We start from the raw sequence: 72,089 nt of genomic DNA on the forward strand, positions 1-72,089 counted from the left end.
GCGAGCCATGCTTCCTATCTGTTCTATGTTATGTTTCTGAATATGTATCCACGTCAACTGGTCTAAAGTTACGTATCTAGATGAGTTGCATTTTGTTTATTTACTAAAATATAGCTATTATGGGATTATTTGGTTATCAGCTTTATGGACAAGCATCCAGTATATGCTGCGAGGAGTGACAATGCAAGACCAGCGTTGTTTTCATGCACATTTGCATATAGTTTCAGTCAATATGATAGTAAACTTGCTCTCAATGACTCAGACCTTACAAAATATTAGGTATCCTTAGTTCCAAATATGGTTTTAAAGGTTCTAAAATTATTTCTTTGATGCCAGGTGCCATGCTGTGGAGAACATCTAGCCGCCATTTACACTTAATTTCCTCCATGTTTTGATCAAGTGCCTCCACTCCTCACCACCTCTTTATCTATCGTGGTAGCAGCAATGGAGGTCTCCAAGGCCCCTTCCTCTTCTGGTTTGGCAACTCGCCAGCCCTCCAAAGGTTAGTAGTCCTAATCACCGAGAATTCCTTTATTGGTTAACCGTGCACATCTCCAAGAAGCATAGATGTTAGGTTATGCAATGGTTTCCCTGCTTATGCCCAGAGATTCTTGAGACATGGCAGTGCCAATGCGGTGTGCTTCGATGTGGATAGCACTGTGTGCTTGGATGAGGGTATTGATGAGCTTGCTGATTTTTGTGGGGCTGGGCAGGCGGTTGCCGAGTGGACGACAAAGCAATTGTCACAGTTTCTGGAATGTGTTAGTTGTTTAGCATATAATATCTTCCGAAAAACTACTTGGCCTTATTATTCTCAGGGCGATGACAGGGACCGTTCCATTTGATGAGGCTCTTGCTGCCTGGATCTCTTTAAGTAAGCCATCTCTGTCCCAAGTTGAGGACCATTTGGAGAAGAGACCACCCAGGTGACGTTTTACAAGTCCCAGCCCCAAGCTAATTTCATAAGTTAATCACTATTTAGCTACCACTTTTGCATTCCTATATTGAATCTTCTAAGATTCCCCGGCTCTGTTGTTCTTGTATTGGAATGGTTAGATATGTGTTGCTAAACATATAATAATGCTCTTAGGAATGCTTGATTGGTTTTACTCGGCTTCTCTTTTTAAGCTAATACGAAAAATAGTAGATGAGTATATGCAAAATTGGTTTGGTGCCACAGTTAAAACACGATTTCAGAATAGTACCACCACAAGTTCATTTTAATAACACTAAATGAGACATTAAAATACTATCTGCCTATACTACTTTAGTCTTGACCTTTAGGCCATTACGTGCCCTGCAACCACAAAATAACCCTTTTGACTTATTTGCCTCGTGTGTTAATTAGAGATTTCCTAAAATCTCTAGCTACAGAATAATTCCAAGGTGTTATGTGTTAATCATTTATTCAGCACTGCAATAGATGTAATTTTTGTGTTGGATATGCACTGTTCATTTTCCTGGTTCATTGACATGTTTATCTGTTTGTATCTGCAGGATTTCTCAACGCTGATTTTATTAAGACATTAAAAGCCAATAATACTGAAGTATTCCTTGTGTCGGGAGGTTTCCGGTAAATGATCAAGGTATATCTTCACTAAACGGCTGCACGAACGGTACCTTTGGAATCTGGATTGTCAGAACATAGTCAAATTTGCCTGTCCTTGAAACATCTTCAAATTTTGTGACATACACACACACACACCAAGATTCTTTTAAGATATCCATAGTTTGAATACATAAATTGGTTCTACATTTTCCGTCTATATTATTTGTTCAACAGTAAACAAGGATATGTTTCTTCCCATGATCTAAAAGCAACAATTCCTCTTTTCTTCACTTTAGAACATTTTAAATTTAATTTTGTGACTGAAGTTTCACATAGTGGTCAACAGAGGTGTATTTAGGCCCAAACTTACAGAGCTGTAACAACAGAGGTGTATTTAACCGAACTAATGTTACCTTATTTAAAATTTTGCTCGAGATTAAACATTCACAGAGACCTAATTAAGATTGATTAAACTGTTCTTATATTATATGTTTGTTAGTTCCTTTGTACTCCAATAGAAAAAAATATGACTAACAAAACTTTGTCAATGATTTGAAGTATCAGTTTGCCTACCTTTCATTGCAGTAATTGGATAATTTTCTGCTTTCAAATTGCTATGACCTTTGATCCATATAACTAAGTGAATGTTCTATCTTTTCAGTCTCTCTCTCTCTGTGTGTGTGTGTGTGTGTGTTGTGTGTTCTGATACATTTTATGCACCTCGACATACAGATCAGCATCTGTGTGCGCCGCTGCTTGAGAGGGACAAAAAAGAGGTCGATTTGAAATTATGGAAGAGCAAGGGAGGCCGGAAGAATTGTGCACTTCTATCCTTTCTACTAGCGCATCATAGCATCTGATCTTTACCCACGTCGTTGGGACCGGCACCCTCGCGCCAAGGCGTGATCACGATGTAGTGGGAGAAGATCTGTGGGATTTTTGTAATTTACCCGTAGGTTTAGCATTTGCCTTTATTATATCAACACCATCATATGCTTCTTAGTTAAATTTTTTAAATGTTTAAATTCAAATTTATTGAAATTTGTTAGGAGTAACAACATTTTGCATGCATAAAAGTAGCCCTAACAAACTATGTTATGCCTAAGACTTTAGTTATCTATTCTGAGTTGCGGATCATTTGCAAGTTATTATGTGCTGTCGTATCTTCTATGCCTAAGATATTTGGTGCTAAACCTATCACAAAACATGCTTTCTATGTTCATACATTGTTAAGCAGCATATTGTGTGCATACAAACGTTTTGACCGGCACCCTCGCACCAAGGCGTGATTCCGATCTAGTAGTTGTTATAGAAAAGAACAAGTAGTATAGTTGCAAATGTTGGAAATATGCCCTAGAGGCAATAATAAATTAGTTATTATTATATTTCCTTGTTCATGATAATCGTTTATTATCCATGCTAGAATTGTATTGATAGGAAACTCAGATACATGTGTGGATACATAGAAAACACCATGTCCCTAGTGGGCCTCTAGTTGACTAGATCGTTGATCAATAGATGGTTACGGTTTCCTGACCATGGACATTGGATGTCGTTGATAACGGGATCACATCATTAGGAGAATGATGTGATGGACAAGACCCAATCCTAAGCCTAGCACAAGATCATGTAGTTCGTATGCTAAAGCTTTTCTAATGTCAAGTATCATTTCCTTAGACCATGAGATTGTGCAACTCCCGGATACCGTAGGAGTGCTTTGGGTGTGCCAAACGTCACAACGTAACTGGGTGGCTATAAAGGTACACTACGGGTATCTCCGAAAGTGTCTGTTGGGTTGGCACGAATCGAGACTGGGATTTGTCACTCCGTGTAAACGGAGAGGTATCTCTGGGCCCACTCGGTAGGACATCATCATAATGTGCACAATGTGATCAAGGAGTTGATCACGGGATGATGTGTTACGGAACGAGTAAAGAGACTTGCCGGTAACGAGATTGAACAAGGTATCGGGATACCGACGATCGAATCTCGGGCAAGTATCGTACCGATAGACAAAGGGAATTGTATACGGGATTGATTAAGTCCTTGACATCGTGGTTCATCCGATGAGATCATCGTGGAACATGTGGGAGCCAACATGGGTATCCAGATCCCGCTGTTGGTTATTGACCGGAGAACGTCTCGGTCATGTCTGCATGTCTCCCGAACCCGTAGGGTCTACACACTTAAGGTTCGATGACGCTAGGGTTATAAGGAAGTTTGTATGTGGTTACCGAATGTTGTTCGGAGTCCCGGATGAGATCCCGGACGTCACGAGGAGTTCCGGAATGGTCCGGAGATAAAGATTTATATATGGGAAGTCCTGTTTTGGTTACCGGAAGAGTTTCGGGGTTTATCGGTAATGTACCGGGACCACCGGGAGGGTCCCGGGGGTCCACCAAGTGGGGCCACCAACCCCGGAGGCTTGCATGGGCCAAGAGTGGTGAGGGACCAGCCCCTTAGTGGGCTGGTGCGCCTCCCACAAGGGCCCATGGCGCCTAAGAGGTGGGAAGGGGGCAAACCCTAAAGGGGATGGGCCTTAGGGCCCATCTAGTGGCGCCTCCCTCCCCTCTCCCCTCTTGGCCGCCACCCTTGTCCCCATCTAGGGCTGCCGCCCCCCCTAGGGGTGGGAACCCTAGAGGGGGCGCAGCCCCTCCCCTTCCCCATATAAATAGAGGCCTAGGGCTGCCCCAAAACACACGTGATTTGATCTCTCGTTGGTGCAGCCCTGCATCTCTCTCTCCCTCCTCTTCTGTGGTGCTTGGCGAAGCCCTGCAGGATTTCCACGCTCCTCCATCACCACCACGCCGTTGTGCTGCTGCTGGATGGAGTCTTCCCCAACCTCTCCCTCTCTCCTTGCTGGATCAAGGCATGGGAGACGTCACCGGGTTGTACGTGTGTTGAACGCGGAGGTGCCGTGCGTTCGGCACTTGGTCATCGGTGATTTGAATCACGACGAGTACGACTCCATCAACCCCGTTCACTTGAACGCTTCCGCTTAGCGATCTACAAGGGTATGTAGATGCACTCTCCTTCCCCTCGTTGCTAGTCTCTCCATAGATAGATCTTGGTGACACGTAGGAAAATTTTGAATTTATGCTACGTTCCCCAACAGCAAATACAAAAGGAAACCCCACACACAATCATATTACATCTAACATAAACTAATTCTGGATGATCTAGTTTACTTAACTAAAGTTACACAAAAGAGAATCAAATTTTCAGAGCATTTGTATACTTTCATTACTGCCTTATTCTTGTTTCGCTTGTTCATTGAAAACAGAAACATCCCTTCCAAATCCATTCTTTCAGTTGCAGCATTTACCTGTTGGGGAACATAGTAATTTCAAAAATTTCCTACGCACACGCAAGATCATGGTGATGCATAGCAACGAGAGGGGAGAGTGTTGTCTACGTACCCTCGTAGACCGATAGCGGAAGCGTTATGACAACGCGGTTGATGTAGTCGTACGTCTTCACGGCCCGACCGATCAAGCACCGAAACTACGACACCTCCGAGTTTTAGCACACGTTCAGCTCGATGACGATCCCCGGACTCCGATCCAGCAAAGTGTCGGGGATGAGTTCCGTCAGCACGACGGCGTGGTGACGATCTTGATGTACTACCGTCGTAGGGCTTCGCCTAAGCACCACTACAATATTATCGAGGATTATGGTGGAAGGGGGCACCGCACACGGCTAAGAATATGATCACGTGGATCAACTTGTTTCTCTGGGGTGCCCCTTGCCTCAGTATATAAAGGATGGAGGAGGAGGAGGCCGGCCAAGGCAATTGGTGCGGCCAGGATGTGGAGTCCTACTAGGACTCCAAGTCCTAGTAGGAGTCCACCAAGAGGGGAGGAAGGGAGAAGGAAGTAGAGGAGAAGGAAAGGTGGCCGGCCCCCTTTTCCCTAGTCCAATTCGGACTAGAGGGGAGGGGGGCGCAGCAGCCCCTTGGCCCTTTCTCCTCTTCCAACTAAAGCCCATCAAGGCCCATTGCTTCTCCCGTAACTACCCGGTACTCCGAAAAATACCCGAATCACTCGGAACCTTTCCGATGTCCGAATATAGTCATCCAATATATCGATCTTTATGTCTCGACCATTTCGAGACTCCTCGTCATGTCCCCGATCTCATCCGGGACTCCGAACTCCTTCGGTACATCAAAACTCATAAACTCATAATATAACTGTCATCGAAACCTTAAGCGTGCGGACCCTACGGGTTCGAGAATAATGTATACATGACCGAGACACGTCTCCGGTCAATAACCAATAGCGGGACCTGGATGCCCATATTGGTTCCTACATATTCTACGAAGATCTTTTATCGGTCAGACCGCATAACAACATACGTTGTTCCCTTTGTCATCGGTATGTTACTTGCCCGAGATTCGATCGTCGGTATCCAATACCTAGTTCAATCTCGTTACCGGCAAGTCTCTTTACTCGTTCCGTAATATATCATCCCGCAACTAACTCATTAGTTGCAATGCTTGCAAGGCTTAAGTGATGTGCATTACCGAGAGGGCCCAGAGATACCTCTCCGACAATCGGAGTGACAAATCCTAATCTCGAAATACGCCAACCCAACATGTACCTTTGGAGACACCTGTAGAGCTCCTTTATAATCACCCAGTTACGTTGTGATGTTTGGTAGCACACAAAGTGTTCCTTCGGCAAACGGGAGTTGCATAATCTCATAGTCATAGGAACATGTATAAGTCATGAAGAAAGCAATAGCAACATATTAAACGATCGGGTGCTAAGCTAATGGAATGGGTCATGTCAATCAGATCATTCAACTAATAATGTGATCCCCTTAATCAAATAACAACTCTTTGTCCATGGTTAGGAAACATAACCATCTTTGATTAACGAGCTAGTCAAGTAGAGGCATACTAGTGACACTCTGTTTGTCTATGTATTCACACATGTATTATGTTTCCGGTTAATATAATTCTAGCATGAATAATAAACATTTATCATGATATAAGGAAATAAATAATAACTTTATTATTGTCTCTAGGGCATATTTCCTTCATTACCGACTCCCAAACTTCTGTTGATGGAAGTAAAGAAACACCAAGTCAGTGTGTGCTATATTAGGCCCTGTTTGATAGCAAAGTATTATAAAAACCAAAGTATTGAAAACTACAGTAATTTAGTCAGTAGGTACACAATACCACAGTTTTGAAATAACAGAGTATTTTGAAGTATTCGTGATACAGAGGACCTGTTTGGTAAAAAACTAAAAATTAGCTGACTAGCAGTTAGCACTACAAATAAGCCTATTTTCTAGCTGTTTGTTGGTTGGCTAGCGATTGCATCCACCAGCAGACCGGCCTAAGAACAACGCTGCTCTACCTGGCTGACCGTATCATGCATAAGAACGCAGAGATCCATGCATCCAGGTAGCTGCGATCCATTGCACCCCATGTGGAAACATGTCATGCATGGCCTCCACAGGTAGCAGTGCCGAGCCATGAGACACCTCGTACAATTTTACCGCCGAGGGAGAACTCCAGAAACGACAAGGCGGTGGCAACGCGCGCATGGAAGCGAGGGGAATTATTGCGAATAGTGGGGGAAGATAACGATGTGTCCCCTCGTTTCTTTACGGCTGCTCTGTTACAAAAAAAGAGGTCCAGAGGTCATTTTTTATGCAGAGAAAAAACCACGGTTTCCTAAATACCGCAATATTAAAACCGCAGTTTTTAGTGGCAACCAAACAGCTCGTTGTAATTAAAACTATGGTAATCTCAAAAACTGTAGTATTCTCATAATACTTAGAAAATACTTTGCTATCAAACAGGGCCTTATACTCAGAAAATAACCTACAGTGGATCACTCTATATACTACGTATATTCGGCGGAAGAAAATAGTGCATGCAGAATCCTTCAAGGAAAATACAACACATGTATCTAACGATTGATAATTCAATTCTCGTGGTAAATTATTAGCACAAATCATGTTTTAGTATTTTTTTATTTTTATAAGTAGAACTTCAAATTTAGAACTAGTTAATAGCTAAGATTAATAACTAATATCTGAGATTTTACGGATTTCCTATACTATACCTATTTCTATTTGTTACACTATTTCCGTTATGTAAGCCCACTTAGCTCAGAGCTTAGAGCATCGCATTTGTAATGCGCTACCATACCTTTCCTTGATAATGTCACCAGATGATGCACCATTGGTAGGTCCAAATACAACGCGAGGGAAAGAAATCACCTCTTCTAGCCCCGCGCCATCTACAATCTGCACCAGAAAGATTTAGTTCAAATTTGGGTATATGTATATACTTGGAAAAGCAGCAAATTAACATGATCCTGTAGTAAACTAAGATGACAACAATGTTATCCATCGTTTCTACTCATTTCCATTAGAGAAAAGTCCACATTTCAATCCCGAACTAACCGCACGGTTTAATTTACAACCCTGAACTACGAAACCGGTCGAAATACACCCCCAACTGACCATTATGTTCGCAACTCAACCCTGGTCTTGGTTTTGAGTTAGTCAACCGATTTTGACCCTAGTCAAGTGGTTTTAACCATGTTGTACATTGACTGGACAATGCCAAGTCAGCAAATACTCTCTCTGTAAACTAATATAAGAGCGTTTAGATCACTATTTTAGTAATCTAAACACTCTTATATTAGTTTACGGAGGAAGTAATATTTAAAAAAAGTCATCCCCGGCCGCGGTGCCGACCACAGTCAGCAGCCGATCCAGCACACACACATGATACATCAACCTCCAATTGATCCAACGCACACACAACAACTTCGGGATAACTCTGGGAGGCTAATGGATCGATCCAGCAACACACGCAACACACTCCAATCGATCCAACACCCACACATGACGGTCCAATCGATCCAGCACGGCACAAGGCGTCGCGGCGTTGCACGGGGCAGGGATGTGAAGCCCACCGAAGCTATTGTCCAGCCTACGGTTCGCAGTGTGGCGATGTCGATGGCATTGCCATCGCATGGTGAGAACTGAGAAGAGGAACTCGTCCAGGAGGAGCTGCAGTGCCGCATGAGTCGGAGCGAGCCATCGACCTTGCACGAGTGTCTAGTAGGCAAGGTCGCGGGGCTGCTCGGAGAAGGAGCCGCAAGGCTGGTGGGGTCGTCTTATCCCGGCGGTCAGTGGCACGCGCCCGCGAGGTAGCTGCAGCGCGGCTACCGGAGGTGTGCTGGCTGACGGCAACATCGGGCAGTGGTGCAAGGGGTCGGCTCGGGGTGCAGCCTCCGGCGGCAGCGGCGCCGGTTCGTGCGAGCGAGATAGCAGGCAGGTGGGCGGGTGGAGGAGAGGAGAAGAAGAAGGTGGCGGACGGGCGGCGCTCGCCGGCGCCCGGCGGTCCGCGCGGTCCGAGCAGCATGTGGGATCAGGACATGCGTCTTCAGGGATGGGGCGGCGGCGGCAGCTGTCTGTGCTCGGGGTTATGTCGGGAACGAGAGAGAAGCTTTGTTTTTTTATTTGTGCATGCTGAGTTGGCAGTGCCCAGTCAGCATTGACTACGGGTCAAAACCGATTGACTGGCTTAAAACCAAGACCAGGGTTGAGTTGTGAACTTTGAGGTTAGTTGAGGGTCTATTTTGACCGGTTTCGTAGTTTAGGGTTGTAAATTAAACCGCATGGTTAGCTCAGGGTTGAAATGTGGACTTTTTTCTTTCCATTATGATGTTGAGATGTTCTGATCCATAAACGTATAAAATTATGATCAAGCATGCAATATTAGTAAACACAGTGCAGAAAAGCGCATGTGCTTGGCATGGAAAATTAGCAAAACCTAAGAAAAGCAGCATCGCCAAATTATAACCACATAATCCATGAATACATTATTACAGTATAAAAAGAACACGTTTCTCACAGTTTGCACTCCCCGGCACAAGCAAGACCGAACCGGGAATACTGCAGTTATGAAAACCCAAAAGTCCTGAACCCCCACATCCACCAACCAGCTGTTAGGATATGTGAACCGTCGAAGATAGATGGGAGCTGGCAAGCGCAGGGTTGCAAAGGGGAGGACGAGGGGCCATTGCAGCCGATCTTACCTGAACCACTTTAATTATCTTATGGCATCAAAGTCAGGGCATCACGAGGCTACTGTTTTCTTCAGAATCCCATACCAAACCTCTAATGCACAGACTGCATTGCACCCTCGGCACCATCTGGGGTGGATCTGTTAGAGAATAAAAAATATGACAAGAAGAAAGGTTATCAGTCCAAGATTAACATATGTGCCTTAATTTTCTCATAGTATATACGTAAGAGCATCAACATATAACGCATCATCAGATCTTCTTTTATTGATTAGCGGACATCTCTAAGATGATATCAGCATACATATCTCACTCCCAAACAAACTACAGGGTAAGAGTAACCATCTACTTGAAATTTCCAAGTCATTCTTCTTAAATATTATACCACATGGTATATGTCCATGTCAAAAAGGAAATTAGATGGAAATGAACGAGCATATGGTACCATAACTGTATCCTCAAACAGAAGCCAAGCTCAGCGCTAAAATTTAAAAAGAAGCCAAGCTGGCAACTGACATCCTAAGAAGTGAATATCAAAGAGATATATAATTAACAAAGTGTGCACACACAAGAAATACATGCATATCAACTACAAATATTTGAAAGAACCTAAGTAAAATATTAGACAACCTTCTATTTGAAATTTAGCATACGCTACTGAGGTTATATCAATCAGTCTGTCTAGGACACATCTAGATGTGACATAACCTGATCTTCACTATGTTTGTGGTCTATTTTTTTTTGTCTCAGTTTCCTTTTTTTTTGTTGATGTGTATTTGTGAGAGCTTAGATGTAATATCCTTAGAAAACATCTAGATGTGAATTAGTAATTACCTGTTTCGTTTCTGGCACGAAGACGATCTGAACCCAGTCTGCAGCTGAACACCAAGGAATAAGATTTCAGAATATAGGGCCAACAATTTGTATGTGTTGAAGTAAACTGCAAGCATACCTACGAAAATAAAATAAAATAAAAGAGAATCGTCAAGCACAACCTCTGAACATAGGCAAGAAGAATCGTGATAGCGCCTTTGATGTTTCTACATACCCGCCAAGCTTTTATGTTCGCATTAGCCCACTGGTTAAGGCATTACACTATTTGATTTAACCTCTCTTGATGCTTGATACTTTGCGAGATTAGTCATAGCAAAACTGAACGTCATTGTACATATCAACACATCACAAAGATCAATACCCAATTCTGAATCATATGCCCCCAAAAGAAACACATCTCATCTTGATTTCAAGCTCGATCACCCACGATCAAAACCCTAGGCGGAGACAGGGGAGACAGGGAGCGAATCATCACATAAAGGGCGGCAGAACTTGATTTCATACCGTAATCTGGAGGAAACTCGCCGATGCCCCGAGGACGTGGCTCCATCCGGCGTAGATCACCCCGGCGGCGCTCCCTCCTTTGTCGCTCCCTCCTGTGTCGATAACAAGAAGACGAACAGACAAAGGCGAAGATACAGGGGTTTATGAGGCCTTGTACAATACTAGGTGCTTAGAAAAATAAACCGAATTTTTTTGAAGTATCACTGCCTATTTTTCTGAATTTTATACATCGAAACTGGCTCTTGTGTCCGGCCTGGAGTGTTGTGGCTGGTAGGGAAAGTACAGAGGAGTCTGCTTCTAGAGGTGTCGTAATATGAGAGGTCATTTGTTTGCATGTCCGTGCATCTTTGGATCTATCTGTCTGAAGATGCTTCTTTACAGGAAACTATTCGTTCTAGCCCAGGGGTGTTCCTTTGCACTTTAACCAGTGTGATGTTGTTTTCTTCCACTGCCTACATGTACTCCTATAGCCTATTATTTATCCCTGCTCAGTTTGGCCGTCCTGTGGAATATTTGGAAAAGGCGGAACGCCAAGGTTTTCCGGAATTTACACCTCGAGCTCCACACTATTGCTAGCTCCGCTGCTGATGATCTTCGGCTCTGGTCTCACCGATGTAAAAATATTCAGAAACAAATTAGTCTCCGTGACTAGGGCTCCATGTTGTTCCACCTAGCCGGGAGATTATAATCCCACCGCTTGTTGTAATTTTTCCTTGTTTCTGTACCCTCTCACCCCATGTATCTCTGGTATGTAACACCCGTGACGGTTGATAATAAAGGTTCAGGCAGGCGTAAGCCCGCCGTTGACGCGTCAAAAAAAGTTTGCTAGATTAGTTTCATGCCATCGAAAACAACAAGCAGATGGAGCAGGACGGGGTGGAGGTTCCCGTCCCATGGCCTTCACGTGTTGTGGCTGGCGGTGCTCCACTTCCTTCCCCCCTGGTGAGTCGTCCTTGATCTGAAAAATATTTGCTCCCCGTTCTGATTTGTTTCTTGGCATACAGTACGGTGGTCTCAGATGATCCTTCAAAGGAGGCCACAGAGAGCAGCGATTACTTCTTGGTACAGGGAGTTATCGACAACAGCGAGGCACTTGGAGGTATGGTGCCATCACTGCTCAGCTTCCCCCATGTTTCCTTTCAGTTTAGAGCTTTCACTTCCTTTAGCCAGGTTTGCAATTTCAGATTGCCAGCTACCTTTCATTGGTGTATATGCAAGCAATAGAGGTTTCTTGATCAATTTGGTTATAACTTTATTCTCTTGTTTGATCGGCACATTGTTTTAGTTATCAGAAAGGTAAACTGGCCATGTGAAAATAAACTAGCTTCTTTTGGGGAGATTTTCTGTGATGCTATATGTTTTTTGTACAGCAGAGCATTTTGCTGCTATGTAAATAAAATTTTGTGTCCAATATCTTACTTTAGCTGATGGTTTGCTACCTATATCACCGGCTTGCATGCTTTAAGAAGGAGATTTAATATGTTGGTCATTCATATCTCTGGCCATGTGTGATGAAAAAAAAAGTTAATTGCTAATGCTTTATTTCAGAAAACCAAATCTGCACCATGCCGATACGCTTCATGATGAGCGTGCATTTGTCATCCCACACACTCTCAGGTTATTGTTTCACCCCTTTTGATACTTTTTTATTTGATGACTTGCTCAAGCCAAATTGTTTTTCTGCATATTCCTACATATGTGCTCCAATCCATGATAGTGTTTCACCCCTTTTGGTAGTTTAAAAGTTCCAATCCATGTTTAAGTGAGGTCACACATTCGTCAAACTGAGAGTTGCTTCAGCTTGTGCCTACCTGTGGCCTGTGGGCTTGCTTTTTTAGATTCATTTGATACTGCTTGCATGCTACTGTAACTCTTATCATGTACTGACTGTTAACTCTTATCCTATCCTAACTGAAACTCATTATCCAACTTGCCCCAACGATGTTCTATTTCGCAAAAGCTCGCTCCTTTAACATATATGGTGGTTCTTTTCATGTATTACTTAAATGGTTGATGGCCTTGCTTGATGCTTGCCATGTGTTTGATCGTTCACCTCTGATGCCATGTTTTCTCCATGCAGATGTCTGGTAGAATTACTAGAAGTAGCAGATCTATTCTTTATTTGCTATCCTAGCTTGCCGTCAGCTTACACCAATGACCTAAGGTATGATGTTGGATAAATAGCTATTCTTAGAGGATGGATCCAGATATTGCTTAATTTGCTGGTTCTATACTTGGCTGCATTTTTTTTACTGAATGGGACTCATTGTTACGTCGTTTGACATATATGTGCATTTTCTTCAAGCCTTAAAGTGTACTTAGCACAACATACAGACACACTTTGATCGTGGCATTAGCTTATTAAATTATCTAAACTTGTATCTCAGTACCTACCACTGTAGGTCTATTAAGTCTTATGTAGAGCCATATATTTGATATTAACTGAAAAATAAGGAGGTTACCTTTTCCTTTACACACCTGGAACCAAATTGTACCAATTGTATCTAGGTGCAGTTTCAGACAAGATACAACTCAGTAGCAACAGAATTTGGCCTTTGCCCTTAAATGCACGGTTGCTACTTCATTGTTGTTTCGCTGTTGTTACAAAGATAATCTCCATGCTTTGTTGTGTAGTTGGCGGTCCTGTGAACATGGATTTTTATCTATAAAACGTGTATTGAAATCTTGAGAACTTCGGGCCTGACATGTGTTCATGCACTTGGTGAGGAACATGAGACCTTTAATGTCTATTAAGTCATGTTTTTGCACAATTCTTGGGTGAAGCTTTACCGAACAATATAACGCTTCTAAGAGCTGCCACTTTTACACTAATAATGCAGTGTAGAGGCCTGTGTGCAGAGCTAACGAGGAAAATCCACAGCCATGGATTTAGTGACTTCACAAGGATAGCACATAGATGAAGACTTGCCTTTTTTGTATGTGATGTGATTTCTTCGGCAAAAGATACCTAATACTATTTATTACAGTCCATTTGACAAATAAAGTATATGAGAAGGACACACAACAGACATTGTTAGATGTTTCCACTTTTGTAGTTCCATAGATGAAGATTTCTGGCCTTCACAGGCCGTGATATATCACATATTTGAGAATGGGCTTTTCATGTCTCCTTGTTATGCTAATTGAGACTTCAAGCTGGGGTGGAGGGGCATGAGTCAGGAAGCCTTCCCAATCTGACGGTACCTCCTCCTCTTCGCCGCGTCGTGGCCTCCTCCTCTTCGCCGTGTCGTCGCCTAGGCCACCTCTTCGCAGACCATGGGAAGGTGACGTGAGTGTGGTCGATGGCAGCGGGCCGTTCCAAGCACTCACTTTCCATTGATACCGATGACCACAGCGGGATGGATCCAGCCGCCAAGATGCAGAGCGGCGGTCGATGGCGGCAGGCCTGCGAAGCTGCAGGTAAGAAGGTGACGTGGCGGTGATTGTTTTACTGCCTGCATTTTTTGTTTGAGCAGCTTCTGTATTAGCTTGAGCTAATGGAATTGGAATCTTCTGATTGTTAGGCACATTGCAGGTTAGTAAATCTGATGATGTGTGACACCAGTTAAATCTTCATCATTAGAGAATGATCCTGATACACGCACACTATTCTTTCTCACATACAAAAAAGTTTTTTAAGGGTCACACTTACACATGTTGTGTTCACATGTTAATTGAACTTCGCCGCGTCGTGGCCTCCTCCTCTTCGCCGTGTCGTCGCCTAGGCCACCTCTTCGCAGACCATGGGAAGGTGACGTGAGTGTGGTCGATGGCAGCGGGCCGTTCCAAGCACTCACTTTCCATTGATACCGATGACCACAGCGGGATGGATCCAGCCGCCAAGATGCAGAGCGGCGGTCGATGGCGGCAGCCTGCTCCCAAGCTGCAGGTAAGAAGGTGACGTGGCGGTGATTGGTTTACTGCCTGCATTTTTTGTTTGAGCAGCTTCTGTATTAGCTTGAGCTAATGGAATTGGAATCTTCTGATTGTTAGGCACATTGCAGGTTAGTAAATCTGATGATGTGTGACACCAGTTAAATCTTCATCATTAGAGAATGATCCTGATACACGCACACTATTCTTTCTCACATACAAAAAAGTTTTTTAAGGGTCACACTTACACATGTTGTGTTCACATGTTAATTGAACACTGGGTGAATTAAATATATATCTCAACTACTATTGATATTCATGGCTAAAACTAAATTTCTTATTAAATTTGCTGCCCATGTACATGCGGCGCTGCTTGTGGATCTCCACAGTTCATGACAACTTTGCTGCAACTCACAGTAGAGCTGGGATGCCACAAAAGATTGTTGCTGAGCTGAATAAATGCTGAAGAATCTTTTACGGGAGAGAAAATTGATACCATTCAAATTTATAACACTACAAACCTGAAATCACATCCACTATTTGTTATCCTAGAAATTCCTTTCCTATAAAGAAAGGACTACCATTCATGGGTATGCATGCCCTCATATGTTGCTACTCCTACATGGAAACATGTGTTAATACTCGGTGCTTTTCTTCTAACTGAAATATAGCTCGAGTTCAGTTACATTATGTCTGCTTCTTAAATTTAGTGCATTTGTTTTTTTGGTGCCCTCCTTCTGGGGTTGATAATATATAAGTTGATGCATCTTCTGCTAGCTTGTCACACTGTTTCTACTTGGCAAGGTCTGTTATAGATTATATATTCATTCAAACATGTATGTGATCTGCTTCCTTTGCCAGCGTCAACATATGTATCCACCACCCTCTCAATTCATTCATATTCTTTCCTTTTTAGTTGCAGTGACGCAAGATATACCCTTCTTGGAGAAGGACGTTCTGTGATCGCGTGATCGTATAGTTAGCTAAGGAGGCAAGCCATCAGTGTGAGTTCAGGAAGAGGTGACAGAGTAGGTGTGCTTGGTTAATAAGCTAAGGAGGCGCGCCATTAGTATGTAGAGTTACAACTAAACTGTACCGAATTTGTGTGACGTAGATCACTAATGACGATGCACAGATGACTTGATTAAATTTAGCAAAATAAGTTATCCTTGCAAATCTCCTGATCGACAAGCTCTTTGCCAATGGTCGTCGCGCTTCAGTGGTAGGCAGTGCAGTAGCAAGGTAGAAGTTGCTTATATGTGCTAAAATACTCCATTCATATTATCTCATATCAACATACAACGATGCATCAATTCTTTTCATTATGATTTTCTTATCTGCCATCTGCAGAGTGCCCATGTATAGTTATGTAGGTCGTGAGTGTGGTTGTAAATTATGCACTACTCCTGGTGGTTACAAGCCTTCATCTCTACAAAAACATTGCAATGAGGTTGCCTGGTTCCGACAGGGATTGAGGTAGTTTGCTTCCTGTCAGAGATTGAGGTTTCCATCGAGAAAGTCAGGTTATCCATCACATGTTTGTTCAAGTATCTCGGGGGAATGATATGTCAGATTATATGTTACTTATAAATTGTTTGTTTCCTTGAAAGTTACTCATTTTTGTTGGCGTTGTTGTACAAGATCAACTGTATTTCCATTGTCGTCATCTTTTTGTGTGAGCTAATTTGTAGCAGAATGAGATGTGGGATCAAACTACTCAAAAATGTTTTGTACCCTTTAGAGCGTTTATTTGTCAACTCCTTTTGGCTGTTGCACGTGATACAGTTGTAATCTCTTGTTACCATCTTCACACAGAAGAACATATAATAGCATGCTTGAGCATTGCCTTCTTATTCTACCTTCTGAATAAAACCACAAAATTTCTTTCAGTTCTTTTTGAACCATGCAGGAGGACTGCATGTATTATATTAAAGATAGAAGGAGAAATACACGACCAACGCCCATCAGAGTTACAAGAAGGACAACCTAAATTTCAGCAAACAAAAAGACCCAAAACCCTGACCACCACAACTGTCTACAAAATCCTCAAATAGAATGAAACTAAAATAATACAAAACGATCTAGACTTGCTTCTGCCCAATGCATCGCGTCAATCTTGATCTGATTGATGATTCCTTGAAGCGGTGTGTGCGAGTTTTCAAAAATTCTGCCATTTCTTTCCCTCCATATACTCCATATAATTAGTGGTACCATAGTGTTCAAGGAATTCCTTCTAGGTCCATGGACTATATTTCTGGCCTCTTGCCACCACTGCTGGAAATCAGAAGCATTTTGAGGGATGGCGTCTCTCAGTTTATTTATTAATAACCAACCTCAACAGCAGCCTGCTTAGTTTATTTCTCGCTGCACGAGAAGTCGTTCATTCAGTTCTACATCTTTTGGAGTATTTGTTAAAGATATACTTTGGAAAATGCCTTTGAGACTGAGCTTCTGTCAGGATAAGTACATAACGCGCATTTTATTTGCCATTCCAAGTATGTGCTGCAAAAGGGAACAAAGGGCATTTGGTCTTAGGTGCGGTATTTTCTGCTAACAGTCTTCCAGGTTAATTCTTGCACTAGAAAGCCATCGGTCTTTTAGTTGTTCTCCATTGGTTCCTAACAACAACATGGTCACTTTACTGTACAAACACCTTTATGCAGTATACCTTTGCTTTAATTGATAGATAATGGCTCTCTGTTATTAGCTCCATCCTCTTGAGTATCAGCCTCTGTCAGGTTATTTGTTTTCCTGCTTGTGCTTTATCTTCTCCGGCTGGTTGAGCTAGGACATTGGGTTTCTTCTTTTAGGGGGAAAGTGTGTGATTTTCGAGTATGCTGGCTGATAGCTTTTCTTCCTTCGGTGTTTCTCAATGGCCTTGTGAAAAAAATCTGAACGACTACCTCATGGGTTTTGTTTGCTTTGGTGTTCCTCATAGGCTTGCACATAAAAGAACCTTTTTCTTTTTTGTTTTCTTACTGCTTCTATATACCTTCATGAAAGGAAAATTTGATCTTTCTAAGGTTATTTGTAGAAAAAAAGGACTGATTTGCTCGGTTTTCAAATCAAGCTTCTCAGAAGGGTCCAAAGCCATTCTTCTTTGGGGCCAAGCTGTATGTGTGTAGCGGTGCTCTCCATGGGCGGCATGGTGCTGTCGAACACCAACAAAGGTGAGGCTTCTCTAAAACTCTTAAGAAAATTAAGAAATGGCATGGTTTGGTAGCATGATAGATTAGATTGTCCAGTGTCCCGTGCGGTTGTTCGGTTGCATAGTACAAACAAGTATTAAAATGGTTAGTTCTTGATCATCTGTAAATATTCGGGAAGTAAACTTTTGGTGCTTTAAAGACAACTCTGTGTATACTAAGTGAGGTATTAATATGGTTGCCAAATTTCTTTGAGCTTGCAGAAACAGGGGCGTTTTGTTGTCCAATTTTAGTTTCACTCAACTTCCAATGCCGAATATTTCAATGTTGAATCATTTCCTATAGCCTTCAGGTCCATTCTTCTTTTCTGATTGGGTCGTGTTAGCCCAGCAGAGTAAAACTAAAATTGAAGGATGATTGATTAGGCAATGATGTTTGTTGCTTAATTTTACTACTTGGCATTTGTTTCAGTTATGAACAATTCTGGTTATGATTTCTGCACTGCATAGTGTTGCTTGCTTATTATGATATTTTCTTTTCACTACAAATAGATATGCACTTGCTTTTGGATCTTTAGTGCTTCCCTTTTGATGCTATTAAGAATATGTCCCTAAGCGGCTGCATTTAGTTTTTTATATAATCAACTGAAATAGGGAGAAAAGATGCCGATCTTCTCTCAAAGACCACACCATTGACGTCTTCTTTTGATCTTCGGTCTCTAAATATTCTTACTTGCATGGTTTGAATACTTGGCTCGCTCTCGCCCTTTGCGCAATTGGCGCAACGGGTCATCTAGTTCCTAGCTAAAACCAGAACGCCACAGGAGAAAATGATGAGACATGCTTAGACACTGGATAGGATTTGGTGGTGCGGCGGATGGTGATTTGCAGCTCTCCCTCACGATTGTACTTGACACCAAAAATGGTGATGCAGAGCATGAAGCCATTACAGTCACCAAAGGCATCATCTAACTCCAGTTCTTCACGTACCAAACTCTCAACAAGGCAAAACATGGTGCTCCCCATGTATGTGAGGGTGGCACCCGAGTGCTTGAGGAAAAGTTTCTCCTTGCCCATCTTCCAGTCAGGTTGCATGGTACCTTTGTCGGTGCAGGAAGCCACTTGGCAGGAACAAATGTACCCATCCTTGTGAAGGCCAACCCCATGCATCCAGCTCACTGTCAAAGTAGCCTTGTCCTTGGAAAGGCAATGCCCATTCCCCAAGACACCTCCACTCTTGGCACCTGGTGTCAAAGGAGAAGGTGCGATGCAGATAGCGCCTGCTGCTGGCAGACATGAAGATGGTGTGTCCATCCGGGTGCATGGCGTAGGAGTTGATGATGCCATCCTTGCTGAATGGCAGTGGTGAGGGCACGCTTGTCCAGCACCAGTCCGTGCTTGGATTTGAAGAATGTGGATCCTTGATGCCCACAGCGGACATCACCTCAAATGACTGTCGCATTTCCTTGAAGCTATACTTCAACACATACAGCTGCATGTTGGCAGTAGCCACAAAGATTTTAATGCCTCCGAGCAGTCCATCAGGGAGAGGAGGGCCGATCGCCAATCCGGCTGTCTCTGTGTTGTAGACCATGGTGCCAGGGTGTTTGCTGCTCGCCATGAAGATATTGCTGCCCAGGGCAGCGAAGTACATGGGATAACTAGGTGAAGCTGACACTAGCCGGAGAACCGGGGGCTCCAAGTCCAGGTCGGAGCTGCTGTCCAAGGTGTCGATGTCAATCTTGTAGATAGCAAAGCCCTTGGTCCAGTCATCTAGCGCCAGATAGAGGTGCTTCTGCCTCTGCACAGACCGCAACTTTTTGTCGGCGCGGTCCCTGTAGTTTACCTGCTCCTGCCGACGCTTGGACATCCCTCGTCCCAAGATCTGCTCCTCCGAGTTGGTCTAAAGACTCAATTTTGGTCGCAATCGAGGTGTATAGGGCAACACAAACAAGACAGATCTGGAACAGGTGCAGACCTAATCTGCAATCGATCTGACGGGGGCTTCTTTGACCTGATCTGCAGGTTCATGTTTTAGTTATATAGACCCTGTCTGCCTAACTAATCCAAATCGAATTAAGAAACCGACTCTGCTTGCAACCGAACACAAGAGGGAAACACATATATACCTCGGCAGAATCCGAGCCGGCCGTGTGGTTGAATCAGAGATAGAGACGGGGACCGAAAGCAACACGGTTGCAAGACCTCAGCGCGCCGCCGCCGCCTTCGACTGGTTGAGGATCGTGGGAATGAGACTCGCCGAGCGAGAACGCGTTGATCAGGACGTCGACCCGATCGAGGGTCGTCGGGATCGACGCACGGAACTAGTAGGAACGCAACCCTCAGTGGGGCGCTGTGGTTGGTCGTCGGTGGGGCGGCGCAGGCCTGCTTCTGCTGCCGTCTCCAAATCGGGTTGTGTCGTACTTCGATTTCTACTTCTGCAAGTCATGCTCGTCAAGTTCTATTTTCGTAGCGCTCTAATTGATAGCGTGAACCTGTAAACCTCTATGTGTTTGATTAATTTTCAGCAATAGAATTGGGGGGCCATGGTTCTTAATTCGAGAATAAACCGATGTCTATATTTTGCCACTGATCCTCGACCCTTTCCTGTCCCAACTATCGTGATTTATTCTGCCCCTCTGAATAAACTGAATAGTTCCAGTTCAGTTTCAGTTAGTATAACCTCTTATTCTTTCGCCTTGGAGAGCGGAGGAGCGAAATCATCTAAGTTTGTTGGGTTGGATTCAGGGTGTAGTCATCTGATTGTATGAACATACGACGTTAACCTCTTATTCCTGTTTCAGTTTTTTACCTGTAGCACATTATATGCTAAAGCAAGTTTCTGAATGATATTTAGGATAATGAGTGGTGCACCAAGGAAGAAAAGGGTGGAGCTGCAGTTGTCAATGACCTTTGGTTGGACCATTGCCTCAAGCAAGGACGCTTAATTCCTGCTGGGAAGGTACAGATTGCTTTTATATTGCATCTGCTGCAAATCTTACATCTTACATTCTTAAGAAGTTGATCCCCACTTCTAGCAATTCTCTTTACATGCACAATTTCCACATCAAATGCCACGTCAGCGTTCAGTTTCCAAAACAACAACTCTCGGAAAAAAATCTGGTACGACCGGGTCGCACGCAGCCAAACGTGAGACCATAGCGACCGCGTGACATGTGTCACTACGAATCTCAAAGCAGACAGCGTAACCTTATCCCAAACCGGAGAGTAGATCGAGCGTGTTATCAAATTCCTAGCCCAGATCGATGCCCAACCTCTCCAACGCCCCCAACTCATGCCGCCGGTGTGCTCACTCCGGCTGGTCGCCACATCCCCGCCGTTAATCGATGCTCACAAAAAAAAAAGGCTCCAGCCACCGGTGTGATCCACTCGGGTTGCTCGTCACATCGCCGTCGGTGTGCTACTCTGCTCGGCGTGCTCCATGCCCGTGGGCAACGGCCGTGTTCGATGGCGGCCCAGGTCACGGCATCGTCGAAGCTGCTCGCCGGCGTGCTCCACGACGCCGACCACAAACTCTCATGCCCGTGGCCCTCTATCCCCGCCGGCACCTGCAATGTTTTTCGGTGGCATAGCTCTCGCGACACCGCGCCACTGCCCTTGTTCCACCGCAGTTCATGGCGATGGTCCTCCACACTCACGGTGCCGCCAGCGTACTATGCAGAACAAGTTCATGTACATTTTTTTTTTGTGATTTGAACTTTAAAAACTGAACAAAGGCAGCTCCTGTATATTTTTCTTCTGAATTTTATCTCATACAAGATGTGGCCTACGTTGTAAACGAATTTGTGTGTGAATGAAAGCCGTGACAGTACAATGACATTTTTAGTGTTGTGAACTTGCGACATACATTTCCAGTGAACGAAAGATGTGGCCTATGTTGTAAATGAATTTGTCCACTCTTGGTATAAATGTGTTGTGAGTTGTGACATTTCCAGCGTATATGTGCTGCTGTCAACTCTAGGATAAATGTACAGGGACATTTGCATTTGCCTTGAATATGCTGTCAACAGTTTGGCATGAACAATCTGTCAAGGTTTGCCAAAGTGACAAATCCAAAATGTTTGACAATATGTGTTGGTCAAGTCAGTTAGGAACAAAAGCATATAGCTACAGAAGAAAATGATAGCCTCAGTTTTATCTTGCAGCAAGTAAATAGCACCATTTGGCATGAACAAAACATTCCCAGCTAACAGAACATATGCTTGACAAAATTTGTTCAACATTGTCAGGTGAAATAGTAGCACATGGCAGCAGAAGAAGATGATAGCTTTAGATGAAACACTAGCACATGGAAGCAGAAGAAAATGATGGCTTCAGTTTATGTCGCAGCAAGTAAATAGCACCATTTGGCATGAACAAAACGTTCCCAGCTAACAGAATATATGTTTGACAACATATGTTCACCATTGTCAGGTGAAACACTGGCACATAGTAGCAAAATAAAAGGATAGCTCCAATTTTGTGCTACACCAAGTACATAAACCATATAGCTGACATGCCCAGATAACTAGCATTGAGGAACCAACAAGACATTATGAACCAACGCACGATCGGCTCGTCACGGCTCCTTAATGTACTAGCACCATCGTTGAAATCCAATTGGCGAGCGGCCGGCGGTGTTGTGCCATCTCCATGAGCTTGAAGCAATTTCTTGTAAATTCTCCTTGGATAGGTGGGCCTAAAAATGATGGATACTCTCCAGATGCCATGGGTATTGATGGATTTGAAGTACCAGCAAAATCAAATTCCGAAGTGCCAACTGCGGACGGAACAAACAAAGACTCCTTTCCTGGATAATTTGTACCTTTTCCTGCACATTGTATGTACATATAAGAAATAGAAATGAAACCTTCCTACTTATTCACATAGAACAATTAAAGGTACCTTTTTTTCCCCTTTCTTTGCTCCCTCTAGCACATATTTTGTTCTTTTTTACATTGGACCTTTTATTACTGCTGCAAGTGTAAGTAGCAGAATCAATCAAGATAGGCTTCAGGAAGGAAGGAACATGGAGTAGCCGTGGGCGGAGAGGATTCTCTAGGGAGGCTGACAGTGTGCTGCTCATCCACGGCTGGCTATTAGTCTCAATCGTTGGCAACTGCTGAGAGGTAACTGAATCAAGAAAGAGAGGTTGTGCTTGTTGTGGCATGTGTACTGACGACTAAACTTTTTTTTGAAAAACAAACTTGAAACTTTATTAATTAGAAATAACTGTTACATCGTCTATTAAGAGAGTTACAAGATCTTCCATGGGCTCCTCTATCCAATCCCTAGTTATGGAACCTTTTGCTAATCTAGCAAGCTCATGAGCTACTTTATTCGCTTCCCTGTTACAATGTTCAAAACTGGTTTGAGGAAAATCACAGGCCATAAAAAAACAATCCTTAAAAATTGCAGCAGCTGGTCCCGCAGACTGTCCTCCGTTCTTCATTGTGTCAATGACCTCCATATTATCAGAATTGATGATTAGACGATTGCAGCCCGTCTTTTGTGCCAACAGTAAACTAAATCTGAGTGCTACCGCCTCTGCTGTCAGGGCATCCGCGCAGTACTGAATCCTTCAGTTACCACTTACTATGAAGTTTCCTTTGTCATCTCGGATAACAGCACCTGCTGTGCCTCCTAGTTGATCACGATCAAAAGAAGCATCCATGCTCAATTTAACGAAACCCTTAGGAGGTCTGCACCATCCTTCATTCTTTCTCTGTGCTTTAGGAGAGTGAGCATTTACATAGTTCGATGTTATAGCCCGAACCCTCATTGAGGTTTGGGATGCCTCTTGAGACTTACCATGATTGGAGTAGCCGTGGACAGAGAGGTGGTCTGATTAGGATCTGAAAGAACGGGGCGTGGGGCGTGGGAAACGGGGTGGGCTGGAATTCGAGCGAACACTGCGTTGAGGTTCGTAGTTACACATGTCACGCGGTCGCTGTGGTCTCACGTCTGGCTGCGTGCGACCCGGTCGTACCAGATTTGTTTCCACAACTCTCCCTCTCTATCTCCCAGCGCTAAAAGGTCGTTTCTTCTTCCGTATCCTTATTTTTAGGATCTTCTTTTTCCTGTAACGGACGAGGCCTCCTATTCTTATCTGCCGCCGCCTTGGATCGAGCTCCGGCATGGGAGACGACTCGATGCCTGCCACCACGCCGCTCCTAGAGGGCGCCGCCGCACGCCAGCAGTGCCTCGATAGAACCCGCCGCCGGCTGTGCCCAGCCAGTCTCCTCTGATCATCCACATCAGCTTCGCCAAGCCATGGCTACGTACCCTCCACACCCCACCCCGCGCCGTTGTAGGGCCACCAAGAAGCTCGCTGCTACCCGTCGTGCAACCCCTCCCCCAGCAGGCATGGCCCCTCCTCTTCTCCATTGACCCCCTCCATATTCCACTTACTAGCGCGGCGATCCATACCACAGTGCGCAGGTCTCACACACCACAAGAAACAAGATGGAGTGACCATCACAGTGATTAACGACGATGCAGGCACAACCCCGCGCGAATGGGAGAAGGCGTCATACCCGCGGCATACTGCAGGATCACTCTGTGCATTTAAAAACCGAACCGAAAAACCATACCGAAAATAAACCGAACCGAACCAATTTTATGATTTTTATGGTTTCTGATTTCAGTATGGTATGAACTTTTCATACCGATTTGAACTTGGTTTTTATGGTATATACCGAAAAACCGAACGGTTAACCGAATAAACCGAAGTAAAAAATAAATTTATATTTCTTGAGATGTTTTTTTTTAGCATCAGTACAGACACAAGCGCTCATATACACGCGCATACACTCACCCCTATGAATGCACACACGCACACCCTACCCCTATGAGCACCTCCGAGAGACTGAACCGGCATATCATCTTGAGATTTACGAAGTCACCGTAGGCGCCTCGTCGTCAACGGGAACGTCTCCTCCCACTGAAAGCGCATCGCCGGAAATCCTGCCCTGGTGGGTTGGGGATACCACTGTCCACCTAACCAATTCAACCACAAGTTGATTCACTTATATTTCTTGAGATGAACAACCATATAATTTGTCATTTTTCTTGTACATGAGTCAAATGCACTACTAAGCACGTAATTTTTTCTTGTATCATAGTCATTTTTTTATTTTTAAAATGCTAAGCACGTCCATAACCATCAATAGATGAATCAATGCATGCATATATATTTATATATATAGTCATATATTATTTGTGTAGAATAGTATGGGTTTTGAGTCATAAATTTGCTAATTATTATTACGTCATTTCCAAATTCGCGTCAACTTTGGTTTTTATGGTATATACCGAAACCATACCAAAATAATTTGATATATACCGAAATTGAATCGTATTTTAATTTCATACCATATTTACCGAAGTATTAATACCGTACAAACTGAAAAACCGTATAAATCGAACCATGTAAACCGAATAAACTGCAGGAACCCAATCTTTCCTGTCGCACTTCCATGAAGACCCCTGCCGTTGTCCTCACCGGTGCATCCATTCCATCTAATAATCGGGAGGTATATTTCTCTGTTGGGAGCACCGAATGATTCCCAAAGTTATAGTAACCTGTCGAAGGTACGCTTCAGTTCCAGTTAAGTTTCAGCTGGTATATTCAGTCAGGCGCATATGCTTTCTGACTTGGTATATACTTTGTGGAATAGAGTGAATTGCAAAAAATCACCACATTTGAAATTCATTTTCGGAATCGCAAAAATCTACCAGTCTTCTTACAAATTTTCTCAATAAACACTAATGACCGATTTTGGGTGCTTTAATCCAATTTCTGACAGAAAGGGCCCGCCTGTAAGCGCTGACATGGCATAAAACGTTCAAAAGGGTCCCTGAAAAATTGCACAAAGCACCCTAGAAACAAAATCAGATTACAATTGGACCTTGGGAGGGTTCCCGTGAACCGCTGGAGGGGAGATGGGCGACGGTGGAGGGGCTCGGAAAGCCAACTCAGGCGACCACGTCCGCCGCCACGGGCGAGGAGAGCGGCGGCACGACATGCAACTCTCTGGTCGGCGCACCAGGGCAAGCTCCTGTTCGCGGCGACCCGGGGCGCGGTGGCCGCAACACGCGCGGTAGCTCCTCGGCGGGCACGCCGGCCTCGATCAGGAACTGCAGCACCGCCGCACACAAGCTCAAGCACGCCCAACCCCCATAGTCGGCCGCTCCAATAGCACTGGACCTGCGCGCTCCAAGCTGGATAGCGGCGGCGACGAGCTCGTGGGCGTGAATTGGAGACCAGCGGCGAGTTCGTGGGCAGGGGGACGGGGCGCAACGTGAGATCCAATGTGGGGCTGCGTGGGGCGGTGGATCTCGCCAGCGCTGGGAGGGAGAAGTGGTGGTTGATGGTGGAGGGGGCGGAGCACGGAAAGAGAGGGGCTGGGCGGCGCCGGCCATCAAGTGCAGTACGCGGTGACGGCTTCAGAGAGGTGGCATCTTGGGGTGGGAGAGGATCCTGACGAACAGTCAACACTGTTTTCTTTAACTTTTATTTTAGTGCCATGTCAGCACTTACAAGTGGGTCTAACTGGTCAGAAATTGAATTAAATCGTTCTAATCGGTCATTAGTGTTTGTTGAGAATATTTGTAAGAAAACTGATAGATTTTTGGGACGCGCAAGAAATGTGGTGGCGATTCCGAAAGTGAACTTCAAATATGATGGTTTTTTGCAATTCACTCTTGTGGAATACTAATGTCGAAGACCAAGAGGCAGAATATGACCTCTGAAGAACTGAAATATTTTACAGGGAAAATGCGGCATGCAGCTGCAATCTGGAAATTTCAGTGTTTCGGTTTTCCCCTAACATATGGAAGAACATCTAAAATTTCAGAACTTTGTCACATGTTTCAGAACGCAAGTTGGTACTGCAATGCAGATTATCTTTAGTAAAACATGTATCATTGTGTTCAAAGCAAAAATGGTAAGATGCCAAACTTTGTTTATTCAGTTTGCATATTTTAGAACCAAGTCTAAGTGCTGCAGCGTCATGTTTATATATATGATAATGGGATTACATCCAACGGTCATTCGGTTAATATGGAATCTGACTGGTTAGTTGGGCTTCCAGACTGCTGGCCGGCGGACAAGTTTCCATCCCTTCCAGTTTTGCTCCAAACCAGCACAACACTTCAGATGTGCCTCCAACACGTTAGGATCTGCATGCCCAGAGCGTTGGTTACGAGCCCAGGTTAGAGCAGTGCTACTTTAACATAATGTTTATCTAGCAGTTAACATTCTATACTTTTACTTTTGGCAGTGCACTCTACTGGGTATCCACTCTCATCTACAGTTTGTGCTCTTATGTGCAACCAGGCCAATTTGTCAACCAGGCCAATTTGTATATTGTACGAAAACTACATGTAAGTGTCGTTTCTTAGTTCTTACCCACGCTTCCTTTTCATGTCTATTTTTCTCTATCGAGACTTCGTCACTTCTCCTTCTCATTTTATCCTTGAAATCTCGCAGCAACGCGCGGGGATTCATCTAGTTTAGATTAGAATTCGTTTCAGTTACGTAGCTCGCCTAGTTAATGCATTTTCATTGGTGAAATTATTTTTATGCTAGGTTATGTACAAACCTTTTGTGAGAGGTGGAATTCTGGTTTCTTCAAAGTTACAAATATGTTGCTCGGGCTATCAACACAAAAAGCTTCAAGATATCAAGGTGCACACGTGCGTGCACAGAGACACACAAATATATTGCTTTAGGCATAGCAGATATGAGATATGTGGTTAATGAGCTGTCGCTAACTGTACTCCCTCATTTTCCACTTTTACTGCTGCATACAGAGAATGGTTCATTTGATTGGAGGCAATTTCCATGAGAAATGGAACCGAAAAGCTACACATGCCATATGCAATATGTTTGATGGTATATACTATATTATTCTTATGTTAGTCTTTTAACAAGTTTGAGCTACATTCAGAATTTATAGCTGAAGCTTTCGATTGATTTGGTGAAATCTACAAGAAAGCTGATGAATGTGATATCCCGATTGTGAATCATAGTTGGCTCTGTGACAGGTACTCGTATCTAACTAGCCACTTACAAAATTACTAAGTACACTTCATGGATATTTTCTCTGAAACATCCCTTTTTTCTTTGCAGCCTAAATGCAGGGGTCATTCTTTCATGTGACAACTATCATGTACCGTAAGTAAGCCATGCATCTTGTTTTTATGTCGAATGTCCTAGTTTATATCTCTTATTCCCTGAAAGATGAATCAATGCTTGTCGCTTCAACCAGAATTTGTTGCTTCTACGAATACGACCCTCTGTAATTTTTCAAGCGAGAAGTATGTGAATATCGATAATCTTTCTAGCTGGAGTTGCAGTTGCTTACAAAGAAACGCCAGGCAACCTTGCTGTTTTAGAAGTTGCTGCAGTTTATTTCTCTAACTGCTGGACCTCCACTTTTCAAATATGCTATGTTATTTTGTATGCAGTGGTCAAGAAGAAGAGCAATGTGAGGATAATTTCAAAAGAGCATATGCTCATCTATCAGAGACTGGTCCAACTGAGATAAGAAGCAAATCATCTGGAGCCAAAACACCTGATGGCAGATCAATGAGCTTCAGAACAGACAGGTAACCATTTTTTCTGTTGCATTCATCTGATATTGTAGAAATAGTATGATTACACCAAGGCAGATATTATAAGCCCAGATGCTCCAGATGGGTCTACTTATTGGGAATTGTATCCAGAATGTCCTTCCTTTGTCTTATCCTTTTGTTGCTTCCTGTGCAACCGGTGAACATGACACCACAATTAGCATGGACATTTCTGAAACATATTTACAGCATTGACAACACATGTCTTCCAAGGAGCAAAATTACATATCAACATTCAATTCACACATCAGAAATAAAAAGGAGAAATTCAGCTGTGAATAGTAGCTACTATTCACAGCACAATTTGAAATCAGCTACTATTCACAGTGCACGTTGTCTTTTTTTTTTCTCAAGTGTGCATTGAATTTAGATTTTGACTTGTTACTTGGTAGGCGCATCTTTTGTTAATGTTTTTTGTTGGATTGAGGGGCATGCCCCCGATTTCATTTCATTGCATGAAAGGAAACCAATAAACAGAGTGAGTAATCTTAGATTCCATCCAGCCCAGATGTCCTACCGTGACATCCAGACATCAGCAACTAGACAGCCAAGAGAATAAAGCTTGGAACTAAAAAAAAAGGAACTCCACACTCAGAATGCACACCCAGGTGAGAGGTAACCACACAGGGCGCTCATCGCCACAGACTCCAGGGAGAACAGTAGTTCAGCTAACAGTACAGGCAGAATTACTTCCCAACGCCAAGACGTTTCATCATGGGCACCCATCCTTTGCTCTTGTTGAAGAACCCGTTCTCAACATCAACCAGCAGTGCTGCGACGGCCCGCAACATCTGTTGCCCTTCTTTTCTCTGTAGACCAGTCCAGCAGGACATCCAATAAGAGATTTGAAAGAACAACATACTAGGGTCATGTGGGTAAACATGATGAAACGTAGCAGCATTCCTGGCTTTCCACAAAGTCCAAAACACCGCAGAAACACCCACTACTATTGTTTGTCTAATATTCTTAGGAATTTTTTCTACCCAGACAGTAAACTCTTCTATATTGCATGGAATGTCATGAATTCCAGTTACATTCCTAACCACACGCCACACAAACTTAGCCACCACACATGCACAGAAAAGATGTTCAGCCGTTTCTGGGTAATCACAGAAGCTACAGTTTTTATCCTTTCCTTTCCAGTTTTTTTCCGCCAAATTATCTCTAGTTAGGACACTATTCTTAAACATCAACCACAGGAAAACTTTTACTTTCAGCCGTATCCTCGCCTGCCACGGTTTCCTATGAGGCTAGGCAACCTGATCTATTTTTAAAGCAAGGTACAGAGATCTAACAGTGAATCTACCTGATTTAGTTAGTAGTCAGCTACATCTATCCTCTTAATCATTTAAAACTACTTTACTGCATAGATTTTTGAGTTCATACCACATATCACCCATGTCTCCCCACAAAACTCTTCTAAATCTAATCAAACTCATATTATCAGATAAAGCTTTGGCGACAGTAAAATCTAAACTAAAGGTCAGCGGATAAGGTCTAGGGAACTGCACACTAAGAGGTTTGTCTCCGAGCCATACATCACTCCAAAACATAGTCCTCTCCCCATTACCCACCATCTTCCTACAATATTGCAGGAAAATTGGTTTAACCTTCATTAGGCACTGCCAGAAATGAGAATGACCAGGGTTTTTCTTACTATCTCTAAGGGTACGTCTACTTAAGTATTTCTTTCTCAGTAAATCTTGCCACACACCACTACCATTTTCAAGTTTCCAGATCCATTTGCACAGTAAGCAGATGTTCATAATATCAAGATCTAAGACGCCTAAACCCCCCATCTCTTTAGGTCTGCAAACATCCTCCCATTTCACTAGATGGTACTTTTTAACCCCCTCCTCCTCTTGCCATAGCATTCTTTTCATAAAAAAGTTCATCTTCTTACTAGGGCCTTTGGGTAGCTCAAATAGAGAAATCATATACAAATTAATATTGCTTAAACTAGACGTAATTAAAATCAATCTCCCCCCATAAGATTTGTTCCTCCCTTTCCATACACTTAGCTTCTTCTCCATTTTCTCCTCAGCCCAATTCCAGTCACTATTACATAATCTAACTGCATTAATAAAGATACCTAAATATCTAAAAGGAAGTTTTCCTACAGCACAAGTAAATATTGTAGAGTAATTTTCCTGTTTGTCCTTTGCTTCACCAAAACAAAAAAACTCTCTCTTCTGAAAATTAACTTTAAGGCCAGACAATTGTTCAAATAAACAAAGAATAATTTCAAGTTTCTAGCACTTTCCAGATTGTGTCTAAACATGAAAATGGTGTCATCAGCGTATTGTAACATATTAATGCCATCTGGAATTAAATCCTGTGCTAACCCTTGGATAAGGTCCATATTTTGTGCCTTAGCTAAAAGCAAATTAAGTATATCAATGGCAATATTAAAAAGAATGGGGGAGAAAGGGTCTCCCTGTCTCAGTCCTTTTTCGTCTCCAAAAAGGGCCAATTTGATCATTGACCATGACTGCTACTTTACCCCTCTCTACTGTCTGCTTGACCCAACCAATAAATCTAGATGAAAAGCCTTTTTTCTCCATGACAAAATACAAAAACTCCCTGTTAATCTTGTCATAAGCCTTCTCAAAATCTACTTTAAACAAATCCGCACTCTCTTTTCCTATGAACTTCATGCAGAACTTCATGCAACACAATAACCCCATCTAGTATATACCTCCCTCTAATAAAAGTTGTTTGCACAGGAGCTACTATCGTATCAGCTACAGTAATAGCTATATTATTTAGAACTTTTGTAAAAATCTTGGAAATCACGTTCAGCAAACAGATTGGTCTATATTGTTGTAAAGTTTGAGCGTCAGCACATTTTGGAATTAACGCAAGGACACCATAATTAAATCTAGCTAAATCTAACTTTCCTTCATAAAAATCACTGAAAAGCTCCAAAATGTCCACTCCAATTATGTGCCAGTACTTGTGATAAAATTCTATAGGAAATCCGTCAGGTCCAGGTGCTTTGTAAGATTTCATATCAAAAACAGCAATCTTAATCTCTTCTAAAGTAAACTTCCTATCCAAATTTTTATTATCAGCATCACTCAAAACCACAGGTAAATTAATATCAAAGGAAATATTATTCATACCTACAGGTGGAGGTTTTTGTAAAAGGAAGTAGCAAAAAGCAATAAATCTTTGTCCCCCTGGATCACATCATTAGCAGCAGTTTTAATAGGGGTAATTCTGTTTTTCCTTTTTCTACTACTAACCTTAGATATAAAATAAGAAGTTAAAGCGTCACCCTCTAATACTACCTCCGTTTCAGTTTACAAGTCCTACGCGTATACCTAGGTTGTCAATTTTATCACCTTAATATAAACTATACAATACAAAAATTATACGATTTAAAAATAGAACATCTAAAGTTTATATTGATATATTTTTTGTAATATATGACTTACATTAGGTTGGTCAAATTGACGACCTAAGGGCACACGCATGCCCTATAAACTGAGAGAAAGGTAGTAGTTCCTTCTCTTTCGATCTCTGTAACCACATTATCTCCTCCCCTTTATTAATCTTTGAAAGTTCCTCCTCTAACTTTTTCCTTAACATATACTCCCTCCGTCCGAGAAAAGTTGTCCAGCGCTTAGTTCATTTCTAATTTTGCAAAAAAAAAACCTTTCATCTTCAAATCTCTTGCTAATCAGCCCCCTGCTTCTTCCTCCTTTCTCCGTCGGCCGCGTGCACCGTGGTCGCCCAAGCCACCGTCGTAGGGCCGAGCGCGTGACGACGGCCACGGCCTGCGCTGCCGCTGTGAACCACCACCGCCCGAGGCGAGCTGCGCCACCGCTGTGAACCACCGCCGCCTGTGCCCACCTGTGCGGCCCGAGGCGAGCTGCGTCGTCCACCTGCTACTCTGCGGCGACCACCTCGACGGGCGGCGGCAACACGGCTGAAGGGCGCTGCGCCGCCGCCATCTTCTCCCGCCGTGACCCCCTCCGCCGCCCAGGGCTGCGCCGCTATCCCCTCCCGCCACCCAGGGCCTGCGCCAGCTTAGGTCTCGAGCGCCTGGACCTGGAGCTCCCGGCGGGCCTGGAACTGAAGTTCATCCTCAACCTCGAGCTCCCTGTTGTCTCCCCCACTCCTCTCCTCGACCTGTTGCTCGTCTGCAAGTTGCTGCTCCTCCTCGGCGGGTCTGCTCGTGCTGCTGCCGCTGAGAAGAACCCAAGCTCCAATTTCTGTACATTGCACTTGTTCATTAATTTCAAACACAATTGATCATGTACTCTGCAGAAATGTTGCAAAAATAACACAGAAGTTAACTGAATGTGTCCCTCAATGTCCAATGTTCATCAGTTAACTGAATGTTAACAGAAGTTAACTGAATCTTTGGATAATTTCTGATCCTCACCTAGAGTAGAAGCAATTTCTGATCTACTGTTATTGTGGATTAAGTTGGATATTGTTGGACTAACATGATTTTCTAGACATAGCCCTAAAATTTCTACACACTGATTTGACAAGCAACACTGAAAATAGAACATTTACACTGAAAAATAGAACCCCCAGGAAACTGTATTCAGTGATCTTGTACTCTGAAAATAGAACATTTACACTGAAGCTTCAAGCAAAATTTCAGTGATCTTGTACTCAATTTAGTGGCAATCAGACTTGAGATGAAAAACTGAAGCTTCGAAACTGAAACAATGACAAAATTACTTGGGAGTACTCCATTTATCTACCTCTGTCATGAAAGGAGTACTAGACAGCAGTAGTAGTACACCAAGTACTGTCGGCCGCCCTCTAACTAATTCATTCATGGATGATTTTAATCACTGACTCATCCTGCTAGATCCATCACTAAAACTAATTAGTAATTTGATTTATCCGACATTTGCTAGTTGAGAATAAATGTTCACTCTTATCTCACATTTGCTAGTTGAAATGCATAAATTCAGTTGTTCAAGTTTCAGTCTAAGCTAGAATTTCCAGTTTGCACACAGATGTTGTCAGGCCAAGTGTAATGCCCTAGGGAGACTGAGGTTGCAGCCAATTAGGTAAAAATAGGATGAGCTGCTGAAGAAATTAGCCAATTAGCCCATTGTGTCCCCAAGTGTGATCCCCTAGTTACACACATGTTGTCAGGCCAAGTGTGATCCCCTAGTGAGATTTGTCTGCCATGTTTTCTAACTGAAGAAATACCAGTTGGCCGGCATGCAGTCTTAAGCAAATGTTAGAAGCAGCAAATTTCAGTAAAAAAATCAGTTTTGACACATAAATCATGGAGGGGAATTGAAGGAGGGAGGCTTAACATACCAAGAAGACGCCACCGCCGTCGTCGAGCTCGCAGTACAATATATGCAGGTATGGTGGAGCTCGCAGTAGAGAAGACGTCTCCACCGCCATCGAGCTTGTTGTCGTCGGGCTCGTCGGCTACTTCTCCTGCCGTCTGGCCTCGCAACCACCATATCAGCCTTGCCGACGCCGGATCTGAAGCAGCTGGAGCAGAGAGCAGAGGTCACTAGGGAGGGGGGAAGCTAGGGGAGGAAGGCAAGCTGGAGCTGCGCGAGCAGGAGAGAGCGGCGGAGGAGGCAGTTGCGGCGGTGGTGGAGCAGGGCAGCTGCGGCTTCTGTGGGGGAGGTCAGAAAAATCGAGGCTTCTCCTCGCCCGGGGAAGCGACGCGGCGGAGGAGGGGAACAAGGAGGGGAGCAGAGCAGGGAGCTATGCGGGGAATCTCCGCCGACGCCAGCGGAAGCTTCTTGGGGAGCCGAGCAGAGGGCTTCGGCAAGGGATACGAGCAGGGGGAACTGGCGGGGAGAGGAGCGGGGGTGGGGGAGTGTGTCGCTTGTTGGGAATACCGTGAGGGGGTTTTCGCAAAATTGCCACGGGGGCAAGTTTTCCAGACGGAGGGAGTATTCCATAAAAAAACTTGTCCTTCTTCATCCATTTCTTGAGAGTCAATGAACTCTATCGGAATAGTCTTTAATAAACAAACTTCTTTGAGTACCGGTACAAAAAAGAAAGAGAAAAAAAACACCAACCCTAGAAAAACTTTATCTAGACATACAAATTCATTCTCTTCGATATATTCGTCAGTTAGTGTGTGCATGAGACGATTCTCGACAAGCGCACCAGTTGCCGCATCAATAAGGTCATGTCCAACTCTGCGTCGCTTGATAGGGTGCCGACAAGCCCTCCGATAGCATTGTCGGTTAGACTACACAAGTCTGTGAAAGAAATATCTTGAAAAATCACACGAACATCGTTTGGGACTAGCATTATCCCTGTAAAAAAGGGAAAAGATGTAGAAAATTTTAGTTGAGAATATACACACACAAAAAAAATGAAAAACACAAAAAAGGAAAAAAATGTTTGATAGAAAAAAGAAACATAGAAAAGACATACCAGCACTGTGATTGTCAATCTTCTCATTTTCTTCTTCATCAAACACTGTAACGTTGGATTACCCCAAGCTACAGGCTCAAAACAAACAACATCAACAAACTCTATCTGATGTGCTCGCACAAAAGCTTTCCAATAAGCTCCATAAATATGCGACTTGACATCCTCATCCTCTATAAAAAATCATAACTTCTGCCGCGAGACGATATAGCTTGCATGCAAATTTCCATGTGGGTCGTCAAGGTTTGTTTAAAATAGCAGGGCGCCACCTGATGATTTTTTCTTTGAGTGAAAAAAAGTATATGAAAAAAGTAAGAAATAAATAAACAATTATCATTGAATGATGAAATACTTCGACCATCTTTGTTTTGAAATTTCTAGTTCTTCTGTCAGATCTATGACAGAATCCCTTTGGCTGATTACAAACCAATCATGCATTGGCCATACTCTTGCGTATGTTTTGAAAACTTGCAAACACAACTAAAAATACATAAAAAGGTGAAAAGAAAAAAGAAAAATGACATAAAAAAATGTCCAATGAATATAATATGAAGACAAATAAGAAAAAATGACATGAAGAAACTTACAAATAAGACAAAAAGATGGGAGCCACCTCCTTCGTCGTCGATCAACTAACAGAAACTTTGACAAAAATTGTGTTGGTGTGGGGTGCTCAATTTATAGTGCAGAGTCTACGAGAGATGTGTCCTCTTCTTGTGGTTCTCATTGAATAGAGGTAATTGTGTGGATCGCCTGGTTTTGTGCATGCAAAAAAGTCCACCTAAAAAAAATCAAAGGTACGACAACCGCATATTCTTTGCTTTATAGGGGGTGTGACCAAGTTTACTCGAACCAACAGTTGTGGGGCGATCTAAAAAAACCTTCAATTGTTCTCTTATTTGTCCATGTTTTATTCCATATCATTCTATTTGAGTTAACTGATATATTAGTGTTAAAAAAGTTTGATGATATTTTGTTAAAATTTCAGAATATGTGTATGTATTAGACAATGTGCTTTGCATGGATGTATTTTATGTGGGTTTTGAAAAACTACTCTACATGAGACAATTTTTCTACAAAATTAAAAATTTAAAACTTACAAAGAAACTTGAAAAAATGCAATTATTATGCCCCCTATATTTCTCATCACCGTAATGTGTTCCTGACAAAAATAGGAGTATACGTTTTTTTCTCAGGAACGCATTACGATGGTGAGAAAATATAGCGGGTGTAATAATTGCATTTTCTTCAAGTTTTTTGTAAGTTTTAATTTTTTTAGAAAAATTGTCTCACGTAGAGTAGTTTTTCGAACCCGCATAGAATACATCCATGCAAAGTACATTGTCTAATACATACACATCATGAAATTTTAACAAGACATCATCAAACTTTTATAACACTGAAATATCAGTTAACTTGAACATAATAATATAGAATTAAAACATGGACAAATAAGAGCACAATGGAGGGTTTTTTAAGTCGCCCCCGCAACTGTTGGTTCGAGTAAACTTGGTCACACCCCCTATAAAGCAAAGAATATGCGGTTGTCGTACCTTTGATTTTTTTTAGGTGGACTTTTTTGCATGCACAAAACCAGGCGATCCGCACAATAACTCTATTGAATGAGAACCGCAAGAAGAGGCCACATTTCTCGCAGGCTCTCCACTATACATTGAGCACCCCACACCAACACATTTTTTGTCAAAGTTTGTGTTAGTTGATCGGGGACGAAGGAGGTGGCTCCCATCTTTTTGTCTTATTTATAAGTTTGTTCATGTCATTTTTTCTTATTTCTCTTCATACCATATTCATTGGCCATTTTTCGTACGTCATTTTTCTTTTTTTTCTTTTCACTTTTTTTATTTGCTTTTAGTTGTGTTTGCAAGTTTTCAAAACATACGCAAGAGTATGGCCAATGCATGCTTGGTTTGTAATCAGCCAAAGGTATTCTATCATAGATCTGACAGAAGAATTAGAAATTTCAAAACAAAGATGATCAAAGGTTTTCATCATTCAATGGTAATTGTTTATTTATTTCTTACTTCTTCCATAATATACCTTTTTCACTCAAAGAAAAAATAATCAAGTGGTATCCTGCTATTTTAAACAAACCTTGAAGACCCACTTGGAAATTTGCATGCAAGCTATATCGTCTGGCGACAGAAGTTATGATTTTTTTATAGAGGATCAGGATGTTAAGTCGCATATTTATGGAGCTTACTGGAAAGCTTTTGTGTGAGCACACGAGATAGAGTTTGGTGATGTTGTTTGTTTTGAGTCTGTAGCTTGGGGTAATCAGTTCAACATTACAGTGTTTGATGAAGAAGGAAATAAGAAGATGGACAATCACAGTCCTGGTATGTCTTTTCTATGTTTTTTTTCTGTCAAACTTTTTTTCCCTTTTTGTGTTTTTCATATTTTTTCATTTTGTGTGTGTATATTCTCAATTAAATTTTTTCTACATCTTTTCCCTTTTTTACAGGGATAATGCTAGTCCCGGATGATGTTCGTGTGATTTCCAAGATATTTCTTTCACAGACTTGCGTAGTCTAACCGATGATGCTATCTGAGGGCTTGTCGGCACCCTATCAAGGCGACGTAGGACTGGACATGGCCTTATTGATGTGGCAATCGGTGTGCCTATCAGGAATCATCTCGTGCACATGCTAACTGACGAAGATATCGAAGAGAATGAATTTGTATGTTTAGATAAAGTGTTTTTAGGGTTGCCCTTTTTTTCTTTTTTCTCGTTTTTTGCACGGGTACTCAAAGAAGTTTGTTGATTACAGGCTATTCCGACAGTGTTCATTGACTCTCACGAAATGGATGAAGAAGGACAAGTTCTTTTATGAAATAGTTTCCTAAGTGTACCCATGACTGGCACATATACAAGGAGCAACAACAACGAGACTATGATAGATGAAGTCTGGCATGATTTTTGTTATACCCACAGTCTCAAGAATCGGGAGTGTTGTTTTGTTCAAAGTTGAGAAAGGACGGCAGGATGACAACATGTTCCTAATAGTTGATGTCATCGAAAAGTGAAAGACATTTTTTAACAGTATACATGTTTCTATTTTTTCCTTTTTTAAAATTATTATTTTTTCTTTTTTTCACTTTTTTGTATGAACTTCTTTTTTTAATAACAACATTATTTTTTGTAATAATTTTTATCTTTTTTGTAATAATATCATTTTTATTTTTTTGTAATATTTTTTGTTGAAAGTTATCCATGCACTCGCCACTTGAGGGTTTGTTTTGCCCTACTTACGAGTTACAAGTTCACCGTCGACACGCAACTCGAGCGGATGTAGTTTTTGTAGTTGACCTAGTTGCAAGTCAACCCCGACTCGCAACTCAAGGGATATAGCTTCGTATTTGCAACAGTTGCAACTCCACCATCGACTCGCAACTTGGGTGTTTTTTATTCAGACTAGTTGCAAGTCAACCCCCCGAGTCGCAACTCAAGGGGATGTAGTTTTTGTATTCGCCCCAGTTGCAAGTCAATGTTGACTCGCAACTCGGGGGGTGTATTCACCCTAGTTGCAAGTGCACCGCCGAGTCGCAACTCGAGCGGATGTAGTTTTTGTAGTTGCTCTAGTTGCAAGTCAACCCCGACTCGCAACTTGGGGGGGTGGGGGTTGGCGTTGTTTTTGATTTTTATTTGTTTCATGGTAGTTTTTGCAATTAGGCCCTTGACTCCGCAACTAGGGGGTTTTCTGTCGCCCCAATTGCAAGTCTACCCATCGAGTCGCAACGATCAGATGGGTGTTTTGCTATTTGTTTTTTTGCGGCACAGTTGCAACTTCACCCTCAACTTGCAACTCGGAGGGTTGTATTCAACCTAGTTGCAAGTCCACCGTTGACTCGCAACCAGGGTTTTTTTATTCACCCTAGTTGTAAGTCCACCCCGACTCGCAACTCGAAAGGGATGTAGTAGTGTATTCAACCCAGTTGCAAGTCCACCGTCGACACGCAACTCAAGCGGATGTAGTTTTTTTAGTTGCCCTAGTTGCAAGTCAACCCCTGCCTTGCAACTCGAGGGATGTAGTTTTGTATTTGCTATAGTTGTAAGTCCACCGTTGACTCGCAACTTGGGGTTTTTGTATTCACCCTAGTTGCAAGTCCATCTTCGAGTCGCAACTCGAGCGGATGTAGTTTTTGTAGTTGCTCTAGTTGAAAGTCAACCCCCGACTCGCAACTCAAAGGGGAGGGGGGTTGACATTGTTTTGTTTTTTATTTATTTCATGGTAGTTTTTTGCAATTAGGCCCTTGACCCACAACTAGGGGGTTTTCTGTCGCCCCAATTGCAAGTCTACCCATCGACTCACAACTCAGATTGGTGTTTTGTTATTTGGCTTTTCGCGCCATAGTTGCAAGTCCACCCCTTGCAACTCAAAGGGTTGTATTCGACCCAGTTGCAAGTCCACCGTCAACCCGCAACCAGGGGTTTTCTATTCACCCTAGTTGCAAGTCCACCCCGACTCGCAACTCGAAAGGGATGTAGTAGTGCATTCGACCCAGTTGCAAGTCCATCGTCGACACGCACGGATGTAGTTTTTGTAGTTGCCCTAGTTGCAAGTCAACTTCCGACTCGCAACTCAAGGGATATAGTTTTGTATTTGCAACAGTTGCAAGTCCACCGTCGACTTGCAGCTCTGGTGTTTTGTATTCATACTAGTTGCAAGTCAACCCCCGAGTCGCAACTCGAGGGGGTGTGGTTTTTGTATTCGCCCCAGCTTCAAGTCCATTGTCGACTCTTGTATTCACCTTAGTTGCAAGTCCATTGTCTTTTTCTATTTTTGGTATTTTTTGCAACAACTAGCCATTCATGTGTTCCTAAAAATGTCCATTCTTCAATCTTTTATAGATAAACAATTTTATCAAAACATGGGAAGAATCCAAACAGAGAAGAATGGGGTTCAGAAAATTTGGTATAGAATACCCAAATATGCCTAAGCAAATTGGAAGGTACATTCTGGTCTTTCTTTGTAGAAACACAAAAATACATGTAGAGATGCTTGTTCATGTTTTTTTTTCATTTTTCTGCAAAAAACATAGGGATGCTTGCGGGATTTTTGTGCTGAAGTGGATGCAAACTTGGGTTTCGTGGAATGCTCTCCAGCCCCAATTCAGGATGAAGGACCTTGCTGATGCAAGGGTCAGATTTGCTGTCGATATCCTGTTCAGCCCTCAACACTATTGATACAGGCAAAAGACTTGTCAAGAACTATGGTCAATGAACTGGTATTTTACAGCAACATACTTCTTCCTCTTTTTTACAGCAACAGATTTTATTATCACATACAGAGGAAGGAAATAAGCTAACATACATTTTTATTTTCCATCTGCTCTCTTTTTTGTCAGTAGTTGAGGACATCATTAATCTACAAGGGGGCAGAAGCTGAAAGTTTTTTGGCATAGTGTGTCAAGGAAGACAGGCAAAAGGATGAACAACTAAAGAAAATACTCTAGATTTTTTAGAGTCTTCTTTTTTTGTACATTTTTTTTGTTTTCGCTTGAGGAGTAATCTGAGAAAATCAATGTGGATATACCAGAGTAACGGAAAGTATTTTTTGTTCATGTGAAAACATCTGCAGTGAGGGGTAATGGAAAGAATCTGTGTGCTTTTTCTATTTATTTTCGCGTCTTCTCTTTCTTTCGTGTGTTTTTTAAAGAAGATAGTGTCTCAATTTTTTGTCAAACTACTACGCAAAGACAAAAGAAAGGTGAAACAAATGCAGGTAAAATCTCTTTTTTTTTCTGCTCACTGAATTAGATCAACAATGAAAAAAAAATACTTTTTGAATTACCATTCAGCAAATTCTAACCCTTTTTTTTCTTTTTTGCTCTGTCACTTCTGCTTATTTTCTTACACGGGGATTTTCAAAACATGATTACAGGAGGGGGGAAGAAAGTGCGATGATGAAAAAGCTCAAGCAATATAGAAGAACCAACACTGTCAAAGTATTATATCCAGGTACGAACAGTAGCAACCAATCAAAGTAATTTGTTCTACTACACATAATTTATATTACAATGACGTACTTTTCTTGTATCGGGTACAGCTTTTTTCTTGAAAGGTTTTTTTTGCTAGGTGTTGCATGTCTTCTTTTCCATTCACTTTTTTCAATAATCTTCTTCCTGAACTACAACATCCCTTCACCCTATGTGGTAGGGGCTTTCTTCCGTTGACGCTTAGCGCCATTCTGTTTGCCAGCTGACGAACTAGAAGGACCTGTTTTTTTTGGTTTTGTCAACGACTAGTTTGATATTTTTTGTATGGACTTATACTAATGACAACAAAACAAATCATAGAAAATACTGTGACAAACTAAAAAAAGTACCTATAGGTTTTTTAGTTGCTGGTTTCTTCTTCTGAAACTCAAACTTATCAGTATGGATGATGAGATAGTGGGGCTGCTGATGTGGATAGACTGCATGTCAAGAGGATTAGTTAGTGGGGATGCACTATTTAGATATTATAGATGAACGACATCAACAACGTCTGTTGTTCCTTCTCAAGATCTGATTTATGGTTAGATTGTTCATGTGTAAAATACTCTTGGATAGGGTGCATATGATTCAGAGTATTGTAGGCCGAAGTGAACATTTCTTTTACTCAGTCTAGTCACCGCTCTGGTCTCAGCAGATCACCAGATCCAGAACACTGCCTTGTCCGTTAGTCAACGCGTCTGCCTCCGGCTCATCACCCTCGTTCCCCACCTTGTATGTCTAGTAATTTAGATGTTCTTCTCATTTTCTGGTAAGTTAGATGTTCTTCTTTTTGAGGGCTATTTAGATGTTCTTCTCATCTTTGGTATTTTAGATGTGCACCCAATCGCTTAATTGATACATTACGTACTAGAATATGCATCTTAATGTTCGTTCACATATGCTTAATTGATATAGTACGTACTAGAAAATGCATCTTCATGAACAACCTTATCACTGATACTTTGCACCTTAATGTTCGTTAGCATATGCTTAATACCTCTGTATCTTAGGTCCTCAGTGAGAATGAAGCCAAGGATGCCAAGGAAGTTGTGATGGTTGAGGATGATGAATTGCTAAAATCATCTGGAAAAAGGAAACACTCTGATGTATGGGATCACTTTGACCGAAAAAGGGTTTCCCCCCGCTTTGTATTACAAAGCGACAACACCGATACAACCAACGATAGGTGCTGGGGCGGAAGCAGCACAGGCACTCCCAAAAGAAAAGAAAGAGCAAAACAAAAGGAAAAAAATGCCGACAACGGCGGATCAACGAAAATGAAGATGACTCGCAACCGCTGTGCCCGCCGGAGAATTCCACCACGCTCCTAGCACCCCGAAACGCCGCATACCAAGCAACACCTTCAAGAAGGAACGCGACGCCAACGACGCTGCTACTCGGACATGTCCTAGGGTTTCCCCCGGTACGTGAAGGGCCGTGGGGGAAGGGGTATATCTGACGCCCTTCAGGAAGGCACAGCGGCGCCCGTGGGCGTCACCACGTCGGTGCTGGACAAGCCAACAAGGATTTCTCCCAACCGCCAACCAACCATGGCCCCGGACGATCCATCGCGCTCCACCATACTTGCCGCCCACCTATGTGCACCACCACGGTCTTACAGTCACCATCGTCGTCTCCCTGAAGCAAGCGAATCGAGATCGGTGGGATCGAGAGGAATCAACCGAAAATGAGGAGCAACAGGGTCAGCAGCCACGCGGGAGGGGACAACCTCCACCACCCTCGGCGGAAATAGGCCGGACGCAGCTCGGGAGGAAACCAGGCACCCCTGCCCGGCCAAGACCGAAGCACGCTCGTGAAGCTCCCATCGCCGAGCTGCAGTACACGCGCCGCTGTCTCCACCACCCCCAGCCCAAGCCACACCTCCGTCCGCCAGAGATGACGCCAGAAAGCCTATGCCAGGCCCGCCCAGACCCAGATGGGGCCCAAAAGGGCCCAGATCTGGGCCGGAAGGGCGCCGCCACCAGCCATCGCGTCGCCCCGTAGCCAAGCAGCCGCGCCACCGCCACCTCGCCACCCAGAGCTGCGCTGCCCACGAAGACGAGCCGCCGCTGGATCCGTCGCCGGCCTGGGTACACCGCCGCCGGCCACCACCACCTGAGCCGCAGTGCCGCGCGGGGGAAAAAGAACAGGGCCGGCGACGATGGCACCACGCGAGCAAGGCCCGGTGGCCTACGTCGACGATGGTGAGAGAGGATTAGGAGGAGGGGGGAGGGGAGCCCCCGGTCTCCTCGGGGAGGCGACGCGAGGGGTGGGAGGAGGGGAGGGGGGAAGAGGGGGTGGGAAGGGCCGGGGCACGCGCGCGGGCGGCCGGCGGCGGAAACCCTAGCGGGAGCGGGTCGAGAGGGAGCGGGGCACTTTGAGTAGGTTGAGGTGCTTTCAAAGAAGGAAAAAAAGGAGAAACAGAGAGACAGGTTAAGTGCAAGGCTTGCAGCAAACTGTACATGTACCCGAAGACTGGAGCTACAACTACAATGAAGAGGCATCTGGATGGCTTCTTTGCACATCATGGTGAGAAGAACATCAAAAAAGGTCAAGGCACTCTGAATTTTGATGCGGCTGATGCATGTGGTATTGATCTTCCAGTAGTCAATTTCTCTAGTGGCTATGATCATTAAAAAATTCATGAGCTTATTGCTACAATGATAATTGTCCATGAGTACCCTTTTCGCATGGTCGAGCATTTATGGTTCAATGTGCTGATGAAGACTTTGAATCCTTCTTATCAGGAGACATCAAGAACCACCATAAAAAATGAGTGTTTGCAGATTTTTAAGTCCCGAAAGGAAACACTGAAGAAGGAACTTAAGCATGTTGGCAAAATTAGCCTCACATGTGATCTCTAGACCTCTAACCAAACTCTTTGTTATATGAGCTTGTGGCACACTATATTGATTCAGAATGGAATATATATAGTACCGTGTGATTAGTTTTCTTGAAATGGAGCCACCACACACAAGTATTGTGATATCTTAGGCTATATTTGAGTGCCTTTTTGATTGTAAGATTGAAGACAAAATTGCAACTATAACTCTTGATAATGCTTCTTCCAATGATGTGGCTGCTCGTCAACTGATGTCCAAGTTTAAGGCCAGAGGAAGTGTGTTTTTCCATGGTAAAATTTTTCATGTGAGATGCTCTACTCATATACTCAACCTTTTAGTATCATATGGCCTAAAGGCTATAGAACCCCTCGTTGAGAACATCAGGCAAACTGTTAAGTATTTGAAAAAGTCGCCATCTCGGCTCTACAAATTTACTGAGATTTTCAAGTCACTTAACATGTCAACCAAGAGGGGGCTGTGCCTTGATGTTCCAACTAGATGGGGGAAAACTTAAAGATGTGAACAAGAGCAAAGATGGGGCGGTACTATTAACCTGTCTTGCATCAGTCACAATGCCCACTTTGTTAGTGACTTTTTCAGGTTGGGAATCCAGAACTTCCTTTGTATAATTACCATACTCCTTTAACACTCTATCCTGTATGACTTGTGTACTCTCCACCATGTCTTCTCCATAATCTATCTGCTCTTGAACATAACCATCATTCCTGAAATCCATTCTCTCAGCATCTGTGGCGAACTCTCTGTTAATCTCTTCTAGGCCTTTTGACTGTGCTACAATTTCAGCTTCCTCTTGTGCTTTTTTCCGCTCCAACATTTCTTGTTTGATTTTCTCTTCCTTGCTAGTTCAATCTTCTGCATCTCCAATCTATCATGCATTATCTCATCTTCATTCCCACCAGACCCCTGCCCGACTTCAGGTGTATCATTCCTATACTTTTCTACCCCCTACTGTACTGCCTATCGAATCTTTTGTTAACGTTGTCAGAATGTATCCGAATCTATGCTATGTTTTGGTGGTGCAGTATCCTAAACAAATCATTTACCGTTCATGTAGATTAACACAGTCGACCAGTAAAAAAAAGCTGAGAGTTGAAACAAACTTCATCTCTAAACCAAAGATTGCCTGCTGCTTGCAGTTCAAGTCCGGCAAGAAGACTTCTCTTGATAACTATGTTAAACCCGACAGCCGGGTTGTCTCTATCGAATACCCAGATGAGGAGATCCCTTGGGTCTTAACTGCTCCAGTCTTGAAAAGGGTTCTACGGAAATCATATCTTCCACTTGGTTGTTTGCACGTGGAGAATCTATCCCTAGGAGGAAACTTTGGCTGCCAGAACTTTATGGTCTCTGATCCTCATGAGACTGTAGAGCTGTGCAATGTCATTAATGAGGAGCTGACACCTGAAGGTAGAAAGGCAGACAAGAAGGTGTCGTGAAAATGGTGAAGGGTCTTTTCAAATGGGTGCCAAGGGATGTCAGGGTCTGGTTGCATGACATTGAGGGTGGCTGGGATGACGCTCTTCTGATGAATCACATCTATATGTTTGACTCGGACTTGACATACGACCACTTCATCACTTTGTACCAAGGTGTGTTGAAGCTGAACCAGAAAGGAGGTCAGAAGTACAAAGACTTTATCGAGCTTCCTAGCATGCAACCCTACAACAGTTGGCATGCTGACGGGTTTAAGTGGAAAATGCTTTGGTGCTAACAAGGACTACACGGACCCAAGAGATGAACAACTTGATATACTTGAAAAAGCAAGACTGGAGCGGAAGAGAGAGAAGGACTCCTCAAGGAACAACGTGTTTGGTCTCCTGAGGATGGTAAGGAATACTTGGTCCCGCCCTGCAGCCCATTTGCTAGAATTCTTCCTAGCCATCATGATTACTGAGTGCTTGCAACTACTCTCGAACCTCCAAAAGGCACTGTATGACTGTGGCCACTATGGACAGAATCTAAGCCTCATGGACTTCCCCTGAGCTCCACATGAAGAACATCCAGAGAACTGCTGTTACGTGTACAGGCAGCCACAACCTTCCAATATTCTGAATGAAGCACGTTGGGAACTGTTGATATGTGTATAGTATAGGTGGCCACTGAAGCATCTTCCACGAAGGTTAGGGGCAATGATGTTGTAGAGAATGTCACATGTTTGTGTTGCTGGTATAGCCAAGATATTTGGTCGTTGTTTCATCCTATTTGTTTCATGAGTTAAAAGCATGGTAGGCCCACTAACTTGTCCGCCCCGTGATGGTCTGGCCCAACTACTTGCAAAAGCTCACTCCGCCACCCAGAAACTACCCCCCCTCCGATGTGCAAAAAAAAACCAAGCCCAATCCCGAAGCGACATCTGGAGCCACGCTGGCGCAGGCGGGCCGAGGCGGTTGTCACGTGACTTTGCAGAAACCCCCCTAGCACTGGAATTAATTGACCCGCACTCTACAGCTGAGTTGCATGCGGAAAATATACAAGTAGGGGCTCGTATCGTTTCCTTCTCCATTTTCCGCCCTTGTCCCTTCGTCTCTTTCGGCTGAACTCGCGCGGTGGCGACGATTGCAGTTCCGGATGACGTCAGCCACCTTGGCAACGTCGCCGGTGAGCTTTACGGCCATGGAGCCACCTGAATCCGTCGGTTATGTGCGGGATCCCGGAGCTTTCCCTCCTAATTACGGTACGCCCTTAGTCTGCATCTTTCCCTCTCTCTAGGGTACTTTTTGGGGGGCATGGGTTTGGTAGGGTTCTATAAATAGGCGATCGGTTGGATGAACGGGCTAGGACAAATGAATAGGCGAGCACGCATCATGTAGTGCTTTGGTGTGGTTTTGTACGTGTTCTGATAGATGCTGGTTAGGGTTTGGCGCCCTCAAGCTTTTTCAGAGAGAAAAGTTTGTAATTTTGGTGGAATTCATAAGAAAAGTACTGATTTTATATGTTGTGAATATGAATGTTCAATATTTGTACTTATTTTAGCATATATGTAATTGTTGCTGTGAATCTATTCCATGTGATTTGAAGAGGCATAGATGTGAATGTGATGTTGCCCTGTTTTGATCATGCCTTGTTTTTTGTCAGCATGTTAAACTGCTGGTGTATTATGTTGTTGTCATTATATGCTGATTTGGGAGTGTTTCTTGTTGTTGTAATGCAATGTGTGATGCAACTATGGGGATGGCAGTGGACACTTCTTTTTCACACTGGAAATAGAGCACAATGGTTTTTCCTGTGCACCAAACAGCAACATTGATACACAAGTGCTACTGTTGAGATCCTGGACTACTGCAATGCAAACACTTTCTCATATTCACTGATTGAAAATCATTTGAAATGGCTAGGATATCCAGCCAGTGAGCACAATATTTATTGGTGTAGGCATGATCATTTTTTGTCAGATGGTATGATTCCCATTAGAGGAGATGGTGATGTTCAACAAATGCTGAAATATAGTGCAGATCACTGAAGGAAACATGCCCTAGAGGCAATAATAAAGTTATTATTTATTTCCTCATATCATGATAAATGTTTATTATTCATGCTAGAATTGTATTAACCGGAAACATGATACATGTGTGAATACATAAACAAACATAGTGTCACTAGTATGCCTCTACTTAACTAGCTCATTGATCAAAGATGGTTGAGTTTCCTAACCATAGACATGAGTTGTCATTTGATTAACGGGATCACACCATTAGGAGAATGATGTGATTGACTTGACCCATTCCGTTAGCTTATCACTTGATCGTTTAGTTTACTGCTATTGCTTTCTTCATGACTTATACATGTTCCTATGACTATGAGATTATGCAACTCCCGAATACCGGAGGAACACTTTTTGTGCTACCAAACGTCACAATGTAATGGGTGATCATAAAGGTGCTCTACAGGTGTCTCCGACGGTGTTCGTGGAGTTGGCATAGATCAAGAATAGGAATTGTCACTCCGATTGTCGGAGAGGTGTCTCTGGGCCCTCTCGGTAATGCACATCACTATAAGCCTTGCAAGCAATGTGACTAATGAGTTACTTGCGGGATGATGCATTACGGAACGAGTAAAGAGACTTGCCGGTAACGAGATTGAGCTAGGTATTGAAATACCAATTATCGAATCTCGAGCAAGTAACATACCGATGACAAAGGGAACAACGTATGTTGTTATGCGGTTTGACCAATAAAGATCTTTGTAGAATATGTAGGAACCAATATGAGTATCCAGGTTCCGCTATTGGTTATTGACCGGAGACATGTCTCGATCATGTCTACATAGTTCTCGAACCCGTAGGGTCCACACGCTTAAAGTTCTATGACGATCGGTATTATGAGTTTATATGTTTTGATGTACCGAAGGTAGTTCGGAGTCCCGGATATGATCACGGACATGACGAGGAGTCTCTAAATGGTCGAGACATAAAGATTGATATATTGGACGCCTACATATGGACATCGGAAGAGTTCTGGGTGAAATCGGGATTTTACTGGAGTGCCGGAGGGGTTACCGGAACCCCCCGGGGGTTAATGGGCCTTGTTGGGCCCTAGTGGAGAGAGAGGGGCCGGCCAGGGCAGGCCGCGCACCCCCTCCCCCTCTGGTCCGAATTGGACTAGGAAGGGGGCGCCCCCTTTTCTTCTCCTTCTCCCCCTTCCTTTCCCCCTCCTAGTAGGAGTAGGAAAGAGGGGAGTCCTACTCCTACTAGGAGGAGGACTCCTCCTCCTAGCGCGCCCTACAGGGCCGGCCGGCCTTCCCCCCTTGCTCCTTTATATACGGGGGCAGGGGCACCCTAGAACACACAAGTTGATCATTGATCTCTTCCAGCCGTGTGCGGTGCCCCCCTCCACCATAATCCACCTCGGTCATATCATAGTAGTGCTTAGGCGAAGCCCTGCGTCGGTAGCTTCATCAACATCGTCACCACGCCGTCGTGCTGACGAAACTCTCCCTCGAGCTCTACTGGATCGTGAGTTCGCGGGACGTCACCGAGCTGAACGTGTGCTGAAAGCGGAGGTGCCGTACATTCGGTACTGAGGATTGGTCGATCGTGAAGACGTATGACTACATCAACCGTGTTGTCATAACGCTTCCGCTTAACGGTCTACGAGGGTACGTAGACGACACTCTCCCCTCTTTCTCCTTTATATATGGGGGCAGGGAGCACCTCTAGACACACAAGTTGATCATAGAGATCTCTCCAGCCGTGTGCGGTGCCCCCCTCCACCATAATCCACCTCGGTCATACTGTAGTGGTGTTTAGGCGAAGCCCTGCTGTGGTAGCTTCATCAACATCGTCACCACGCCGTCATGCTGACGAAACTCTTCCCCGATCTCTACTAGATCGTGAGTTCGCGGGACGTCACCGAGCTGAACATGTGCTGAACGTGGAGGTGTCGTACGTTCGGTACTGAGGATTGGTCGATCGTGAAGACGTACGACTACATCGACCGCGTTGTCATAACGCTTCCCGCTTAACGGTCTATGAGGGTACGTGGACGACACTCTCCCCTCTCGTTGCTATGCATCACCATGATCCTGCGTGTGCGTAGGAATTTTTTTGAAATTACTACGTTCCCCAACAGTGGTATCACAGCCTGGTTTTATGTGTAGATGTTATATGCACGAGTAGAACACAAGTGAGTTGTGGGCGATACAAGTCATACTTCTTACCAGCATGTCATATTTTGGTTTGGCGGTATTGTTGGATGAAGCGGCCCAGACCGACATTACGCGTACGCTTACGCGAGACTGGTTCTACCGACGTGCTTTGCACACAGGTGGCTAGCGGGTGTCAGTTTCTCCAACTTTAGTTGAACCGAGTGTGGCTATGCCCGGTCCTTGAGAAGGTTAAAACAACACCAACTTGACGAACTATCGTTGTGGTTTTGATGCGTAGGTAAGAACAGTTCTTGCTCAGCCTGTAGCAGCCACGTAAAACATGCAACAACAAAGTAGAGGACGTCTAACTTGTTTTTGCAGGGCATGTTGTGATGTGATATGGTCAAGACATGATGCTATATTTATTGTATGAGATGATCATGTTTTGTAACAGAGTTATCGGCAACTGGCAGGAGCCATATGGTTGTCGCTTTATTGTATGCAATGCAATCGCCCTGTAATTTCTTTACTTTATCACTAAGCGATAGCGATAGTCGTAGAAGCAATAGTTGGCGAGATGACAACGATGCTACAATGGAGATCAAGGTGTCGCACCGGTGATGATGGTGATCATGACGGTGCTTTGGAGATGGAGATCAAAAGCACAAGATGATGATGGCCATATCATATCACTTATATTGATTGCATGTGATGTTTATCCTTTATGCATCTTATTCTGCTTTGTTTGACGGTAGCATTATAAGATGATCTCTCACTAAATTTCAAGGTAAAAGTGTTCTCCCTGAGTATGCACCGTTGCCAAAGTTCGTCGTGCCGAGACACCACGTGATGATCGGGTGTGATAAGGTCAACGTTCATCTACAACAGGTGTAAGATAGTTTTGCACACGCGGAATACTCGGGTTAAACTTGACGAGCCTAGCATATGCAAATATGGCCATGGAAACTGAGACCGAAAGGTCGAGCGTGAATCATATAGTAGATATGATCAACATAGTGATGTTCACCATTGAAAACTACTCCATCTCACGTGATGATCGGTTATGGTTTAGTTGATATGGATCACGTGATCACTTAGATGATTAGAGGGATGCCTATCTAAGTGGGAGTTCTTAAGTAATATTATTAATTGAACTTAAATTTACCATGAACTTAGTACCTAATAGTATTTTGCTTGTCTATGTTGTTGTAGATAGATGGCCCATGCCATTGTTCCGTTGAATTTTAATGCGTTCCTTGAGAAAGCAAAGTTGAAAGATGATGGTAGCAATTACACGGACTGGGTCCATAATTTGAGGATTATCCTCATTGCTGCACAGAAGAATTACGTCCTGGAAGCACCGCTAGGTGTACCACCTACGCCGGCAACTACAGACATTGTGAATGCCTGGCAATCACGTGTTGATGACTACTCGATAGTTCAGTGTGCCATGCTTTACGACTTAGAACCGGGGCTTCAACAACATTTTAAACGTCATGGAGCATATGAGATGTTCCAGGAGTTGAAGTTAATATTTAAAGCAAATGCCCAGATTGAGAGATATGAAGTCTCCAATAAGTTCTACAGCTGCAAGATGGAGGAGAATAGTTCTGTCAGTGAACATATACTCAAAATGTCTGGGTATAACAATCACTTGATTCAACTAGGAGTTAATCTTCCGGATGATAGTATCATTGACATAATTCTTCAATCACTGCCACCAAGCTACAAGAGCTTCGTGATGAACTATAATATGCAAGGGATGGATAAGACAATTCCCGAGCTCTTCGCAATGCTAAAGGCTGCGGAGGTAGAAATCAAAAAGGAGCATCAAGTGTTGATGGTTAACAAGACCACCAGTTTCAAGAAAAAGGGTAAAGGGAAGAAGAAGGGGAACTTCAAGAAGAACGGCAAACAAGTTGCTGCTCAAGAGAAGAAACATAAGTCTGGACCTAAGCCTGAGACTGAGTGCTTCTACAGCAAACAGATTGGTCACTGGAAGCGGAACTACCCCAAGTATTTGGCGGATAAGAAGGATGTCAAGGTGAACAAAGGTATATAGGATATACATGTTATTGATGTGTACCTTACTAGAGCTCGCAGTAGCACCTGGGTATTTGATACTAGTTCTGTTGCTAACATTTGCAACTCGAAACAGGGACTACGGATTAAGTGAAGATTGGCTAAGGACGAGGTGACAATGCGCGTGGGAAATGGTTCCAAAGTTGATGTGATCGCTGTCATCACGCTACCTCTACATCTACCTTCGGGATTAGTTTTAGACCTGAATAATTGTTATTTGGTGCCACCGTTAAGCATGAACATTATATCTAGATCTTGTTTGATGCGAGATGGTTATTCATTTAAATCTGAGAATAATGGTTGTTCTATTTATATGAGTAATATCGTTTATGGTCATGCACCCTTGAAGAGTGGTCTATTTGTGATGAATCTCGATAGTAGATGCAGACTTGATAATGATAGTGCAACTTATTTGTGGCACTGCCGTTTGGGTCATATTGGTGTAAAGCACATGAAGAAACTCCATACTGATGGACTTCTGGAATCACTTGATTATGAATCACTTGGTACTTGCGAACCATGCCTCATGGGCAAGATGACTAAAACGCCGTTCTCCGGAAGAATGGAGCGAGCAACGGATTTGTTGGTAATCATACATACTAATGTATGTGGTCCGATGAATATTGAGGCTCGCGGCGGGTATCGTTATTTTCTCACCTTCACATATGATTTGAGCAGATATGGGTATATCTACTTAATGAAACATAAGTCTGAAACATTTGAAAACTTCAAAGAATTTCAGAGTGAAGTGGAAAATCATCGTAACAAGAAAATAAAGTTTCTACGATCTGATCGTGAAGGAGAATATTTGAGTTATGAGTTTGGTCTACATTTGAAACAATGCGGAATAGTTTCGCAACTCACGCCACCTGGAACACCACAGCGTAATGATGTGTCCAAACGTCGTAATCGTACTCTACTAGATATGGTGCGATCTATGATGTCTCTTACTGATTTACCGCTATCGTTTTGGGGTTATGCTTTAGAGATGATTGCATTCACGTTAAATAGGGCACCATCTAAATCCGTTGAGACGGCGCCTTATGAATTGTGGTTTGCCAAGAAACCAAAGTTGTCGTTTCTTAAAGTTTGGGGTTGCGATTTTTATGTGAAAAATTCAACCTGATAAGCTCGAACCCAAATCGGAGAAATGTGTCGTTGGGTACACCTTCTATCATAGATCCGAAGGCAAGACATTCATTGCTAAGAATGGATCCTTTCTAGAGAAGGAGTTTCTCTCGAAAGAAGTGAGTGGGAGGAAAGTAGAACTTGATGAGGTAACTATACCTGCTCCCTTATTGGAAAGTAGTTCATCACAGAAACCGGTTTATGTAACACCTACACCAATTAGTGAGGAAGTTAATGATGTTGATCATGAATATTCAGATCAAGTTACTACCGAACCTCGTAGGTCAACCAGAGTAAGATCCGCACCAGAGTGGTTGATACGTCCATTTTGCATCATGCTTTTATATTGATATTTATTACATTATGGATTGTTATTACACATTATGTCACAATACTTATGCCTTTTCTCTTTTATTTTACAAGGTTTACATGAAGAGGGGGGATGTCGGCAGCTGGAATTCTGGGCTGGAAAAGGAGCAAATATTAGAGACCTATTCTGCACATCTCCAAAAGTCATGAAACTCCACGGGAGCACCTTTCAGAATATATAAAAAATATTGGGCGCAAGAAGTACCAGAGGGGGGCCACCCACTAGCCACGAGGGTGGGGGCGCGCCCTACCCCCCTGGGCGCGCCCCCTGCCTCGTGGGCCCCCTGGTGGCCCTCCGATGCCCATCTTTTGCTATATGCGGTCTTTCATCCGAGAAAAAAAATCATAAGCAACCTTACGGGACGAAACTCCGCCGCCACGAGGCGGAACCTTGGCGGAACCAATCTAGGGCTCCGGCGGAGCTGTTCTGCCGGGGAAACTTCCCTCTGGGTAGGGGAAATCATCACCATAGTCATCACCAACGATCCTCTCATCGGGAGGGGGTCAATCTCCATCAACATCTTCACCAGCACCATCTCATCTCAAAACCTAGTTCATCTCTTGTATCCAATCTTTGTATCCAAACCTCAGATTGGTACCTGTGGGTTGCTAGTAGTGTTGATTACTCCTTGTAGTTGATGCTAGTTGGTTTACTTGGTGGAAGATCATATGTTCAGATCCATTATGCATATTAACACCCCTCTAATTATGAACATGCATATGCTTCGTGAGTAGTTACGTTTGTTCCTGAGGACATGGGAGAAGTCTTGCGATTAGTAGTCATGTGAATTTGGAATTCGTTCGATATTTTGATGAGATGTATGTTGTCATCTGTAAGGGCATATTTATCCCTAAGGTGTTTTGGTGATTGATGACAATGATTTTGCGGACTAATCGTGTGCCTTTAGTTTCCCAGATGTTTCATCGCTAGGCACAAGACGGTTTGGTGCGCCTCGAAGACTATTGAAGACGGTGTTTTCTCTACATTTCTTTTTGATGGATTTGAGTCGTAGGAAAGCCGTACTATTAAGAGGGGGTCCGCGTCAGAAAGGTTTGGGTGGAATCATCACGTACACATTTTCTTCCTTGTCCCCTCCTTTCCCCTGCACTTTGGAGCATCCTCCGTTTATCCTCTTTACCGTGTCCTGGTTGCTGTTGATGGGCTTGCGGTAGTACCGCTCCTTCTTGAGCGGTAGTACCATACTTCGGCGTGGTAGTACCGCAGGTGCCCACGGTAGTACCGCTTCTCTGGAGTCGTAGTACCGTGGCCCCCAGGCCAAGTACCGCTCCTTCGCGGTAGTAGGGGCGGATGTAATTTTTTACATCCACGCCACCGCGGTAGTACCGCATCCCTTGCGCGGTAGTACCGTGCGCGGCCTGGCTCAGCTGCCAGGCGGTAGTACCGCTCCTCTGCGGTAGTACTGTATCGGATTTTTGCTTCGTCCGTTTTCCAGCGGAAGTAGGCACGGATGTATTTATATCCGCGCTCTTCCCAGGCTAGGGGTTTCCTGCCTTGCGGTAGTACCGCAAGGGGGAGCGGTAGTACCGCGCCTGCGGCAGTACCGTCCTCAGCCCTTGTGCTTCAGGTCTGCCCTAGCTACTGTTGCTGCTGCGGTAGTACCGCGGTTCCTCACGGTAGTACCGCATGGCCTTGCGGTAGTACTGCTCGTCAGGAGCAGAAGTACTGCATGGCCTTGCGGTAGTACCCTAGTCTGGGGCGGTAGTACCGCTGGTCGCGGGCTGGTAGGTGGATAACGGTTGGATTTTTGTCCTAAGCTATAAAAGGGGTGTATTCTTCCTCTAGTTGACTACTCTTCCAACCCTAAGCTCCATTGTTGCTCCAAGCTCCATTTTCGCCCGATCTCACTCCCTAGCCAATCAAACTTGTTGATTTGCTCGGGAGTGGTTGAGAAGGCCCCGATCTACACTTCCACCAAGAGAAATTTGATTCCCCCCACTAATCCCTTGCGGATCTTGTTACTCTTGGGTGTTTGAGCACCCTAGACGGTTGAGGTCACCGCGGAGCCATAGTCCATTGTGGTGAAGCTTCGTGGTGTCGTTGGGAGCCTCCAATTGAGTTGTGGAGTTTGCCCCAACCTTGTTTGTAAAGGTTCGGTCGCCGCCTCCAAGGGCACCAATAGTGGAATCACGGCATCTCGCATTGTGTGAGGGCGTGAGGAGAATACGGTGGCCCTAGTGGCTTCTTGGGGAGCATTGTGCCTCCACACTGCTCCAACGGAGACGTACTTCCCCTCAAAGGGAAGGAACTTTGGTAACACATCCTCGTCTCCACCGGCTCCACTCTTGGTTATCTCTTGCCTTTACTTGTGCAAGCTTATTTGTGATATATCTCTAGCTTGCTTGTGTACTTATCTTTGTTGCATCATATAGGTTGCTCACTTAGTTGCATATCTAGACAACCTACTTTGATGCAAAGTTTAAATTGTTAAAGAAAAGCTAAAAATTGTTAGTTGCCTATTCACCCCCCCCCCTAGTCAACTATATCGATCCTTTCCATTGGTATCAGAGCCTCATCTCTTTATTAAGGACTTTACCATCCGAAGAGTATGGTTGACGTCGTAGAAGGTGAGGAGGAGCACTCCGGTGCAAATCCGGTATCTTCTACTGGAGATGGGGGAACCGTGGTCTCTCGTGAGGAGTTCAATGTGGCGTTGGACACATTGAAAACCTCCATGATGACCGAGGTCAAAAGCATGTTTAAAGATTTCTTAGAAGAGCATAAACTTTCCACCGCACCGTTGAAAATGGGTGATCCCGCCAACAAGGTGACGGATGCTACCTCCGAAAATGGGGAAGCTACTAGCGAGAAAGCCCTTCCTACTAGTGGTAAGAGTGGCACCGGCATCTTTGCCCATGTGGAACCTTCACTTGTCTATGGTGGACCTCTCCCTTCCACTCATTTTAATCATGCCGGGCCGGCCCCTAAGATTGAGAAGAATGTTGAATTTGACTCTTGGGACTATCATTTTAAGTGTCATTTAAATCATGTGAACACTAACCTTTGGAGAATCATTGAAGAAGGTTTCTATCCGCATGACCGAAGCAACTTCACTCCTAGAGAAGCCGTGGATAATCAATTCAATGAGAATGCTCTCTTCATCATTCAAGAAGCTATCCCACCCGAAGACCTTCCTCATCTCCAGCCTTACTCCTTGGCCAAAGATGCTTGGCGCCAAGTGGTTTCCCTCTACCGGGGAAGCGCAAGCATTCAACGCTCCAACTATGAAGTGGTGCAAGATGAAGCCGATGAGTTTGCAATGAAAGAAGATGAAGAACCTTGTGAGCTCTATGGGAGGGTAACCAAACTCGCGGTCTCGCTCCGAGATCATGGAAGCAAGGACACGGATGACAATTGGATCAAGCGCAAATTCCCGAAGGCAATGATGCCCTACCACAAAGCCATGTCCTCCGTCATTCGTCAAAGGCCGGACTTCCACACCTTGTCCTCAAGTGATGTGTTGGATGATTTCGTTGCTATGAGCATCTTGGACAAGACCGCCGACAATGCGGTACTTCGCTCTCAAAGAGTAAAGAAACCCAACCTTGCTCTAAAGGCCAAGGTTAGTATGGAGGAAGAGGACGAAGAGGAAGAAGAGGAGAGCAACCTCGAAGATACGAAGTATGCCTATCATGAACACATGGCCCTTGCTTCAAGGAAATTTTGGAGCAAGAAGAACTCAAGGCCCAACTTCAACAAGAACAATTCAAATGGCACAAAGGGCAAGCAACGAGTGAGGACTTGTTTCAATTGTGGCAATGTAAGCCACTTTGTTGCGGAGTGCCCTTATGAGAAGAGGGAAGAAAATGGTGGCAAGCTCATCCGAAAGGACAAGGCCAAGTCGTTCCCCAACAAGAGCAATTTCACCAAGAAGACTCCTCCCAAGGCATTGGTGGTACAAGAAGAGTACAATGAGGATGATGACGATGATGTAGATGGTGAGTCGGTTGCCATGGCCTCCGTTGCCATTGCAACGACTCCACGAGTGTCTCTCTTCGACTCACCCAATGAGAGCATCACCGCCAAGTGCCTCATGGCTAAAGCCACCAACAAGGTAACCCCCAACATCAAAACTACCATCATTAATCATCCTTCTTCGATGGATAGCATTGATGAACATGAGAGAAATAATGTGGAGGTGAATGAGTTTGAGGCCTTTATGGGTAAACTCAAGGGTAAATCCAAGAAGCACTTTTTTGCTCTCTTGGAACAACTTGGTGAAGCCAATGACATGATCGAGGCTCACGAAGATACCATCTCTAAGATGGAGGGGCATAGTCGTGACTATGCCGATGAGATTTCGGATCTTTCCAATGCTCTTGAGGAAGAGCGTGGTCTTCGTTTGGCTCTTGAGGAGTCTCACAACGATGATCATGCTAAATTAAAGAAAGATCTTGATCATGCGCTTGTTGTTTCTCGTGTGCTAAACTCCGAGAAGGCAAAGCTTGGGGTTGATCTTGCTAGACTCAAAGAGGAGTTTGACATTCTCAACAAGGCTCACAAATTCTTTAAGGGTGTTCATGCTACCCTCAAGGAGTCTCATGATCAACTCCAAGTGAAGCTAACCAAGGAGAAAGCCACTTTTCCTCATATGGTGTTAATGGATAATGCAAATGCTACTAACCCTTGTTGTGAGCATGTGCATCTTATTGAGGAGAATGTTAAGTTGAAGGAGAAACTTTAGAAAGGCCTTGTGTCATGCATACAAGGTGAGAAGAACCTAAACGACCTTTTGAGAAATCAAAAGGGAGTTGTGGCCAAGGAGGGGATTGGGTTCGCACCCAACCCCAAGAACAAGAAGAAGGATAACAAGACCAAAAGACCTCCTCCTCTCAAGCAAACGTTTGTGAAGGAGGGAGAGAGTGCTTCCAAGGAGAAGAAGAACAATGCGAAGGGTGGCGGTGTCAAAAAGGGCAATGCCACCCCTCCCAACAAAGCCGATGACTTTAATCCTTCTTATGTGTTATGTTGTGCTAGTGATGGGCATGTCTATGCCAAATTTGTTGGTTCTCCTCATGAGTACATTGAATGGTCTATTTGGGTTCCCAAGACACTTGTTACTAACATCAAAGGACCCATTACAAAATGGGTACCTAAAACCAAGCATTGATCTCTTGTAGGTGTTTGCTTCCGGTGGGGGATCATGGTTGCTCGATAGTGGAGCTACAAATCATATGACCAGAAGCAAGGACTTGGTGGTGGACGTGCACAAGATTCCATCTATGCCCACCAATGTCGAGTGGGGTGATGCCTCATCTTATAAGGTATTGGGACTTGACAAGGTTGTCATCTCTCATGATCTCACGATCAAGAAGGTCATGCTTGTTGAGTCCCTTGCATACAATTTACTTTTCGTTCGTCAACTTGCAATCATGGGCTTTGCCACTTTCTTTGATATTGATACAGTGGCCCTCTTGTGGAGCAAGACTCTTAAAGTAGCCTTTGTTGGGCATGTCGAGAATGGTCTATATGTGATTAACTTTTCGGAGCGACCCACTAAGACCGCGACGTGCCTAATGGCTAAAGTTGATGTGGGATGGCTTTGGCATCGCCGTTTAGCCCATGTCAATATGAGATCTTTGCAAAGTCTTCTCAAGGGGGACCATGTCCGTGGACTAACGAATGTTAGTTTTGCTAAAGATCGTGCTTGCAGTGCTTGTATCGAAGGAAAGCTTCATGAGAAGGCTCACCCTCCCACGACTATCATTTACTCAAAGAGGCCTTTGGAGCTCCTTCACTTGGATCTCTTTGGGCCTCCATCCTTTGATAGTCTTGGGGGTAGGAAGTATTGCTTGGTGATTCTGGATGACTACTCAAGATATACTTGGGTGTATTTCTTCAAGAGGAAGAGCGAGACCCAACAAACTGTCATTGACTTTGCAAATGAAGCACAACGTCAACACAGTGCAAAGATCTTGACAATAAGAAGTGACAACGGCACCGAGTTCAAGAACTACACCTTGGATGAGTTTCATAGTGATGAGGGGATCAAGCATCAATATTCCGCACCTTACACCCCTCAACAAAACAGTGTTGCGGAGAGGAAGAACCGGACATTGATGGATGCGGCAAGGACCATGATGGCGGAGTTCAAGTCTCCATACAACTTTTGGGCCGAAGCCATAAACACCGCGTGTCATGCATCCAATCGGCTCTACCTCCTCAAGGGCTTGAACAAGACTCCATATGAGATACTCACCGGTAACAAGCCCAACCTTAAGTACTTTCGGGTGTTCGGGTGTAAGTGTTTCATTCTCAAGAAAGGTGTTCGGTTGTCTAAATTTGAGGCTAGAGCTTATGAGGGCATATTTGTTGGTTATGCTACAAACTCTCATGCTTACCGTGTCCTCAATAAATCCACAGGACTTATTGAGGAGACATGTAACGTGGAGTTTGATGAGAATAACGGCTCCCAAGTGGAGCAAAGTGGCACTTGTGATGTAGGTGATGAAATTCCTCCTCAAGCCATAAGAAGAATGGGTGTTGGTTTTATCCTACCCATTGAGGAACCCCTTGTGGCCGAAGGAGAAGGACAATGCTCCACTCAAGTGGAGCCATCACCAACCCAAGGCCCACATGCTTCCGAAGAACAAAGTGAAGGCCCTCATCCTCGTGAACAAGACCAAGGGCAAGATCATGCTCAAGACGGTGTTGACACACCAAGTGATGCCCAAGGTCAAGTTCTCTCCTCCGAGCAAGTTCAAGATCAAGAACAAGCTCAAGACGTCGCTCAAGATGATCAAGTGACCGCTCCTCAACTCACCACCGAGGAGGAATTGGAGCGTCGTGCCGCCAAGATTGCTTCCAATCTCTCCATCAAGGGTCATCTCATGAAGAATGTACTTGGAAGCATTCAAAAGGGGGTAAGCACTCGTAGACAATTGGCAAACTATTGTGAACATCACGCATTTGTCTCTTGTGTTGAACCCCAAAAGGTATATGAAGCACTCGAAGATCCGGATTGGCTTAATGCCATGCATGAAGAACTCAACAACTTCGAGTACAACAAGGTGTGGAGATTGGTGCCAAGGCCAACGGGGAACCACAATGTCATTGGAACCAAGTGGATATTTAAGAACAAGCAAGATGCTCATGGGACCATCATTCGCAACAAGGCAAGATTGGTGGCACAAGGCTACTCCCAAGTCGAGGGTATCGACTACGGTGAAACCTTTGCTCCCGTTGCTCGCCTTGAATCCATTCGTTTGTTGATTGCTTATGCTTCTCATCAAAACTTTAAGTTGCAACAAATGGATGTGAAGAGTGCCTTTCTTAATGGTCCTATTAATGAGTTGGTCTATGTCAAGCAACCCCCCGGGTTTGAGGATCCCTACTTTCCCGATCATGTGTATCAACTCGATAAGGCACTCTATGGGCTTAAACAAGCCCCACGTGCATGGTATGAACACCTTACCGAGTTGTTACAAGATCGTGGGTTTGAAGTTGGGCTAATCGACCCCACTCTTTTTACTAAGAAGGTCAAAGGGGAGTTGTTTGTATGCCAACTATATGTTGATGACATTATCTTTGGTTCCCCTAACAAAGCTTTCAATGAGGAATTCGCCGCTCTCATGACCTCCAAGTTCAAGATGTCTTCCATGGGAGAGTTGAAGTTCTTTCTAGGGTTCGAAGTGAAGCAAAGAAGAGAAGGAAACTTCATCAACCAAGCCAAATACACTCAAGACATGCTCAAGAGATTAAAGCTAAGTGATGTCAAGCCGGCTTCCACTCCAATGCCCACCAAGTGCCAACTTGACATAGATCCCAATGGTAAAGCGGTGGATCGAAAGGTATATCGCTCCATGATTGGATCCTTGCTTTACCTTTGTGCATCTAGACCGAATATCATGTGGCGGTCAAGCGAATCTTTCGATATTTGGCTCATACCCCAAACTTTGGCTTATGGTACCCAAGAGGAGCAAACTTCAAGCTTGTAGGGTATTCGGACTCCGATTGGGCGGGAGACAAAGTGGATAGGAAGTCCACTTCCGGAGGGTGCCAATTCCTTGGTTGCTCTTTGGTGAGTTGGTCTTCCAAAAAGCAAAGTTGTGTGTCTCTCTCGTCCACCGAAGCGGAGTATGTAGCGGCCGGTAGTTGTTGTGCACAACTCTTATGGATGAGGCAAACTTTAAAGGATTACGGTGTCATTTGTGACAAAGTGCCTCTTTGGTGTGACAATGAAAGTGCCACCAAGATTTCTCTCATCACGGTGCAACACTTCAAGACGAAGCATATTGAGATTCAGTATCACTTCATCCGGGATCACATTAGGCGAGGGGAGATCGAGCCCAACTACGTCAACACTCATGATAACCGTGCAGATATTTTCACGAAGCCGTTGGATGAAGCAAGATTTCGCGAGTTAAGGCATGAGTTAAATATCATTGATTTGAGCGATGTTGCTTGAACCCTTGCACACCCCACCATACTCAACTTGTTGTCTTGTTTAGATGTAGGCATGGACATAGGGGGGAGTGTTGTTCTCTCAATGAACTCTCCCTCCCCCCATTATGCATAAATTGATCAAATCTTTCACATTAGCCATTTTTGATGGTATTTGTGCTTCAAAGACGAGTTTTGGTCATGGGCCCAAGGATAATTCTTTGCGGTGACATACCAATTGACTCAAACATAGGTGGCTCCGGACACCGCCCTCTCTTTGGAGAGGTTGTGTCTCGTGGTCGTCTCTTGTTGCCGTTTTGCCCCTTCTTCCCTTCGTGTTTGAGCTTGTTGTGAGGTGTCTTATTCGTTTGAAGTTTCCTTGCGAAGACCTCTCTTTTCTTGTGTTTGGAAATGGCTTCTTCTTGAGCTCATGTACTACCGCGGCCTGCCACGGTACTACCGTGCGTGGAGAGTACGGTACTACCGGCCCAACGCGGTACTACCGCCTAGGAGAGCGGTCCTACCTCTTTGGTGCGGTTCTTCCGCCCAAGCAGTACTACCGCGATGATACGCGGTACTACCGCGCTGTCGGAGGTGCGTGGGGATAAGGACGGGAATAGGGGGGTTCTAACTTACCCATACCCATTCATCAGTTTTCCCCACTTCGTCTCTCTCTCTCTCTCGCTCAAGAACGGGGCCGGAGTCCCTCGCCGGATCTCCGTCTCCGGTTGCTCTCCTTGGATTCCGACCGGTGGGATCGTTCCCCACCACTTCCTCTTGCCATGGACCAAGGTTTTTCCCCAAATTCCTCTCTTTCTAGTTGGTTCTCTTATCACTAGGTTTTTGGGGAGATGCTTGTGTTCTTGAGATTTTAGGCCAAGTCTTTGCAAGAGAAGGTTGTAGGAGAGTAGTATTGCGTAGAAATTATACTTGATATTTTGTCCCGTGGTAGATTTGATCAACCGTAGTTCCGCCGTGGTTTTGCGCGTCTTCTCAGATTCAAAAGTAGGTTCGGATCTGACGCGGTGCGGTACTACCGTGCTTCTGGTGCGGTACTACCGTTTTTCTGGTACTACCGCACGTTTTGTGGCACTAAGGTATTACTACCGCTCCAAGCCACGGTACTACCGTATCCTCACACGGTACTACTGCGACTAGGAGCGGTACTAAAATTTTAGTACCGCATGACCAGGCGGCACTACCGTTGTTGTCCCATCTTCTTCGTGGCAGTTATCTCGTATGCTTTCTACCTGTTTCCCTTGCTTTGCTGTGGTCTTTGCATTGATTCTTCTCGCTCTTTGTGTGTGCTTTCTCTTGTGTCTTAGGTGGTGGCTCTCGTCGTTCCAATCCCAGTCGTGACACTGGCTCCAAGCGACTGCGCAATCCTCAAGATGAAGCACCAGAGGGCTCCAGTGCCCCCAAGCGCAATGTCAAGACCACTTCCAGCAAGCAAAAGGAACCTGCTAAGGGCATGGACAAGATTTCCCTCACTGAGTACATCGAACGCTGGAAGATCAACCCTTATGTGAATGCTCGTGCTACCCTCAGAGGCACTGAGTTGTTTTGGACCAAGCAGCAGGCTCTCATTTATCTGGATGTAATTAAGAACAAGCAAAACACCTATGTGGATGTCAAGTGGATAGACATGAATCACTTGAGGAAGGACAAGTTTCGTGACTACTTTGGAGAAGCTCTGGATTTGGTGGAGCAGTTCGGTATTGAACATGTGATCTCTTTCCACCTTGACTATGACCCTGAGCTTATCTGTCAGTTCTTTGCCTCAGTTCACTTTCACCCCGGGGATGAGCGGAGGATGACCTGGATGACCAATGGCCGTCAGTTGTCTGCTACCTAGAAGGAGTTCATGGATCTGCTCCACGTTCCTGATGACGGGCTCCACACACCCGTTGGTGTTTGCCCCCACGCCAATTCTGAGTCTGCTAGCAAGAACAAGCTTCAGCCGTTCTATGTTGAGAAGGTGCTTCCCAGTGGCAAGTTGACTTGGGTGCTGAACTCTTTTCTGGATATCATGCATCGCATCTTCCGCAACACTCTGTTCCCTCGCATTGGCGACAAGGACAAGGTTCACTCCTATCTGGTGGACATGATGCTCCTGTGCGAGGAGGCTCATACGTCTCAGACTTAGCCACTTGATGTCTCACACATCATGTGGTGTGAGCTTCGGTTTGCGGCGTACACCCGCAAGGTATCTATCTATGGACCATACCTATTTCTGTTGATCTCCACGACTTGGGAGAAGTTGTATCCTGCTGATGAGTTCCTTACTCCAGACTGGATTCGGCATGAGTCCATCAGTCTCCGCATCAAGCCCAACTGGGCCAACACTACTACTCGTGCTGAGGCGTCTGCTGCTAGGAGGGGTGTTGATGAGGAGGAGGCTCGAGCATAGGATGTTGCTGAGGACCGTGCTGCTAGCTCTTCCCAACCTTCCTCTGAGCCCTCGTGGGCCAAGAAGTTGAAGGACAAGATGAAGACTCTTTTCTGCATGCAAGCAAAAGGGCAGTACAGGACTCATGTGGCATCCAAGGAGAGCCGCCGCCACGACAAGAAGGTTATGAGGCTCTTTGGAGAGGACGTCTCTGGCGGTTCTGAGGATGCCATCACGCCAGAGTCTGAATGGATGGCGAAGCAAGGCTTCAAGTGGACTAGTTCTGAGGAGGACATCGAGGAGACCGTCCCCGCCGCCGAGTCTGATGCGGAGCACGAGGAGTGTTGGGATGATTTCTCTGCCTGATCCACCCCTTGTGTGTAGGTGTCCTCTCTGCTTTTTTGGCGTCTTGATGCCAAAGGGGGAGAGAGTAGGGATTTGCGTGCTTGCGAGTCATGTCATGTTTGGTGTTTGCTTTGTCGTTTGGACCTCGTTTGCTTTGGTTTCGTTTGCGCCTTTGAGACTTATCCTTCATATGGTGTAAGACATATGCACTCTATTCTATCTTAGTGAGCTTATGATCGTGCTACTTATGTTATGCTCGCATTTGCTATCTTGTCTAGTGTTAGCCTTACTTCTGCAAGATATGCCTTGTCTCTATAATATAGGGGGAGCTTTGATCTTAGTATTGTTGTAAATATGCCCTAGAGGCAATAATAAATTGGTTATTATTATATTTCCTTGTTCATGATAATCGTTTATTATCCATGCTAGAATTGTATTGATAGGAAACTCAGATACATGTGTGGATACATAGACAACACCATGTCCCTAGTAAGCCTCTAGTTAACTAGCTCGTTGATCAATAGATGGTTACGGTTTCCTGACCATGGACATTGGATGTCGTTGATAACGGGATCACATCATTAGGAGGATGATGTGATGGACAAGACCCAATCCTAAGCCTAGCACAAAGATCGTGTAGTTCGTATGCTAAAGCTTTTCTAAATGTAAAGTATCATTTCCTTAGACCATGAGATTGTGCAACTCCCAGATACCGTAGGAATGCTTTGGGTGTGCCAAACGTCACAACGTAACTGGGTGGCTATAAAGGTGCACTATGGGTATCTCCGAAAGTGTCTGTTGGGTTGGCACGAATCAAGACTGGGATTTGTCACCCCATGTGACGGAGAGGTATCTCTGGGCCCACTCGGTAGGACATCATCATAATGTGCACAATGTGACCAAGGAGTTGATCATGGGATGATGTGTTACAGAACGAGTAAAGAGACTTGCCGGTAACGAGATTGAACAAGGTATCGGATATCGACGATCGAATCTCGGGCAAGTACAATACCACTGGACAAAGGGAATTGAATACGGGATTGATTGAATCCTCGACATCGTGGTTCATCCGATGAGATCATCATGGAACATGTGGGAGCCAACATGGGTATCCAGATCCCGTTGTTGGTTATTGACCGGAGAGTCGTCTCGGTCATGTCTGCATGTCTCCCGAACCCGTAGGGTCTACACACTTAAGGTTCGGTGACGCTAGGGTTGTAGAGATATTAGTATGCGGTAACCCGAAATTTGTTCGGAGTCCCGGATGAGATCCCGGACGTCAAGAGGAGTTCCGGAATGGTCCGGAGGTAAATATTTATATATGGGAAGTCCTATTTTGGCCACCGGAAAATGTTTGGGATTTTTTGGTATTATACCGGGAAGGTTCTAGAAGATTCTGGAGTGGGGCCCACCTGCATGGGGGGACCCACATGAACGTGGGTAGTGGGGGCAAGCCCCCACACCCCTGGTCAAGGCGCACCAAGATCCCCCCTTAGAAGGAATAAGATCATATCCCGAAGGGATAAGATCAAGATCCCTAAAAAGGGGGGATAACAATCGGTGGGGAAGGGAAATGATGGGATTTCTTTCCCCCACCTTTGCCAACGCCCCAATGGACTTGGAGGGCAAGAAACCATCCCCCTCCACCCCTATATATAGTGGGGAGGCGCATGGGAGCCGCACCCTAGCCCCTGGCGCCTCCCTCTCCCCTCGTAACACCTCTCCCTCTCGCTGAGCTTGGCGAAGCCCTGCCGAGATCCCCGCTGCTTCCACCGCCACGCCGTCGTGCTGCTGGATCTCCATCAACCTCTCCTTCCCCCTTGCTGGATCAAAAAGGAGGAGACGTCTTCCCCAACCGTACGTGTGTTGAACGCGGAGGTGTCGTCCGTTCGGCGCTCGGTCATCGGTGATTTGGATCACGACGAGTACGACTCCATCAACCCCGTTCTCTTGAACGCTTCCGCTCACGATCTACAAGGGTATGTAGATGCACTCCTCTCTCTCGTTGCTAGATGACTCCATAGATTGATCTTGGTGATGCATAGAAAATTTTAAAATTCTGCTACGTTCCCCAACAGTGGCATCATGAGCTAGGTCTATGCGTAGTTTCTATGCACGAGTAGAACACAAAGTAGTTGTGGGCGTCGATTTTGTCAATTTACTTGCCGTTACTAGTCTTATCTTGATTCGGTGGCATCATGGGATGAAGCGGCCCGGACCGACCTTACACGTACACTTACGTGAGACAGGTTCCACCGACTGACATGCACTAGTTTCATAAGGTGGCTAGCGGGTGTCTGTCTCTCCCACTTTAGTCGGATCGGATTCGATGAAAAGGGTCCTTATGAAGGGTAAATAGAAATTGGCTTATCACGTTGTGGTTTTTGCGTAGGTAAGAAACGTTCTTGCTAAGAAACCTATAGCAGCCACGTAAAAATTTGCAACAACAATTAGAGGACGTCTAACTTGTTTTTGCAGCATATGTCGTGTGATGTGATATGGCCAAAAGGATGTGATGAATGATATATGTGATGTATGAGATTGATCATGTTCTTGTAATAGGAATCACGACTTGCATGTCGATGAGTATGACAACCGGCAGGAGCCATAGGAATTGTCTTAATTTATTTATGACCTGCGTGTCAACATAAACGTCATGTATTTACTTTACTTTATTGCTAAACCGTTAGCCATAGTAGTAGAAGTAATAGATGACGAGACAACTTCATGAAGACACGATGATGGAGATCATGGTGTCATGCCGGTGACGATGATGATCATGGCGCCCCGAAGATGGAGATCAAAAGGAGCAAAATGATATTGGCCATATCATGTCACTATTTGATTGCATGTGATGTTTATCATGTTTTACATCTTATTTGCTTAGAACGACGGTAGCTAAAATAAGATATCCCTTGCAATAATTTCAAGAAAAGTGTTCCCCCTAATTGTGCACCATTGCGAAGGTTCGTTGTTTCGAAGCACCACATGATGATCGGGTGTGATAGATTCTAACGTTCGAATACAACGGGTGTAAGCCAGATTTACACACGTAATACACTTAGGTTGACTTGACGAGCCTAGCATGTACAAACATGGCCTCGGAACGCGGAAGACCGAAAGGTCGAACATGAGTCGTATAGAAGATACGATCAATATGAAGATGTTCACCGATGATGACTAGTCCGTCTCACGTGATGATCGGACACAGCCTAGTTGACTCGGATCATGTATCACTTAGATGACTAGAGGGATGTCTATCTAAGTGGGAGTTCATTAAATAATCAAATGAACTTAATTATCATGAACATAGTCAAAAGGACTTTGCAAATTATGTCGTAGCTTACGCTTTAGTTCTACTGTTTTAGATATGTTCCTAGAGAAAATTTAGTTGAAAGTTGATAGTAGCAATTATGCGGACTGGGTCCGTAAACAGAGGATTGTCCTCATTGTTGCACAGAAGGATTATGTCCTTAATACACCGCTCAGTGAGCTGACCCTCGAACATTGGTTGTGGATGTTGCGAACATCTGACATACACGTTTTGATGACTACATGATAGTTCAGTGCGTAATGCTAAATGGTTTAGAATTGAGGCACCAAAGACGTTTTTGAAACATCGCAGAACATAAGAGATGTTCCAAGGACTGAAATTGGGATTTCGGGCTAGTGCCCACGTCAAGAGGTATGAGACCTTTGACAAGTTTCTTAAGCCTGCACACTAAGGAGAAAAGCTCAATCGTTGAGCATGTGCTCAGATTGTATGAGTACTACAATCGCTTGAATCGAGTGGGAGTTGATCTTCCAGATGAGATAGTGATGGTTCTCCAAAGTCACTACCACCAAGCTACTAGAGCTTCGTGATGAACTATAACATATCAGGGATAGATATGATGATCCTTGAGCTATTCGCAACACCGCGAAAGTAGAAATCAAATAGGAGCATCAATTGTTGATGGTTAGTAAAACCACTAGTTTCAAGAAGGGCAAGGGCAAGAAAGGGATACTTCATGAAACGACAAATCAGTTACTGCTCTAGTGAAGAAACCCGAAGTTGAACCCAAGCCCGAGACTAAGTGCTTCTGTAATAAGGGGAACGGTCACTGAAGCAGAACCACCCTAGATACTTGGTAGATGAGAAGGCTGGCAAGGTTGAAAGAAGTATGTATTGGACATACATTATATTAAATGTGTACTTTACTAGTACTCCTAGTAGCAGCAGGGTATTAGATACCGGTTCGGTTGCTAAGTGTTGGTAACTCAAAATGAAAGGCTACGGAATAACGGAGACTAGTCAAAGGTGAGACGATGATATGTGTTAGAAGTGTTTCCAAGGTTGATGTGATCAAGCATCGCACGCTCCGTTTACCATCGGGATTGGTGTTAAACCTAAATAATTGTTATTTGGTGTTTGCGTTGAGCATAGACATGATTGGATTATGTTTATCGCAATACGGTTATTCATTTAAGGAGAATAATGGTTACTCTGTTTATTTGAATAATACCTTCAATGGTCTTGCACCTAAAATGAATGGTTTATCGAATCCCGATCGTAGTGATACACATGTTCATGCCAAAAGATATAAGATAGTAATGATAGTACCACATACTTGTGGCACTGCAATTTTAGTCACAATGGTATAAAACGCATGAAGAAGCTCCATGTTGATGGATCTTTGGACTCACTTGATTTTGAATCACTTGAGACATGCAAATCATACCACATGAGCAAGATGACTGAAAGGCCTCGTTTTCAGTAAGATGGAACAAGAAAGCAACTTGTTGGAAGTAATACATCTTGATGTGTGCAGTCCAATGAGTGCTGAGGCATGTAGTGGATATCGTTATATTCTTACTTCACAGATGATTTGAGTAGATGCTAAGTATATTTACTTGATGAATCACGAGTCTGAATTATTGAAAGGTTCAAGTAATTTCAGGGTGAAGTTGAAGATCGTCGTGACAAGAGGATAAAATATCTATGATATGATCATAGAGATGAATATCTGAATTACGAGTTTGGCACAGAATTAAGACATTGTGGAAATTGTTTCACAACTAATACAGCCTGGAACACCATAGTGTGATGGTGTGTCCGAACATCATAACTGCACCCTATTGGATATGATGCATACCATGATGTCTCTTATCGAATTACCACGATAGTTTATGGGTTAGGCATTAGAGACAACCACATTCACTTTAAATAGGGCACCACGTAATTCCGATGAGATGACACCGTATGAACTATGGTTTAGAGAAACCTAAGCTGCAACGCTTATGTGAAAAAGTTTCAGGCTGATAAGCTCGAACCCAAAGCGGATAAATGCATCTTCATAGAGTACCCAAAACAGTTGGGTATACCTCCTGTCTCAAATCCGAAAGCAATAGGGATTGTTTCTAGAATCGGGTCCTTTCTCGAGGAAAAATTTCTCTCGAAAGAATTGAGTGGGAGGATGGTGGAGACTTGATGAGGTTATTGAACCGTCACTTCAACCAGTGTATAGCAGGGCACAGGGAGTTGTTCATGTGGCACCTACACCAATTGAAGTGGAAGCTTATGATAGTGATCATGAAACTTCGGATCAAGTCACTACCAAACCTCGTAGGACGACAAGGATGCGTACTACTTCAGAGTGGTACGTAATCCTGTCTTGGAAGTCATGTTGCTAGACAACAATGAACCTATGAGCTATGGAGAAGCGATGGTGGGCCCGGATTCCGAAAATTGGCTCGAGGCCATAAAATCCGAGAGAGGATCCATGTATGAAAACAAAGTGTAGACTTTGGAAGAACTGCTTGATGGTCATAAGGCTGTTGGGTACATATGGATTTTAAAAGAAAGACAGACAATGGTGGTAAGTATCACCATTAAGAAAGCTCGACTTGTCATTAAGATGTTTTCCGACAAGTTCAAGGAGTTGACTACGATGAGACTTTCTCACTCGTAGCGATGCTAAGAGTCTGTTGGAATTATGTTAGCAGTTACTGCATTGTTTATGAAATCTTGCAGATACGATGTCAAAATATTGTTTCCATGACGATTTTCTTGAGGAAAGGTTGTATGTGATACAACCAGAAGGTTTTGTCAGTCCTGAAAAATGCAAACAAGTATGCAAAGCTCCAGCAATCCTTCTAAGGACTGGATTAAGCATCTCGGAGTTGGAATGTATACTTTGATGAGATGATCAAAGCTTTTGGGTTTATACAAAGTTTATGAGAAACTTGTATTTCCAAAGAAGTGAGTGGGAGCACTATAGAATTTCTGATGAGTATATGTTGTTGACATATTGTTGATCAGAAATGATGTAGAATTTCTGGAAAGCATATAGGGTTATTTGAAAAGTGTTTTTCAATGGAAAACCTGGATTAAGCTATTTGAACATTGAGCATCAAGATCTATAAGGATAGATCAAAACGCTTAATGGTACTTTCAAATGAGCACATACCTTGACATGATCTTGAAGGTGTTCAAGATGGATCGGTCAAAGAAGGAGTTCTTGCCTGAGTTGTAAGGTATGAAGTTATGAAGTTAAAGCTCGACCACGGCAGGAGAAAGAGGAAGGACGAAGGTTGTCTCCTATGCTTTTGTCATAGGCTCTATACGGTATGCCATGCTGAGTACGACACCTGATGTGTGCCTTGCCACATGTCTGGCAAGAGGGTACAAAGGTGATCTAGGAGTAGATCACCAGATAGCGGTCAAAATTATCCTTAGAGGAATAAGGATATGTTTCTCGGTTATGGAGGTGATAAAGAGTTCGACGTAAAGAGTTACATCGATGCAAGCTTAACACCTATCCGGATAGCTCTGAGTAGAGATACCGGATACGTATAATGGAGCAACAATTTAGAATAGCTCCAAGTAGAACAGTTATTTGAAATGGCTCCAAATATAGCGTAGAGATTTGCGAAGTACATACGGATCTGAATGTTGCAGACCCATTGACTAAAACCTCTCTCACAAGCATAACATGATCAAACCCAGAACTCATTGAGTGTTAATCACATAGTGATGTGAACTAGATTATTGACTCTAGTAAACTCTTTGGATGTTGGTCACATGGCGATGTGACCTGTGAGTGTTAATGACATGGCAATGTGAACTAGATTATTGACTCTAGTGCAAGTGGGAGGCTGTTGTAAATATGCCCTAGAGGCAATAATAAATTGGTTATTATTATATTTCCTTGTTCATGATAATCGTTTATTATCCATGCTAGAATTGTATTGATAGGAAACTCAGATACATGTGTGGATACATAGACAACACCATGTCCCTAGTAAGCCTCTAGTTAACTAGCTCATTGATCAATAGATGGTTACGATTTCCTGACCATGGACATTGGATGTCGTTGATAACGGGATCACATCATTAGGAGAATGATGTGATGGACAAGACCCAATCCTAAGCCTAGCACAAAGATCGTGTAGTTCATATGCTAAAGCTTTTCTAAATGTCAAGTATCATTTCCTTAGACCATGAGATTGTGCAACTCCTGGATACCGTAGGAATGCTTTGGGTGTGCCAAACGTCACAACATAACTGGGTGGCTATAAAGGTGCACTACGGGTATCTCCGAAAGTGTCTGTTGGGTTGGCACGAATCGAGACTGGGATTTGTCACTCCGTGTGACGGAGAGGTATCTCTGGGCCCACTCGGTAGGACATCATCATAATGTGCACAATGTGACCAAGGAGTTGATCACGGGATGATGTGTTACGGAATGAGTAAAGAGACTTGACGGTAACGAGATTGAACAAGGTATCGGATACCGACGATCGAATCTCGGGCAAGTACAATACCGCTGGACAAAGGGAATTGAATACGGGATTGATTGAATCCTCGACATCATGGTTCATCCGATGAGATCATCGTGGAACATGTGGGAGCCAACATGGGTATCCAGATCCCGCTGTTGGTTATTGACCGGAGAGTCGTCTCGG

At 44.0% G+C, this 72,089-nt stretch overlaps 2 long non-coding RNA genes across 2 annotated transcripts; both read right to left on the minus strand.

The window, feature by feature from the left end:
* Nucleotides 1-9,640: 9,640 nt before the first annotated feature.
* On the minus strand, nt 9,641-10,957 carry LOC125535948. Its single transcript, XR_007294863.1, has 2 exons — nt 10,441-10,957; nt 9,641-9,746 (listed from the first exon to the last, which is right to left on the minus strand). It is a non-coding gene; the product is annotated as an uncharacterized LOC125535948 (long non-coding RNA).
* A 21,171-nt stretch (nt 10,958-32,128) lies between these two features.
* On the minus strand, nt 32,129-35,605 carry LOC125535952. Its single transcript, XR_007294871.1, has 3 exons — nt 34,988-35,605; nt 33,899-34,866; nt 32,129-32,820 (listed from the first exon to the last, which is right to left on the minus strand). It is a non-coding gene; the product is annotated as an uncharacterized LOC125535952 (long non-coding RNA).
* Nucleotides 35,606-72,089: the final 36,484 nt, after the last annotated feature.

Source organism: Triticum urartu, chromosome 1, assembly GCF_003073215.2.
Source record: "Triticum urartu cultivar G1812 chromosome 1, Tu2.1, whole genome shotgun sequence".
NCBI classification, from domain to species: Eukaryota; Viridiplantae; Streptophyta; class Magnoliopsida; order Poales; family Poaceae; genus Triticum; species Triticum urartu.